This window comes from Platichthys flesus, chromosome 6, assembly GCF_949316205.1.
Source record: "Platichthys flesus chromosome 6, fPlaFle2.1, whole genome shotgun sequence".
Classification (NCBI taxonomy): Eukaryota; Metazoa; Chordata; class Actinopteri; order Pleuronectiformes; family Pleuronectidae; genus Platichthys; species Platichthys flesus.
This window is the reverse complement of record NC_084950.1, coordinates 23,164,900-23,236,011: the sequence shown is the minus strand read 5'-3', so window position 1 is coordinate 23,236,011 and position 71,112 is coordinate 23,164,900. Positions and strand designations below refer to the sequence as shown.

At 41.0% G+C, this 71,112-nt stretch overlaps 5 protein-coding genes across 10 annotated transcripts in view; 2 read left to right on the top strand and 3 right to left on the bottom strand.

Moving 5' to 3' along the window:
- The window catches only part of LOC133955052 (bromodomain-containing protein 1-like), a 15,305-nt gene extending 5,883 nt beyond the window's left edge, over positions 1-9,422 (bottom strand). For all 3 annotated transcript variants that reach the window (XR_009920843.1, XM_062389701.1, XM_062389703.1), the window contains exons 1-9: positions 9,153-9,422; positions 5,448-6,838; positions 4,402-4,558; positions 4,178-4,306; positions 3,389-3,517; positions 2,870-3,182; positions 1,900-2,640; positions 1,671-1,797; positions 1-130 (exon numbers count right to left, since the gene is read on the bottom strand). The exon at positions 1-130 is cut by the window's left edge and continues 1 nt beyond it. Coding sequence is in view for 2 of the 3 variants with exons in the window: in XM_062389701.1 (XP_062245685.1) it covers positions 1-130; positions 1,671-1,797; positions 1,900-2,640; positions 2,870-3,182; positions 3,389-3,517; positions 4,178-4,306; positions 4,402-4,558; positions 5,448-6,820 (3,099 nt within the window). In the remaining variant the exon portion in view is untranslated. The remainder of the gene's footprint in view (positions 131-1,670; positions 1,798-1,899; positions 2,641-2,869; positions 3,183-3,388; positions 3,518-4,177; positions 4,307-4,401; positions 4,559-5,447; positions 6,839-9,152) is intronic.
- Positions 9,423-12,342: 2,920 nt separating this feature from the next.
- ftsj1 (FtsJ RNA 2'-O-methyltransferase 1) lies at positions 12,343-20,668 on the bottom strand. 2 transcript variants are annotated; one of them, XM_062390459.1, is made up of 11 exons: positions 20,572-20,668; positions 19,685-19,817; positions 17,479-17,548; positions 17,210-17,312; positions 15,443-15,521; positions 15,285-15,337; positions 15,160-15,213; positions 14,491-14,593; positions 14,288-14,371; positions 13,813-13,916; positions 12,343-13,034 (listed from the first exon to the last, which is right to left on the bottom strand). In XM_062390459.1, the coding sequence occupies exons 2-11, from the start codon at positions 19,803-19,805 to the stop codon at positions 12,852-12,854; spliced, it is 954 nt and encodes a 317-aa protein (XP_062246443.1). In that variant the 5' UTR covers positions 19,806-19,817; positions 20,572-20,668; the 3' UTR covers positions 12,343-12,851. The 2 variants fall into 2 exon arrangements, with proteins under 2 accessions (XP_062246443.1, XP_062246442.1); XM_062390458.1 differs by having other exon boundaries at positions 12,344-13,034; positions 19,685-19,822; positions 20,572-20,625.
- A 969-nt stretch (positions 20,669-21,637) lies between these two features.
- Positions 21,638-27,724, bottom strand: LOC133955674 (serine/threonine-protein kinase pim-3-like). The gene is made up of 6 exons (XM_062390635.1): positions 27,448-27,724; positions 26,547-26,656; positions 25,387-25,437; positions 24,525-24,888; positions 24,180-24,356; positions 21,638-24,013 (listed from the first exon to the last, which is right to left on the bottom strand). The coding sequence occupies exons 1-6, from the start codon at positions 27,503-27,505 to the stop codon at positions 23,823-23,825; spliced, it is 951 nt and encodes a 316-aa protein (XP_062246619.1). The 5' UTR covers positions 27,506-27,724; the 3' UTR covers positions 21,638-23,822.
- Positions 27,725-32,115: 4,391 nt separating this feature from the next.
- Positions 32,116-34,425, top strand: kbtbd13b (kelch repeat and BTB domain containing 13b). Its single transcript, XM_062389437.1, has one exon. The coding sequence runs from the start codon at positions 32,211-32,213 to the stop codon at positions 33,654-33,656; it is 1,446 nt and encodes a 481-aa protein (XP_062245421.1). The 5' UTR covers positions 32,116-32,210; the 3' UTR covers positions 33,657-34,425.
- An 8,639-nt stretch (positions 34,426-43,064) lies between these two features.
- LOC133954888 (peroxisomal succinyl-coenzyme A thioesterase-like) lies at positions 43,065-57,612 on the top strand. 3 transcript variants are annotated; one of them, XM_062389439.1, is made up of 11 exons: positions 43,065-43,127; positions 46,738-46,949; positions 47,089-47,188; positions 47,271-47,461; positions 49,826-49,995; positions 51,722-51,841; positions 52,612-52,694; positions 54,482-54,575; positions 55,486-55,566; positions 56,197-56,335; positions 56,418-57,612. In XM_062389439.1, exons 2-11 carry the CDS (start codon positions 46,754-46,756, stop codon positions 56,552-56,554), a joined length of 1,311 nt encoding a protein of 436 aa, XP_062245423.1. In that variant the 5' UTR covers positions 43,065-43,127; positions 46,738-46,753; the 3' UTR covers positions 56,555-57,612. The 3 variants fall into 3 exon arrangements, with proteins under 3 accessions (XP_062245423.1, XP_062245422.1, XP_062245424.1); XM_062389438.1 differs by lacking the exon at positions 43,065-43,127 and having other exon boundaries at positions 46,618-46,949; XM_062389440.1 differs by lacking the exons at positions 43,065-43,127; positions 52,612-52,694; positions 54,482-54,575 and having other exon boundaries at positions 46,618-46,949.
- The last annotated feature ends 13,500 nt before the right edge of the window (positions 57,613-71,112 follow it).

Genomic DNA, 71,112 nt, shown 5'->3' with positions numbered 1-71,112 from the left:
TGAGGAGATCTTGGCAGCTTTGGTGAACTCTCCGTTTTTGATACAGGTCCTCAGAGAGTTTTTGTCATCCACAGTGCTCCTTCGAGCTGCTGCCAGCCGACCTTTACCACCTTTAGATACAATGACGGTGCTGAAAGAGATGAGGTGGGCCAGAGATGGAAACTGTTTAAAAACGTGTACAGTCTAAGTGTGCATAAGACTGCCTGAAGTAGTTTGTCTCTTGATCCAGCAGAGGGTAATCACTGTCAGATTGACCTATTACCTGCCCTATTGACCCCACAGTAAAGTTAGTCAGTAATATTACAAAGTTTTATGAAATTTGGAGGAAGCTAGCAAGCAAAGCAATCCTAAGTGGACAATCATGACACTAGAGCATCTGAGGCGCGTGGAAGTATTTAGGGTTCTACACCAAAGATGGCAGTGTGTCGATCAAAGATGAGGCTGCATCTGCTTTGTAGCAAATCTGTGCGATCGGGTGTCCTGTAAAATTCGTTTCGGACTTGATGTTTTGACAAACTGACAGCCATAAAACTGTGGCATTTCATTTTTAATCTAATCAATCAACAGCCCCAAAACTTCAAATTTACTATATAATGTAGGAAGTGATTGGTTACATACAGAGGTGCATTCAAGGGAAATTTTGTTTTCTTTGTGGTTTTTTCACCATGATTCTCATCATGTTTCTCTGTTTCAAGATCCTTTTTTCACTACTTATGGAAATGAAGAAACAAGACTTATATCAGTAAACTCCCCCTTGGGCCCTTAGCTCCTCCCCTTCGTTTTGATCGTTCAATGGTAGGGCTGTCCCGATACCCTGTTGGGACGGAGGGGAAGGGCTTTATAGACCCTCAGTTCGTACCTAGGGGTACCCAGAATGCCTTGCGAATCACCGGTAAGCTGGGAGAGAGACCCACAAATGTAGTATTTTCTGTAAGGATTTATAAATTACGATAATGATTGTTATATCTTATTTGAATATCATTTAAATGTGTTATGGTTGTTTTTCTCAACAACAATTAAAAAAAGATCGCAAGCTCGTATGCTCACGATCCTTTTTTCCCCCCAATGATAGTCCCATATTTTCACAAAATTTCATATCGCACACAAGATTTGAGGACTCACAATGTGCTTGATTGAACCCGTGTAAAGCAGCGATGTTCCTGAACTTAAATGCTCCTCTAATAACAAAGCATCCTGGCAGGGTTGACAACAGACCACTGCTAGCAGCCTGTGTGCTTTTGATTCATACGTGAAATAATGCATAGCATTCAAACTTTCAGATTCCAAATATCATTGATTCACCTGCATTAGCTTAGATGTTATTTGGATATTATAGGTTTGGCAATTTAGTAACGGCAAACATTAGCATTGGTGTATTTAAGATGACAACAATGTTATTACAATGATATCCCTGGCAAAACTTTTGTCTCGCCTGTTTAAATCGACGACTACTGATGATGTGTCGGGTTTTGTGACGACTACTGTTGATGTAAAGGCTTCTTGAAGGGCTGTCCCAATTTGTAGGGGAAGGTTTCAACCACTCCCCTCTGTGAATCCATTTCAAGGGGCAAGATTACCTTTGAAAACAGGGGGTAGGTGTAGTGCCAAGGGGTGTAATGGGATTGGGATCAGTCAACAGTAGGGCACTGGCTGTTTCTACCTGGACTCACCTCGTGCTGCAGAGAACGCTTCCACTGGAGGAGATGCTCGACTCCGACGCACAGCGACGGCGAGGCTCAACCAGCCGAGGAGAAGGCGAGATTTCTTCCTCATCTACCACAAATCCATTTGCAATTCCTTAGAATTATAAATAAAAGTCACTGTATAGTAAAATATATTTCAATAAGATTTCTTTGACATTTTTGTTAATCTTTTTGAGGATTATTTAAGAGTGAGTACCTGTGCCAAGGCGTTTTATTGGTGACTCGTCGTCTTCCTCTCCATCAGCACTGCTGCTGCGAGTTCTTTTCTTCGGCAAGAGGAGCGTCTCCAGTCGAGGTATCACCACAGACAGGAAGGTTTTGGCGCCTAGAGATGGAGGCGATACAGCAGATGCCTCTTGGGTCTTAGCTGGTTTCTGTGGGCTGGCACTCTTGGACTTGCGGAAGAGGACATTGGTCCGTCGGTTGCAGGGAACAGAGACCTCGGTGGTGAGGTTGCCGTTGTGGAGCGGTTGGTCTGGGATGTGCCTTGTGGGGGTGTCTAAGGGTAGTGAGGTAGACGTGTCACTGTCGAGCTTCATGGGAGTCTGGTCCGTGCTTGATTTGAGAGGGGACAGCTCCAAGTTGCTGGGCAAGGCGTCAAGCTCTGAATGTAATGTCAAAGGGCATAACGTTGGCAGAGGTAAATACTTCTCTTGTTCCGAGCAGGGCTTTGCTGTGGGTTCAGGTAGTGGTTCCTCGACAGACTCTGTAGAGATTGAGCCGGGCTCTGATGCAGCGGGTGGTGGTGGTCGGAGAGACTTCTTCAAGCTCATCTCACAGCGGACCTCCATAATGGTCTTTTTTAACAGTTTGAGCCTCTTGCTGCGGGATGGGCCATGCTTCATGGCTGTGCTCAGGTCCAACTTCTCCAGCAGCTCCTTCAGCTGATCCTCCAGAGGAGTCAGCTGGCGGTAAGCGGGGCTCAGCAAGCGGTCCACTGACAGAGACAGAGAGACAGTCAATATTCATCTGTAGTCAGCAATCGTCATAGTGTTATCTCCATTCTATCACTCCAGCACTTCCATTTCACCTGCTGCACTTCAGTGACCACAATGCACAGGTCTTGTACAGACTGCCTTTCCCACAAGTATTTCAGTGAATCAAAATTTATCAGTCACATGTCTAGAATACCATGTAATTAATAGATTTTCATTTACGCAACTTACCTTCCTCCCAGGAGAAGGGGGATGGCGCCTCAAGTTTTGGGGCCGTGGACAGATGCAAGCCGCTTGGGAAGTCAAAGCCAATCCGCTCAGATTCGCGACGGGCCCTGCGTATGATGGCTCCTCCGTGATCCTGCATCCTCTGAGCTGCCTTGTAGAAGAAGGTGTCCTTAGAATTGTAGGACATGCAGTTGGCGATGAGGAGGTTGAAGTCCGCCTCAAACTCTTCCAGGCTCCTGTAGTCATGAGCGTCGATGCGTTTCCTCATCGTGGAAAAGTCCATGGGGATTTTGATGTGGTCCATGTAGTCAGGAACCTGCAGGGGTACAGAGAGGTCATGTCAGGGCACTCTGAAAGCTAGTGAGTGGACCTTTGGATTTAGTTAATGTGTGTTGTTATAGCATTTCCAAAAGCCCCAAATTTTAAAATCCACTATTTTTCTGGACATTTGCATCAGAAAAGCTTTTGCCCAACAAGTTATCACTTGAGGGTAATTTTTGGGACTGAGAAAGGGTTGCAGACCTCCTTGATGTTGACAGGCTGAGCAAAGATGCTGTACTGGTCCTTTTCCTGTAGCTGACTAAGCACGGCTCTCAGCAGGATGTTGAAGGGGGTCAGCTGGACCTCTAGCACTGACTGCTGCAGCTTCATCTGACAAAAGGACACACAGTCTTACAGGGTCAACACAGGTGAACAACAGTTTAGAGTCTTGTTTTTTTAACTTCTACATGGAGGGGTTCTCACCACAATAACATATATCATTGCAGTTTTTTCCAACAGGGGAGTTGTCCCTGTTAACACACAGTAAGCTATCATGCGCACCTCATGCACAGTGAGGACAGGTCTGTCTGTTAAGAGCACTGTGCTTGATGTGACAACATGCACACCAAGGTATTATCTACTCAGTTTATGCTGAATTATATTTGCCTGCAGAGGACTCTAAGTGTTAAAAATGTTCAGCTCATTAAGAAACATCAGATGATCACTACAAAGGGTGCAAATCGAAAAAAAAAGTACCTAAAAGTGGGTCAAAAAGATTATAACTTTTCTGTCTCACAACAAAGATTCCCACTCACAAACAAGTGATCATTAATAAATAACATAATCATTGATTCTAATTGATAAAGGAAGAACCAAACCTTATCAAAGATGTACTTGAAGATTTGTATTGTGAGAGAAATGTGAGGTTAATCTGTCATCCTGTGCATTTTGTGACTGGCAGGTTTTTGGTATGTAGTTGTTAATCATAAATCCACACAAGAAACTTGTTGCCATTCTCTACAGATATACAATAAATCTTGAGACAACTACCTCCTCCCTCTTCAGCTTTTCTCTCTTCCTGATGAGCTCCAGCAGCAGACGAGCTCGCTCGAGGTCATGGCGGAGGCGGTGCCACTCCTTCAACTGCTCCTTCAGAGCCTGGTTTGTCTCCTTGCGGTCCTAGAGAAAATCCAAAATATCCTGTTTAGTAAGATGATCTTGGTAAGAGGTTATTGCTAAACTGTCTGAAGCTAATGTGTTGCGGCAGCATTCACCATCTGTTTGACTTTGGGTGGCTGAGGGTTGGCCTGCAGCCGGCGGATTAGCTGCACGTTGTTCCTCGACTGTCTCTTCAGCACCCAGTAGCTCAGCACACTCTCGACAAACAGCCGCTTTCTCTGAACCGCCACCTGGTTCAGGATAGTGTCAAAACTAAACCACAGGGAAACAAAAGGAGATATTAGTCATTAAAAACTCATCACATCTTTCACTAAATGTTCAGAAAGGAAATGATATGAGCTGTAATACAACATCCCATGTCACAAGCTTTATATTTTTGGTCAGTGTATGTATATCTATAATAAATCATGATAGGTCTGGGTTAGGGTGAAAACATGGCCTAAATATATTCTTTGGCTATATATTGCTATACACAATATAAATCTTGATATTTTGAAATCTCCTCTTAGTCACTGTACAAATGTTAGAAGATATCAGCGGACATTTAGGTTTGAAACCCGGTGTAAACAACCTTGTATCGAGTTGAATGTAAGTGTCGGGACTTGCCCTCTGATCATTGAGCAGCTGTGGAGCATAGAGGAAACTCTAGTCATGATATAGTAATTTTATACATCTTACGTGGAACAAGCCGCGATATATATTAGATATATCGACCACCCCTAGATCATGATCCATTATATCTCTGGTTGGCTGATAGCTTGAGTGTCTTGGCTAATCAGTCTACTTTTTGATATTTAGAAGCTATTAAGTTCGTAAATGCAGAGTTAGATAGTGAAATGATGGACAAGATTACTGAAATAAGACCCCAGCCTAAACAAAAAGCTTAATTCTTCATTATTCTTACTTTGGTAAAGTTCTTCTACAGTCATGCTTTTCACTCTTTAACGAGACTTATTGTAATTTTGTAATACTAATGTGCAGCAAATTGTGACCCTGATCACAAACAGGCTTGTCCTGGAAGAGGAATGTCTCACTTGTGACTCCCTCTGAAGTTTCTGTGATATTTTCATTTTTTTTACTTGAGTGACTGAGTATTGATTGATAATGAAATGCATTCTTAGAGTCCTGGATGCATGCATACCTTGAGGCGGTTATACTGGGACCAGAGTTGGTGGGAGTCTCAGGTTCTGGTTCTGGTTCAGGCTCTGCTCTCTTACTCTTCTTCTTATGCCAACCCTTGGCACGGGCCTTGCCCCTTTTCTCAACCCTCTTTTGGCAGGCTCCATTTTTCGGATGCTGCTCCTCGTAGATGTTATGGGGCCGGCGGTCACAGCCATTGGGTGTGTGGCTGCAGCAGTAAGCGGTCTTTTGCACAGAGAAAGTGTTTGCACCGGACGCAGTCACCTCTTTGACTGGTTCCATTCTCATGTAGAGGCCAGCCTTCTGGGCGCAGCTGACATGGAAGGCTGTGTAACAGTTGATCTTGTCACACTGGATGCACGCTCCTGCTCCCTTCTCCTTACACAAGTAGCAGGTCAACTTCCAGCGTGCTGGCGGAATGTTGCGGACGCCATCAATTGGCTCAATGAAAACAGTGTCGGAGAAGCCGACTTCAGGGACCCACAGAGCACACGCTACGTGACCCCAGCGGCCATCATCAGTCTTCTTCAGGGCTCCACCTCGGTTGGGGCAGAAGACGCAATCTGCGGGCCGCGACGGACACTGCAGACAGTGGCGGCAAAGCCACTGGCCCTCTGGGACGTACGGCACACCGTAGCACTCCTGGTGCACAGCGATATTGCAGGAGTCACAAAAGAGGATAACATTACTGTCAGCACCGTCTCCATCCATACAGATGCAGCAGACGGCGTCCTCATCCACCAGCGACTGCATGTCACTCTGACCCTGCGTGGATGAGTACGACTCCTTCTCGAAGCGGTCCATTAAGAACTCAAAGAGGTTGTGGGACACCTGGCTGATGCCCTCGCTCTTCCTTTTCTCATTGATGAGCTCCAACCAGGCATAGTCTTCCTCATCCATGTCGTACTCCACCTCCTCATCCAGCTCCTCCGCCGTCCTTTCTGTGTATTTGTAATATGCTGCTGGCCTCTTCGGCACCACTGGCAGGTTGTATTCAACTGTTCTAACCTTTGCCTCCAACAGGCCGCTGGTACTGGTGTGGGTGCCGCTGGTGCCATGTGAAGCTGTGAGTGCTGCGTTCTTCTTCTGCTGGTTGTTTTTGAGGCGCATAGAGCGCACCAGGACCTGCTGGGGCTTCTCGTTGTTCTCCTTGTTGCTGTTGCACTCCATGATTTCCTGGGCTGTTGGATCATCGTCAGCGATTACATCCAGCTTGTCGTAGACGCTGAGCCGATGCACACGGCCGTCCAGCTCCAGCTCCACAATTCGCTGCGCTTGCGCATATGTCAGTGTCTCCCGGTTGGGTGACGGCTTGATGGGTGACGACTCCCTCTTCAGCACAGACGGGCGGTGATTTCGACCTTTTTTCTTCATGTTGAAACCGTTAAGACCCTGAGAAAAAATAAATGAAAAATCAGTGTCAATGACAGACTGTTGTGATGCTGTGGAAGCAACTGCAAGAGCAACCATTGTCATTAACTTGTTCTGTGAAGCAACAACCTGCACACAGAGCCGTGTGTGTTGGATGTAACACAAACCAGCACAGATGATTAACAGCTTTAACCCTCCAGTTACCTTCCAGGCAAAATGTTGGGCAGTTAATGTTTTTAAACAAGGACGGCTTCACCTCTTCAAGCTTCCATCAAAAAAATATGTAAAAATTAAACACACAACTTTACATTTCAGGGTAAGTTACAGTCCCTTATACTTGTTGTGCAGGTCCACGTGTTAAGGATTTCTATGATGGTGTAAAACTCATTTTGCAACCAGCGACAATGTTGGGCAACTGATTTTTAATTCAGTTTTGCAAATGCAACATAAAACAAGCAATTAATTTATTACAAACGAATAGGGTTTTCCTCATGGTACAGCTGAGTCTAATCTGCTGCAGGTCTTGCCTCTTGTCAACTTCTGCTGAGTGCAGATTGGGCAAATGTCTCTGCAACATGATACATCAGTACTGATACAAAAGCTTATTTCCAGCATCTTCGCTAGGGGAATAAAAACACACTTTGTATGAATACATGTAGAAGAGCATCCCTATTTGATTCAGGAAAAATCCAAATAAAAAGTGTCAAGACAGTCTAACTAAGATATTGATATCAAAGTTTGATGCATGATATTTTACATATTTGGTGCCACAGAGTAAAACATCTGTCAGTTTTCCAGTACAGGTTTGATTTGAAATTCTGATATTCATCGAGCTTTTTAGTTGAATTAACCATTAGACCTGTAGATTGTTTTCTTAAATAATGACTTGTGATTGTGAGAAAATAGTGAAAAGTTTTCAGGAGCCCCAGCAGACAAAACTACACTTTTAGTTTTGACAGACATCCCTAAAGATGATAATTGATTCGAGAATCATTTACGATGAAATCAATTTTCCAACCCTGATCCTAAAGAATGTCTTGCATCTGGCTGTTAAAATGACTTAAAGAGTTAGTGATGCATTTTCTGTCAATTGTTCCGACAACTCTAAAATTATTATTGACACAAATATGGTTCTATATATGTAAATATCAGGCAAATACATAAATAAACCTTTTCTTTAATTGATAAATAATTTAGTTATTTTAATTAGGCAAACAAAATCAAGAATGTGATGGGTTCACCTCTTCTAATGCAATAGGTCAATGTATATATTTTGTTTCAGTCAGTTTGTGCCGGTTGGTCAAAAGTAAAAGTAAAATAAAAATAAATATGCAGATTTAAGACAATGGGAATTAAAGTAGGAGGCAGGTCTACATAACAATTGATTCTTTACAAGCCTCTTCAAAACAAATGTAGTGCAGTTGAGTTTTACATTTAAAGCTCACGTGTTTGAGCAGTTGAACTTTCTATATCCACATTCTTTCATTGTGGGCTGAGTGTCGAGACCAGGATCATAAACAGACTGACTGTGCAACCAGGTTTCGTTCTCAGATTGGCAGTGCGTTCGAAAACTGGTACATTTAAGACGTGTGGCTACACCTAAGCAACCACTGTCACCACATTAGTTCCATTGCAGTTGCCCACAGAGGAGTTGGGCCGCTGCCCTCTCTGTAAGAGGCCCCAGGATGTGTTTCTGCACCAGTCATTTCTGAGATCAACGTGCTTCAGTTGGTGTGTAGTGAGACAACAGGGGGCGGACACACACTGGATGTGACAACATCCACTGGATGAATGAAAGAAAGACACAGGGCAGCCAGACGCCTCTACACCGACCCCTTGGAGCCCTCGGTCGGCGGCCTGAATCCGCTGAGAGTCGGTTGTTGTTGTTGGAAACCAAAATCTAACGACAACAGATCGGTCAGGTTCTCTCCAACTGAAACTGTGTCTGCTAACAACGGCTAACACTAGCCAAACTCAGTTGAAACACAACCATGATATACGAGTGCAATCGAGCCTGTTTAAACATTATCCGCTAAACACGGGCCTCTCGTGACAAAAGACGACCCGGCGCTGTGGGCCAATGAGGCGGCGGCCCCTCCGCTCGTCCTACAAACGCATTAGGACACTCCGTCCACAAACCGGGCTAATGTTAGCCTGCTAGCATTACAGTTACTGAGTGGGGGAGGAAATATGGCGACCAGCACAACAAGAAGCTGGCTCGACAGAAAAAGTTGGCTTTTCCTCATAGCAGCACGGGTTGGTTCTGGGTTCAAACCATCCTGGGCAACTGGGGGCGGATATTAAAGAGGCTAGCAGAGCGCTAGGAAGAACCTACCTCGTTTTTTTTACCAATTCAGCTCGCAAAGACAACAGCAATGGCGGCGCGGCCTGCGGGGCGAAGCTGCAGCTAAATCCACATTCAGTCCGCTCGTCGACCGGCGGCCGCGGCTCGAGCTGAACCGAGTACAACTTGAGAGGGACCGACAGGTATCCAGGGCGAAGAGCCGGTCCCGGACGTGCTACTTTGGTCCGAGTAGACGCCAGGGGACAGTAGTGTAGAGAGACAGGTGGCAGAGCTCCACCGCTGCCCGAGCTCCTGCTTCTCTTCCCCCAACAACAATGCGGGACGTTGAGTGAGTCGTTACGTGCATGACGTCACCGCGTAGACAACGTACAAATGAAAACCAGCTTTTCTGACTCGATTGTAGGATTATATATTGTTTAAATTATATTCAAATATATATTGTATAGGGTTAACCCTAACACTATAAATGGTGTAGAAATTATGTGTGAATGAATGATATACTAATAATATATTGTATAAATGATATACAAATTATACATTATATACTAATGATATATTGTATAGGATTAACCATAACACTGTAAATGATGTAGAAATTATGTATTGTAAAAATTATACTCAAATTATATAGTGTATAAATTATGTACAACAGATAAATTGTATGAATGATATACAAATGATATGTTGTGTCAATGATGTACAAATGATCTCCCCATCTCATTTTCATCCGCTTATCCGGGGTCGGGTCGCGGGGGAGCAGCTCAAGCAGGGGGCCCCAGACTTCCCTTTCCCGGGCCACATTGACCAACTCTGACGGGGGGATCCCGAGGCGTTCCCAGGCCAGTGTTGAGATATAATCTCTCCACCTAGTCATGTACAAATTATATTTTGTATAAATGATATCCAAATTATATATTGTATACCATATTTACAAATTATATATTGTATACCATATTTACAAATTATGTATCGGATAAATGATATTCAAATGATATATTGTATAAATGATATCCAAATGACATATGGATAATTTTAAATAATATACAAATGATATATTGTAGAAATGATGTACAAATTATATATTGTAGAAATAATGTAAAACTGTATAACGTACAGCCTCTATTTTAATTTCACATCTATTCTGAGATGATGCATGTTTGTAGTGTTTTATTTTTTCTAATATCTATTTATCTAATGGTCTGTTTTTTTATTTGTACGGCCACTTTAGCAGGTTGTTTTCTGTGTTGAGTACAGTAGGTAAAAGCAGGTTGTTCAACTCAAGAGGATTTTAGCGACCATACAGAGAATTACAGTTTTTCTCCATTGCTTTGGCTCATTTCACGAAACAGAAATGACATTCTCAGAGCTCTAAGTGCAATTGGCAAAATAGCCTTTATGGTTCAGCACAACTACATAGATCACCTTCAGAAGGTCATATCGCACCCAAAACAGTTAACTCAAGCTTCAAAACTAAGAAATATCCCTCATGTGCAAATTTCAATCTTGGCTCAGTCCTTTGACACTGAATGGTTACAGTAGATGTTTCACATAAAATACTGTATTGCAGTCATACTGCCATGGAAATTGTTACAGTAATTGCCATACATCGTGGTTACAGTAACAGAAAATGTGTACAGCACAATATACTGTCAAACAATAAGCACATCAAAACTAAAATTAGTAATAGCCTACAACACTAACAACACATACAGTAAGAAAGTAAAGCAAAGCTGGAGGTTCACTAGTTTTCATCCTCACTCTCCTGCTCATCCTGGCGCTCATGTCTGTCTGGCCACAGATTTTCATCAACATCACATCTGATGTTCTTCCTTGCTATGCAACAGGGGAAGAATCAGCGTGCATGCCCTGACACTGCTCTCCTGTGACATCACGACAAGCAGCATCCATTGCCTGGAGAAGGGACCTCTGGTTTTGAGCCCGATGCTCATAGACCCTCCACCTCCATGCAGAGAAAAAAAAACTGCACCTGAAATGCACCTGAAAATTAAGCCGATGATCCAAGAGATCCATATTACAGTATATACCATGATGTTTTTCATGGTATTATGTGCCTGAAAGATTTTGACAGAGGAGTGAACTATTGTGCAGGTGATGATGTACACAAGGAAATTATGCCAACATGTTCTGCAGAGAACAACCCCTTGACTGAGAAGCAACAGTCAGTTTAGACCAGCAAGATGTATTCAATTGGTAATTGGGCTAAATGAAGGCAATTGTACCTAACTGTTTGCAAAGGTGTGCTAAATAATTTGAAATTTGTGCAAGCTGTTGGAAATTGTACTTGTCATTGCAAGGATGTGCTGATACAATTGCAATTTGATTAAAGGAATGAGATATTCAAATCTGTTGTGAACAAGTGCCCAGTGGTTTGGAGGTTTGCACGTGTTGTTGTGAGAATGTCATTTCTGTTTCGTGAAATGAGCCAAAGCAATGGAGAAAAACTGTAATAGGCTAAGTAAACTCTTCACTTTTACATTAACAATAATTAAAAGAATAATAGAGTATTTAAGGTCAGCAGGCTTAAATATTGAAGCAACAGTGTCTTTCGAGGTAGGAGTAAAAAAAAAAGAAGCAGATGGCAACAGATCATCCAGAGTCCTCTCTGACACCAAGGAGGTCCTCAAATCACTGCACTAGTTACCCATGTCCAAGGATTCATTTTAAAATCCTATTACTGGTCTTAAATGTCCTCGGGCTTAAATACATCTGTGATCTATTTTTAGCATCAGACCCCTCCTGTCACCTAAGACAGGTTTATTCTGTGTTCCCAGAATCAAAGAGTTCCCAGTGTCAATCATTTTCTCGTTGCCATTTTCCCAACCTGTGGAACTGAGGTCTGCTTAAACTCTCAGTTCACATACATCAGGACTTGCTTTCTGCTGCAGCTTTCCAATAAATAAAATACCCCACCATGTAAATCTTTTTTGTTGTCGTTGCTTGTTTTCATGTCTTTTAAAGGCAAGTTTGTAAGTATCTTATATCTGTGTAATGCACTTGTCTAAGTGGTACAATAAACATAAACGTATCTTGTGTAAAAGGAAACCCATTCATAAGTTTAAGACTGTTTAAAGCTCAGAAGAAGCACCTTCTTGTAGACTTTGGTGAGTTATCTTGTAAACTTCAAGTATATAGAGAAAAGGTGTATAATTTTACTCTTTCCTTATTTTAATTAGGCTTATAAATGTTCAATAGCACCAAAAACATACGCAAAAATATATATATTTTTTTTATTTCACCTTTTTAATGCACTCAATATAAAAACACAGTTATGGTTATCAGACAGGTAGAGCTGCTGTTGACAAGGTAAAGACTGGTTTGTTAGAAAGAATGATGATGAATGATGAAGGTCTAAAGGCCAAAACCTGATTTTTGTTGGCGAGTAAGGAGTGCGCGATCATAACCAATATTGAGTTATGAACACTATATTGTTTTATTGAGATAATACATTACTCAGAATTTCGTCACTCTTAAAATGAATGTAACTTTGAACATAGAAAGGTTTAAATTTTGTCAGCCTGATGGATTAGGGACCTGTTACAAAGAGATCTACATAAAACCAGAGGAAACAATAAAAACTAACTCCTGTGATTGAACAAACAACCGGTACAGAGATCCACAGCTTGTTGAGCCTCTCACAGCACACAGAGTGAAAGTAGGAAGATAAACTGCAGTGGCTGAAAGTTTCTGCACAGCATTGTACTGAACACATTATTTAAACTGAAGTCCATCAGCCAGTGGCTCGGTCTCGTCTCGACTCGGGTTGGGACCGACGGACGGAGCGTCCTCTTTGGAAAGCATGTTGTTTTTGCGGAGATGGCAGGCCTGCTGGTAGGGGGGGCAGATGGGCGGCTGAGTGGGGGGCGTGTACTGGTACTGTTTATCAGTATCCAGCTGAAGAAAGAAGACATGCAGAGTGTGAAAAAGAAAACACATTTTTACATCAAATACAACAACATCACGTACACATCTCGTTGAACAGGAATCCGTAACATCCTTAATTCATCCTCAACTGACCCCTTCAAACTCCCCTGTAGGCAGAGGTCCCGTCAATTCTCTGTTGATGTGATATGTTTAATTCCACATTCAATTTAACTACTGGACACAACTTTGACAATTTACTAGACTGTAAAATGAATTTAAAATGCATTGTAATTGGGCAGCGCGGTGGAAAAAAATGCTTTAAGTGGAGACCTTAAAGGCTGTGTAAGCGTTAATGCTTATTTTTCAGCCCTGTCATAAAAGCGACCTGTCCAGTGTGCACCCTTCATTCCACCTAATGTCATCTTAAATCAGGTGTTCTTAAGAGGTACAATTCTCTGAATAACATTGCAAGTAATCCCTCATTTTGCCTCTGAAAAGATCTTTATCTTTTAATTTAAATACAAAATCAGGGCTTCATTTCTACATCAACCCCCTGTAAATCCATGTAATTTGGCAATTTTTAGTTTTTACCTAAAATATTTAACAAATTAGATAAAAACATCAGTTCACTTATCCATTCATTATCACATGAAGATCCACACAACTACATAATTTGTCATGAGTAAATGAATGATACTAATAAGTAATAATAAAACAAAAATCATTTAAATTGAATGAAAGGAGTGAATCTTGCTCCATGTTCCAGTTGTTCAGTGTGAACATGCAGGTTAAAGCTGCATCTCCTCACCTGCAGAGGATAGGTTCTGTCTGAGTCAAAGGCGCTGAGGTCACCACATGCCAGGAAGGGAACAATGACACGGTTTGGACCCTCTAACTGGTTAAAGTCCACATCTGATGGAGAGAGACCAGAACCCAGAGTTAGAAGTGGCATGAGTCTTTTGCCTCCGCGTCAATTTCAATCCCCTTCCACGCTAACACACCTGACAAAATGCTATCACGGGCCATTTCACATAGCCTGGACATGCAAATGCCAACGTACACAGGAATTGCTTGAATAGTAGCTTGTCTCCTCCACATATAAACAGATGTATCATTGTAAAATGCTGAATTTAACTGCACAACAGCTGACAGAGACAGAAACAGAGATAACAGGGTCAGCAATGCTTGTGTACTTCACTGGTAGTCGAGGCTAATGCCGGTTGTTACTTCCGGAAGTATGTATGCAGAAGAAGACCTTATATGATAAAAGGGCTCATCGTTACCGTAGGAGTGATCCAGCAGAGGGTTGGACATGTTGGGGACGTAACCTTCAGGAGGAGAGTAGTTCTGACAAACTACGAACGCCTCTGCACACACAGACAGACAGACATAGACAGATTTCATGCAAACATCATGGGTTTATGAAGAAGGAAAATTCCGTTTTTTATTTTTTAATTGTGTTTGTTCAACAGTGACAGTGGCTCACCAATGCTGGAATTCCTGCTGCTGCGAGGCTTAGCGCAGGTCACACCACTGAAGAAGATCTTCAGCTGAGAGTACAGCAGCGTCACATCTTTACCTCTGAAGATCTGAGAAACAGAGCACAGGATGGGGTTAACAGTCTCAATTGAAAGGAGATATGATGTCCACAGCACACAATGCATGCACCACTGCACCAACCTGTTTCTCAGGCTACAGCCGTGATAAACTTTTCGTTTGAAAATGCATCAACTCTGCCCCTGAGACACCAGGCGTCTACACTACTCTGAAATCTAAAATTGAGAAGTTTGGAAACGCTGCTGGGCCTGTTTAAGTTTGAGAACTGGCTACACCAGTAACATCGACTACCAAAGCAACACTAGTGTCATCGAGTGTCTCCTATGACTCACAAAAGCCAGAAAAGCACAAATCAGACACAGAAAGACTTTACAATTTTCTTAATAAGACATGACATTTCTGTGATGTCGTCAACGGGTAACAGCGGAGAATCTCCTGCTGTGTGTTAATGTGTGAAAAGAAAAATCAGAAAGTCTGGTCCCAATTCTCCGGACATCCTCTAGAGGTCATGTCTTAAGAATGGCTAAATATATATCTAAACATAAAGCTAAAACATTAAATGAATATTTAATAAATAATGAATGCAAGCTGGACTCACTTTAGCCACAAATGTTCCTCCAGGTTTCAGGACGTGAGTGGTGATATTCAGAGCCTGAAACACAAACAGATGTCAGCAGGATGCCACACAATGACAGGTTAAAACAAACACACCTCTATACTCACAGCCAATAGGAGCTGAGCCTGGATGTACTCATCAACATCGTGGAGACCCGTTACTGTGGAAGCACAAAGGAAATCATATCTGAGAGTTTGATAACAACAACACACCAGGGAGACACAGGAGACTTGAGACCAGGTGAGGACAAGTGGGAGGGTCGCACCGTCTGGGGCTCCGTCACACACCACGAGGTCGGCCGGCTGACCCTCAAAGTGACGGATTATCTCCTGAGCTGTTGACACCTGAGAGGAAGAGGCAACACAGTTCATGTGGCAGGTCTGCAGTGAGTTTCCCCTTCTGTTTTACAAAGTGGGACATTTCAGAATTCAGACTTTCAAAAATGTTATCATGGATTTTTATCACATTCACTCGGAATCCATGTCCCTGCTTGAGCCAACAGAAACTCAAATCAATGTGCAAAAAGTCAGACCACTCTTTCTCTTTTTGCTCCACTGCAGAATTTTAATTCTTTACTTTTTCTATTATGACAGTTTAAATATTTCAAGTAAATTATACACTAAATTCTAAATGTTGCATCAAAGATCAACTCTTTTAATGTCTTGTTTATGCAAACTGAGGTAGTGTGTGAAAGTGCCCAAAACAGCTACATTCAATTAGCACAAAGACTTTTTCAGACATGATATCTGGAAATCATCTGGACAATGGGGTCTGGACTGTCTCCAGAGGTTGCCTTTCACTATGAATAACACAGCAATCCTGGTGGAGGCAGGACGTAAAATAACGGAGACTCACAATGATGTTTTTGTTTACAGCACATCAACACCAGCCTCTGCCCGCAACATCTAAAGCTCTCAAATCTCATTCTCTTTCCAAAATTAAATCGTGGTTGATGTCATCTGACATGTATGACACCTCTTCTTCATTCTGAGATTTTTGTATACTTGCTCACTGTGAATCCTTTGTAAAATCTCTTGCTGACGTCTCACAAGGACTCATTCAACCATTAGCCATTGACTCTTCAGTCAATTGAAAAATGAGCCTTTCCTTACATCAGCCTTTATTTCATAAATTTTTGCCAGTGCTTAAACATTGGACATATTCATAGTGGCCAGTGAAGCACTGCACAGAGGAAAAATAGATTCCACCAAAAAAACAAACCACGCCTCTGAAATTATCCAGAGGCGTGGTATGGGAGAACACAAATGTCCGTTTGAAAGCTATGGACTTTGTCAAAAAATGTTGTCCCAAAGAAATGAGCCCATGGGAGAAAAAACATTCTCCAGAGGATTCAATGTGAGAAGTGGGAGTGTTTATACATTATTTTAACACGCAAAACCGCAAAATACAAATATTTTTTTTTTTTACAGACATCTCAGGATGAAAAAGCAGTGCCATACACAAAGAAGAAGCCAACGAAGATGTCTAGAAAATATTTGGTGATAGGGGCCGGAGCCGGAGTGGAAATGGTCCATTTCCAAACTCATGGTCAAAACTGTACCACCTCAACCTTTTCAGCATCCACTACAACAATATGAACAGCTCCATGGAGTCTTATCAAAGAACCAATCAAAAATGACAACGAACCCTAAAACTTTCTCTGAAACTGGATTGAATATCACCTCCTGAGAAAAGCAACGATTTGGTTTGGGAAACATGAGCAGTAGAAACACATGAAGAGCCAATAACAATGGCGACACATCATATTTCATGATGTTTCTGAAGTGGAAAATTACTGTCAGATTCATCTCATTATTACATTACATTACATTACATGTCATTTAGCTGACGCTTTTATCCAAAGCGACTTACATTTTTTTTAGAACACTCATCATTTTATGAGGGGCCATCTAGGGGTTCAGTATCTTGCCAAGGACACTTAGGCATGCAGATGGGATAGAGAGGGATTCGTACCGGCAACCTTCTTGTTGCAGAGCACCCGCTCTATCCCCTAGGCCACGCTCTCCCCTACCTTGGTGATGTCTCCCTGGATCTGAGTGACTCCTGAGAGAGGAGCCATGGCCTGAAGGTCAACCGCCACGATCTTCACCTCCTCATCCTTCTCCTCCCGACCTCTGAGTAGAAAAACAAGCATGTGTAATTTGGTTATTGTTTTTTGTTAAGATCAATTTAATTTCATCGACTATTTCATTTTACTGTTTCATCAAAATCCATTCAACGAAACGGTCGGCGCATAGAGGATTCCTGCCCAGGTTCTAAGGATGTTCATTTGGTAAGAACCTGAGTTTCCGACTGAGGACCTGACTCCAGCTGCCAGGAGCTGCACACAGATCCACTGCTCTGTTCACGCCTGACGGAGAAAGAGACAAACAAAATTGATCAGACATTTGTTAAAAGAGAGCAGTAGATACAAGCAGGGACAGACACTTTTTTGTCCGAGTCAACCCATGTTGGTGGCTTCATTTACACATTGACAGCTGTCATTCTGGTTGGCACTGTTTGCTGGAACTCCAGTTTTGAGTGTACACCATAAACTTGACTAATAAGCAGTGGTGTATAAAGTTCTTGAAAGCCATACTTTAAAGTACAGATATCTTACTTGAAAGTGACTTCGGTAAAGGTAAAAGTCACCCGTCAGAAAATGACTTGAGTAAAAGTCTTAAATTAGCTCATATTAAATGTACTTAAGTATTAAAAGTATCTGGTGTTGAAATTTATCAAAGTATCAAAAGTAAAAGTACAAGTACCAAAATTAAAAATCTAAAGTGCTTTTTATAGTCTATACAGACACAAAATTACCAAAAATGTTTCTTCTCAAGATTTATTTCAACTGACTGAAAAATTATAACAATATGCATATAATCTATAATTTTACAAATTTTGAACCCTAGATACTGAGGTTCAATAGTAATGGACCAGTGCATCTGAACTTCTAGAGAAAACAAAGAATCAACACAACAGAATAAACAAGCGCCTCTTGTGTCTGTCTAAGAACATTAATAAACCACAGTATAACCGCTAAAACGTTGTGTAAATATCACTAAACCTGGACCTTTCATCAGTAGCAGGAGTGATACACAATGCCCCTTCTGATAACTCAGCAAAGGGAAACAAGTTCTAGGCACACAAAATAAGATAGTTTCTCTTTTGTTAACAGCTGCACTTTGCTAGTACAGAAAAGAAAAACTCACTGGACACAGCCTCATTTTGCTGCCAAATTTCAGACCGAATAAGAAAGACTGAAGTGAACCGAGCTCCTGCAGGAGCACCTGGATCATTATAAAGGGAATAAATGGATGGGGAATGTGCTGGTGTTGATTAAGTCCCTTCTCTTTGTACACACATCCCTATTCCTCATTGGATGGTTTAGTGAGGTCCTCGGATCGGCCCCGCCAGAGTTGGAGCGCTGTGAAGACGATGAAACTGGATTCTAGTGGAAGTCAAACTCGTAACAGGGTTCCTGATGGTGAACCTGCGGAGGCATCATTACCGGTACAGCCTGCTCGACCCCTGTCGACCAAGGCAGCCCGACCAACCTACGGACCCTTAGGGTCTTGCGTGAGGGGGGTCTCGCACCCCCCTCACGCTGCTGGACCTGCACATCTCCCGAAGCAGCGGATACGCGAGCTAGCGAGCGAGAGAGAGAGAGGTGCGCCGTGCATACAGGCACACGTTGCGCCAACCTCCGCTGCTCAAGTTAAGAGACAGTTTTGAGAATCTAAGAAGTAGAAAGTACAGATATCTGTGTTCAAATGAAGCGAGTAAAAAGTCGTCAGGAAAATAAATACTCAAGTAAAGTACAGATATGTGAAAAATCGACTTAAATACAGGAAAGAAGTATTTGTACTTCGTTACCTCCCACCACTGCTAATAAGCCAGGTATGTATTCTCAATTACATTAAAATAATAACCGAAAGAAAGTTAAGGTTTAGTTTCAGCCATGTTTTTATCAATAAATATGCTTTGACTCTCGCTCTCTCTCTATTTTTCTCTGTCATATTCTTTTAATGATTAAGATTGCTTTAATGTGTGAAATTTAAGGTATTGTTATCTTCCAGCTACTAGGAATACTTGGATGTCAATTTTTAGAAGGAAGGATCACTGGGAATAGGACATATCACTTGTATCCTCTTTACTAAGAAAGTTTAGCTTTGTATTTTATTAAAGCCTGAGCCTGAGCCAAACTTTTGATGTCCACATCAGAGTTTTCAAGCAAACAAAACTAAAACAAGGAAATGTACTACATCCGGGACTGCAGCAAATTTCACGTAAAAACATGTCACCTAAACATGTCTTATTTTGATAATCAATTATTATGAAAAAAATCCACGAAAATTGCATGCGTCTGTGTAAGCTTTAATTTCTGCACATATAAGCAGCATTTTCCAATCTTTCTGTAGGACCCTGGGTCCCAGGGGTCTGTACTGACAGTGGTACGGAGGCAGCTGTGTGTTAGGACAGGGATCTGTTGGTCTCTGGGTCTCACCTGTGAACAGGTTGAATTCGTTGTCAAGCTGCAGTAGCTTGAAGGCGCTCCTCGCCCTCCAGCCCTCCTCCTTGGCCAAACGGTAGTAAATGTCCCGTTTGTCTTTGGAGGAGCGACCCATCGTCACCTCCAACTGCTCTGACAGAAAACACACAACACCTGTTTCACACCTGCCTCCTTTCCTCCAGTGTCTTACAGCTATGACCTAATATATAATGTGAAACACCACTCTGCCATCTGAAGCATTTTAGGGCTTCAGCTCATGATCGTACTAAAACCTGACTAATGTCTTATCTGTTTTTATTTATTCAGACTTAATGTGAAAAATGTATAAAATAATAAACAGAAAGAAAAAGAGTAATAAATAATGATATTAAACTGTTTTTTTCATGTAAAAAGTCATGTTATTACGACATAGAAACTTATCACGTTCTAACAAAACACTTTAACTGTAACAAAAATATAACACTTCTCTTATTATAACGTGAAACTGATCATTACCTCATTCGCTTGTTTTAAGGTTGTGTGGTTTAACCCACTCGAGTCTATATTTTACACAAACAAGCGATGCTTGCCTTAATTGTTTATCGGCCGAATTGAAGAACACACTTTTCTGAATGTAACAATGTATTTAGTTAGGATTCAGTGAACACATGTCGTGCCTCAGGCTTATGAACCATGTCTTAGTTAAATGTTTCAACAGAGTTTGGTGTGGAGTGCACAAGAAACGACAGATTCCATTGCTGTCTGAGCTTTTTGCCTGATGTTAGGTCAAGGCACGACTCTTACAACAAAAACACATAAATACATAGTTATAATAAACGTCACTGACCGAACAATAACATTATTTCTCATTTGCAGAGACTTTAAGAGACATTTCCACTCACTGTTCACGTGCTGGCCTGGTGTTGATAATGGAAGGACCCGTAATGGAGGTGTTCCCGTTCCTTGCCTGTTCAAAATGACGCAATCACACGAACCCATCACTCGTGCTTATCTTTTTTTGAAATGTTTCTTAAAAATTAAGATGACACCAAGACTATAAGTCTATATGTGTATTTTAAGCCACAATTTCTTTCTATACATAACGTGGTGTATTTATATAGTTTCTCAGATTAGCCACACGGTGTCGCTGAAAGTTTTAATATGTTTGTTATGTCTCCGTATTGAAGCGACAAGAGACACGCCAGAATCATTTTATTTGAAATTAAAATATTTGCAGACAAAAAAAAAAAGATAAACTCTATAACGATTGCTATATTTTAATACAAAGTCAAAAAATGTTTTAAATGTTACTTGATTGCTCTCTTTTTGTGGGGTTTTTACACTTCCCCTATATTTATTGAACAGACTTCGTTTATGAAAGCAATATATAAATCAACAAATAATTTATGATGTAATGACAAACAAAATACTGAGTATTTAACCTTGACCAGCTGTAACATTTAAACAAATGCATCCATAGCTCATTAAATTATTTGTAACATTATTTGAGATTATTGGGAAAAATACCTATTTGCATATTGACTCCTGTTAAAGTTAATACATCAGTAAATACTTACCTAACATGTTTAATATGTCGGAGTCAGGTATTTCTAAACTGTTTGTTTTACCACTGGTTGTTTCCACCAAATCTACTGTTTACAAGATAATGACAGAGGTATATAGAATAAAAAGAAACTATCCAAAGTCTAAACCCAATAATTGAGAGTACTTCCTGATTTTTACATTTCAAAGATTGACAGATTATTTAAATGTCAGTCGTCACTGTATTTTTCCAGTTCTTTTTTATTTCAATCACAACATTCAGTTCTCCAGATCTTTGTATTTTCATCTTTTATCAGTGTCTCTCAAAGAAGCTCACAGTTATTCTGAGGCTATTTTTGTGGTCATGTGGTTGGTGCAGAGAGTTTAGAGACTGAGAAGAGTGGAGACATCACACAGAAAATCAAATTATATACAAAAGGTTTAATTTGACAAAATTCCATGAAAAAATACTTTTCCCTGTCAAAATTGTACATTCAAAACATCAACAAAAACATGAAATGAGAATAAGTTCAAACCTTTAAACCTGACATGAGAACCCTCAAACCTGACCTAGACTTTATCCACGTTCTGTAGCTCAAACCAAATACAAAAACATTAAATAAAAAACTGAAGATAAATAAATAAACACATTATGAGGAATGTCTCAGTAAATAAATAAAAAAGCAAAAAATGTACAAAATATGTATATAAAAAACAAAACCTATATTTAAAATATAAAATAAACTGAGTATTTGCATTGACATTGCATTTACACCCCAAGACAAAGGGTGAAAAAGAAGATGGAGGATGTAATGTTTACAGGACGTAAGTCAGACAAACTGACGGGGACACCAGCCAGAGAGAGATCGAGACAGAGAAAAAGAAAACAATAGGTGATGGAACCTTGTGAAAATAGTTTAACAGACAAATGTCTCTGCTGTGGCACTCACACGGAAAACACTTTAAACTTTCTAACTGTATTGATACCTGCTTGACTGAAATAAAACAAAGACAGAGAACACAATCAAATCTGTTTCGATGAAGTCTTGCTCCCTTAAGCTTGAAGCTAACCTGAAGAGCAGCAGGATGAGAAGACTGGGTCAGAATTATTTCTTTTAATCAGACATTTCCTGATGTATTTCACACTGCTGTTCTCGCCTGTTTCTGTTCAGACAGAGTTAACACGAAAGGATGTTTATTACATGAAGAAAATGTAAGTATAAAAAAAATAAATCATATTTTGGTATCAAAATTGAGTCAACGAATCCCAGCCTACCAGAGGCGCATGTGTGTGTGATCAAGTATTCCACCACATCAGCAGGAGAGGACTGTTTTCCCAGTTCACCTCACACCTTGGTGGTGTGAAGTGGGTGGACAGACAAGTTTTTGGAAACGTTTTTGGGGATATATGCTTGTTCACTTACTTATAATAGACGACTGATGAGCCATGTGTGAGGCTACCACCAGCAGCTGGTTGTCTGGAAATTGAGGGGAAACCGCTCACCTATACAGGTAAATGTTACAACCAGCACCTCCTAGACTTGAAAATTAACTAATTATGGGCTCTAATTTAACAACCTAAGCAACCAAATAGAACAAGTGCATTGAGCACATGTCCAAAATCACTTTCAGCAATTTAACAACAGAAGAATAGGTGTCTGTCGTCATTTTACAGGGGGTTATGAGCCACAACATTTCTTGTTCAGGACCTGCCTGGAAACTGCTAACAGCCAAGTAATAGTCAAGCAAATAACTCCCTGTAGAACTACCAACTGTTTGGATGGTTCTGGCTGCTCGCAATAGATTCATGTTTTCTGCTGCACAACCATGTCAGTAACATCAGTCCTCTCACTTGGCAAAAAGCAAATAATCACATTTTCCAAACTGTCAAACTATTCCTTAAAGACCGCTTTGGACTTGAGATGCAACAAATAACTAGGGCTGAAACAACAAAGTAAATTGATTGATTAGTCAATACAAAATTATCAGTCCCAATGTGGATGTGATTTATTATTGAGGTAAAGTTTCAAGCAAGAGTCCACATTCACTCTTGAGATTTCTGCTTTGCTTTTATCACTGCACAGTCCAATTTCGAAATTTGGACTCTTGACTCATTGTTAGGAAAATGTGTTCAGCATTTTTTTGGAATATTTTATAGACTAATCAATGATTACAACATTCTAGGTGTGTCTACCTTTGTCCTGTTGTTGCAATAAGACCCCACATTGTAGCTACGGAAATACGAAGTCAAGTTTTTTTCAGTGGAAAATAATCTGAATGAATTTTTCAGTGAACTCACATTCTAACCATGAAAACTCTTTGGAACACTTCCCTCACCATTCCACCCGCAGCAACTTCTGAAGTCAAGGCACTCAAACAGCATCACTGGGTGGAAAAAAAGGATCTAAAGTAGCTGCTTTGTGGTTTGATCAGGAGGGGGTGCTGTGGAGCAGCAAACAGTCAACTGGAACCTGAACTGAGACCATGAGTGGCTCCATCAATACGCCACACTTCCTTGGAGCAGCAACGCCAGGATCACGAGGTAACTGAAACTGAAAACAGTAGTTGATCAAGTCCAAGTCGCGCCCCTTTGAAGCGTCCCACTGACCAATCAGGAGCTTTGCTGGCTCAAGGAAGAGGATGTGGGAGATGAGGAGTCAGCTGTAATAGTGTGAAACGTGATGTTGCCGTCTGTCTGCTGACTATCGCTGCTGGTCACCCAGGGGTGGAGGAGGATCTGCTCCAGGGTTGGCCGGCTAGATGGTTGCTGGCTAAGACACCAACCAATCAGCTGCTGGCACTCTGTGACAGAAAAACAAGGAGGTGAAGAAAAATAGCAGGAAACACACTGCAGAGCTAAAAAAAAAATGTACCATATAGTGTTTCGGTTAGTTATAGAGAATCGAAATAGTTACAGCCACGTACAGTTTCAATGTAAAACCAGAACCAGTCTAAGACTACGACTGACCTGTGGAGATTTTGCGTCTGAAGAAGATCTGTCCTCTCAAGATCTCCTCGTCCTGTTCGAAGGGGATATCCCCACACACCATATCGTACAGCAGCACGCCAAGCGACCACACGGTGGCCGAGCGGCCATGGTACCGGCGGAACCGGATCCACTCCGGAGGACTGTACACCCGTGTACCTGTTAGGAGGAGGAATCAGCTATTTTAGATACGGTAATATGAAACACTTATATTGTTTTCTACATTTCTACAATAAACAGGCCTGATAATGAGTGTTTATCAGGCCATTTATGGCAGAGCAGTTCAACACAATGATTAGGCCTGTCCGTCTAGATGATCAGACTCACCATCAAAGTCTGTGTAGGCGGTTTCTTTGAGGAGGGCCCCAGAGCCGAAGTCGATAAGTTTTATCTGTCCGGTTCTGAGGTCTACCAGGAGATTTTCATCTTTGATGTCTCGGTGGACAACACTGCAAGTGTAGCAGTGACGCACCGCCTCCAGCACCTGCAGGAAGAAGCCACGGGCCTCCGCCTCATCCAGCGCGCCACGCTCCGTGATGTAATCAAAAAGGTCCTGTGCTGACTCGGGACGCTCCATCACCATTAACCAGCCGTCGACCCGCTCCCACCAGTCCAGCAGATGCACCACGCCGCCAAAGGCCCCACCCACTTTCTGCAAGAGCACAATCTCCAGGGGAACCACAGCGCCACACTGAAAACATACGAGAAAGAAACCATTTGTTTTCAATTCTTGGAATGCAATTTACAGTAGATAATCACAGTAGAAGTCACCAATTTCAGAGTGCTCTCAAAATGAGTAATGATTACTCTAGTTCCTCTCTCAATTCACTGCAGCTAAAATCTGCCACTTGTCAATGATTCTTCTAATAATCAGTCAATTAAAGCCTAGACAGAGTTTTATTTAACAAAAGCTTATTTTTCATTTTCAAGGACATTGAAAATAATCCTACTGTATGAGATCTGCTGGTTGATTATAAATACTAATAACTCAATCTAGAGCAGAGCTAGAGTTAAAATGTGTTCATCAAAGACTAATTTGGCTATGCAAATAGTTTAAACTGTGTCCATATTGTTTACTGAACATGATTTCAGGGAGATTATTAAAGGACTAACAACTAAGCTTTTTATAGATTTACATAAAATTACTATAAGACTGCTGATTTGTAAAAAACGACAAGTAAAATCTCACCAAGGTGCCCCATTCGGTCACTCTGTCCCTGCACACATGTTTTGCCGCCACCTGCATCGAAACACAAAATTACTGCACAGCCTACATACAATTAAATACTACAGGGTAGAATTATGCTATACAAAAAACACAGAATAAACATGGTTTCCCATCCACCTATTGGTATTCAAACTACTACTTCCTGCTCCCGAAGGGCAAAAACGTAGGTGAAAAGGTATTTCAGTATGTGTAGACAGGAGAGATGAAGAGATCATCACTTTCTTTGTGAAAACAAAGACCACATGCCAGACAGCATGCACCACCTCAAGCTGTTCAGCTGACAATGAAACAGGAAGTACAGGGAATTAGAACGGCCTTCAAAATAAAAGCACAATTTATAGAGATGAGTAAGTATAATTAACAGCATCTATGATTTGAGATTTTTTCAGTTCCCTTAGTCCAGATACAGACCAGCAGTTTTAATAACCGAAAAAAATCCCAGTACTTCATTGACAACTTAAAAAAACAAAACATTAAGCCAATTGGGAAAACTGTGGAGATTTTGACTATATGGCCTGAGGTACATTAGTGGACTGTAGACAGATGTTACATGTTACAGTAACTTGTATAAAGCACATTCTTGGAGTTGACACGCCACTGATTGTTCAACAGTTCAGTTTCAGTTAATATTCAGCATCACCACACATATCTGAGTGATGGTTATTAACACTTTACTGGCTACAGGTCAGAAAAATGATGTGAGGGAAGCTCCATGATCTGATGTGATATCATGCGTCTCAAGCCTGATGTTCAATCTCACTATGTCTCAATGTCCTGTAAGAATTTGTGATGGGAATTCTTTATTCATCAACTAATCCATAAAATAATATATTAATTTACGTTGAAAATAATGATTGGTTGCATTCTTAATAAATATAAAAAATAATGCCGTGGTTGGACTAATAGCTAGTGTTTCCAGAACCAATAATGATTATTTGTTATGCTCTCAGAAAACTGAATATTTAAACATTTGTCTAATGACTATATGTCTTGAAAATGTATGCGCTAGTTTTATTTTGATGGCTGAAGCCGGATATGCGGCCGCACTCCTTCGTGTGAGCCTGACGCTGTGAACCGCGGCCATGTGCCGGGACCAAAACAAAGCGGCTCCCCGGTCTTACCGGCAGCCCGTCGGCCAGGCGGACAGCAGAGTAGACGGTGCCGAACCCTCCGGTACCGAGAACCGTGTCCAGCCGGTACAGCTTCTCGAATGGCTGCTTCTCCACTTTGGCTACAAAACACAGAAAAATTAGGATGAATCAGATTGTTCAGTTGTGGAGCCACTGCGCGGAGTGTTGCACGTGAATGTGTAACCCCCTCAAATCCAGTGTCTGCCTTGTGTTCAGCAGAGGAACCAAACAAATCGGTCAACAGACACTGGATTTGAGGGTTTACACATTCAGGTGCAACACTTACACACGTTTAAAAATAAATACTGAAGAACAGATCAGTCACCAACACGAGTCCATGTCCTCAGATGACTCCCGCTGTTACTGTGTCGTTTAAACATGGCGACCATCAGCCCTTCAGTTAAATAAAGACTTACAACAGCAACCGTTTTCGCAAACGTTATTTAACAGATTACACATTATCTTAAGACCCCCGGCTTTCAAAATGGCCCCACGCGGTGTTATTTAAAGGTCACACACACCAACATCGAACACTGCACTGACAATGTGTTCATTTAAGAGTTGTTATCATATCTCTGGAGAAAACACCAATGATACACAATGCAAGCTGTTCTACAGTAAAGATGTGACACTACACGTGTTATCGGCTGAACTGATTTGAGCGAACGTGTGTTTTCAGCTAATTACCTTGAAGAAATGCCATTAGCGTAATAATGAAGACGAGAAAATGGCGCTTGATTTGCGTGTGTTATGTGACTGACTCTGTGGCCTGGTTCTGACTGGAACCCGGTAGCAGTAAACGTCTAGTGAGGTACGGTAAAAGTCATGAGATCGTAGAAACACAGGAGAGCACGGTGCACCACGCGGCTGGTGTCGTGGTTCACATCGTTACCTTGCTGCAGGTGGAGCTTCGCCGGCAGATCCATGCTGTGGGAGAGGGAGAGCAGCATCGTGCCCCTGACCTCTGCAACTCTGATGTAAACACACCCGAGAAATATCCGCGTGATGATCCACGGGGCAACAGCGGAGCCGCCACGCCCTTCTCACGGGCGGAACGGGACAACGGCGCAGTTTAAATCCACTGAGAGTTCGTCCATTTCGGGGTGAACAAAAGACGAGCCGCTGTATGGTCACTGATCCACAAGGGCGCGCAACTCTACTGCCGCTCTCCGCCGCCGCTGCACATGTTTACAATCACCACACAGATCCTTCCGCAAGACATCAAATAACACCCCAGAGCCGGTTACTGCATTCTAACACCAGCGCGTCCCGGCTAATGGCGACGTGTAGACAAGTAACGGGTTCTACTGAAGTTTAAACCGGGGAGCCGTAAATAACGGGAAAACACGCGGGCTAGTTTTTCGTAGTAGCACAGGCGGAGGGATTCAGAGAGGGTCACTCTGGTTGTGCTGAGGTAAAGGAGATGACTATATATCCTTGATATTATTATAAGTAGTAGTATTAGTAGTAGCAGTAGTAATATCCACAACTACACCAACATGCCTCAAAATTCAAATGATCAGTCCAGATTTCTATCATGTCTGAAATCGAGGTGTGCAGAGAAACTGTGATATACTCAAATCCTGTGTTCAAGAACAATTTTGAGGATGCCTACATTCATTTGACTTTTTATGTGTTTTTTTTCTGTAAGCGTGTTTATTATAAGATGCCGTTTTAGGCATTTGAATTTGGTTCAATTATTTAGTTACAAAGTGCAAGATATTCTATTCAAAATAGTTTGTACACTATCACTAGACGTTAGTAGTGATACTGTACAAACTATTTTGAATCACTGTCCGTCAGCAGCATCATTGTTTCCAATAATCTATCAAGGGAAATGCTGCATAGTCCTGCTCTTTGTCTCCTAACTCAGTCTCTGCTCAGAATCAGTGAGATCACTTTAGGAATATGTATAGGTCTGTGATTCACTAATGCAATCATTTAAATTTCCATTTGACTGTGATTGATCCAGAGCCACAGAGGGGACCACATAGAGTCACCGCTAAGTCATGACACTAATTCATCGCTACTTTAGGACCAGAAAGGACTTAAAACTTGAATGCCATTTCTCACAGAAAGAACACACATCACACACATTGATTGTGTTTGCCCAAGCTTCCCCTAATGGAAATGGTTCTGTTTAGTGAGTTAAGTCCATGTTAACCCATTGTTCTAGTTCATGAAACACAGGGAACTAAAGAGCCCTACCCATCACTGATCCAGTGTGTGGGTTAGATCCTTCTGCTCAAACTGGCTCACAAATACAGATCTATGATTTCATGTTCTCAAAAGCCAAAGTACTTAAACTCAATTTAGACAAAACTGTGTTTAGTAATTCCAGCAGCAGGGTGGTGCATGTGGCAGTCAAAGCATCCACGTAGGAGATTCTAAATACATTAGTAGTAAATACATCAGTAGATTGTGTAACAGAATATGTCAACAATCGATCTGTAAGTTAACCAACCTCAACTCAGATCTATTATTTTAAATGTGAAATGCAGTAAATGAAAACTTTTTGAGCAGGTTAAAGCCCTCAAAAAGGCAATTCATTTAAGCGAGAAATAATAATAATAATAATCCTTTCAATTTCAATAGGGCCTCTCACCATTTGGTGCTCGGGCCCTAATTAATTGTGGACTGACAAGATGAGCCAATTATTCAGATATTTGAGTTTGAGCTTTGAGTTTGTACCATAATATATATATGATACAGTTTTTATAAACATTCAAATGAACATGAACTACTTGGGTCTATGATTTACAATAGATACCAGAAGTGAAAAAAACTTTATTAAAAACCGTTTGATATTTGTATCTATGGCGAACAAAAAATACAGCCTCGGAACTAATTTAGTTGTATTGTAAATGTTTTTTCAAATCCTCTTATGTTGTTATTCATGTTATATTTATGTAACACGATAGGCTCTCAATATAACATATTGTGGGTTAATGCTGCATTGACAATAGCTCAAGTGCTAAGCTAGGAGTCACACTAGATGAATGGAGTGCATTTACTACTTTTATGTATTTATATCAGTATGAATGCATTTTTTTTTACCATGGGGGCTACAGAGTAGTATAATAAGATATTGGTTATATTATTAGCCTGTAAAGAAGTGTGGGCAAACAGCTGCCTAAACTGTCACATCCAACCGACTGGAGTTTTGAGTGTGAGTCCACCTTATAATCCCCGGGGCTTCTGGAAACACTGAACCCCTGAACCCAGTAAATGTGCAACAAAGCAACAGATTATACAAATAAAAAAAACATTTTAGTTAACTCTATTCTCTAGCTGTCGGGCGGCTGTGGCTGAGGGGTAGAGTGGTCGTCCTCCAACCTGAAGTTCGGCAGCTCGATCCCCAGTTTGACCTATCTGCATGCCGAAGTGTCCTTGGGCAAGATGCTGAACCCCAAATGGCCCCCCATAGAATAACAAAGTCCTGCGAACAGATGCATTGTATGAATGTGTGTGTGAATGTAAAACTGTACTGTAAATCGCTTTCAGTGGTCATCAAGACTAGAGAAGCGCTATATGAATACAAAACCATTTACCATTTATTCTCCCCAAATTAATTTTATTTCTATTTCTGCTCAACATACATTGCCTGCAATACAACCCATTTGTCTGTGTAATGATATAATTGAATCCCTTGGCACTATTCCTTCTCTAGTCTTCTTTCAGTCCTGTGTTATTACCATGTTGGACCGATCAAAACACAGCACTCCAACTGTCCCACAATCCCCTCTGTCTACTCACACATTCTGCTGGAGCCGCTGGATTTGTTTTTACTGAGGGCTGATCACATGACCTGCTGTGTTATGTCTGCCCCAGTGAGCTCAAATGTAGGTCAGCCCCTCCTCCTTCACTGTAAGTTCATCTAAAGACAAGGTTGACAGAAAACGGATTTAAAGACGCAAACAGGGAACATGTTTTTGTTCTCTGGACAAAAACATCTTCAAACTGATCCCCGCTCACATCCACACACTCACACCCACTTGGACGATAATCACATCTCTGTTTTGTTTTTTGGGTTGTTTACATCCCAACTCCAGCTCTGAACCAGCAGCAATACAATAACAGAATGATTCAATGATACTCTGAACAGCAGGAGACCCTGCACTGTTGTTTGTAGAGGAATAAAAGGAAAGACAGGAGTCAGGGGAAGCTAGCAAGATTTGTTAAACTTTACCGTCTTCATTTATACACATTTTGTGTTGGACTCTCACCAAAGAAATAATTTTTCTGAGAATATCCCTCTCAAAATAGCTTTTGGTTCTGACCGATGCTTAGAGCAACCTTTTGATGTCATGACTTTGGTCAATCAAGAGCAAAGTTGGAAGACAGCTGACATTTTTATAGACACAATAAGTCACACAGAGGGAGGAGGTGCATGGATAGGTCAGCATTGAACATTAACACCAATTTGATTTTGACCCTGAAACTAACCAAACCTTAACTGCAGCAGAGTAAGATCAAGATTCTGAAATGAAAACGTTTTCCTGTTGTCAGGGGAATGTTATGGAAGGAATAGAAAACAATTTCGGTTGTTTGTTGTTGCCATTTATTTTGGGTTGGTGGGTGGTTGGAGGGTTAGTGAGCTGATTAATAATGTTTGTAAATATTGTTGATACAGTAAATTCGTCACAATCACTGGCCGTTCAACTCCTTTAAACCCCTTGGTCCCATGCACATATAACTGAACAGGTGTAGTTCCCCAGCAGTGACCACTTAGGTCTGGGTCTTATTATAGTTACTTAAATGCACTTCATGATTATATTGTTATTTGCAAATGTGTGCTATTTTCCTTCATTTGACTGTGAAAAGCTGTATCTCTATTGCAGGTTTATGGGGAGACCAGAATGTTTTCATTGGAGTTAGTCCTTGCTGAAAAAACACAGTGGGGTCCAAAGGTTGGAGCCCCTTTTCCCATCCTCACACTTTTAGAAACCACTGTAGTAAACAGTAACAAAGACTTTTTGCAAGAAAGTCTATTCCCAAAACCTATGTATCAATCCAGGGGGTGCATCTTTCAGAGGATATTTGTTGGCCACATTTGAAGGAGCCTTCGAAATAGGACAGCCTGGTTGTACTCATTTGATTGTGATGCAATCTGTAAGAAAAAGGAGCCTCAGAAGAACGCAGCCTCTGAATTGAGATACCGCTATAGTTTATTCCCTGGATTGCAAACAGTAAGAGATGTTGCAGGGTTTGTCCAATTTTATTTTGGCGGAACAAACTACATATTCTTCACCTCTCTTGTTGGCTTCAAAGCAAATGTCTAACCTTTGGACATCTCAAATCCCCCTGCAACTCAAACGAAATCAGGAAGATCAACCAACTTGTAGATAAGTCAGAAAAAGTTTTTGTATAATTTGGAAGAACTGACCCTTTAAGTCTGCAGCTGAATTAATAGCAGATCACAACTCCTGCATTTGCTTATTGCTCTTCCCTCTACTATATGAATGTGACACATGGTCATTTGTTCTCTTCTATGTTTAGCTGCTTCTATTTTGAAAGCTATGAAACAACTGATCCTCCCAGAAGAGTGAGGCAGCTTCCTGCTGCATTGGTCACTTTTCTTCATCTGTTCTTTCAGCTTATCATTGCATTTTAATCAAGGATATTTTTCTTGAGCGTCACTGTCAGAGAACAGTAATGTCAGCACAGAGCAGTGAATCAGCTGTCTGCCGCAGCGGTGACCTTGCAGACAGTGGAGGTTATCTGCCGTGTTCTGCCCCAGGGCTCGTTTCAGCTAAATTAACCGTGGTGGTCGGAGACACTCACTTCTGCGAGGAGAAGAAGTTACTCGTCCAGAGTTGCGACTACTTTCAAGCTCTGTATCGCTCTGGGATGAAGGAGTGTCAGCAACAAGAAATCCATCTCAAGTCCCTGCGCGCTCGAGGCTTCCTTATCGCCCTGGCAGTTTTACGAGGTGAAATGCCAGTCCTGGACGCCGATGACATTGTTGAGGCCATTGAATGTGCTGCTTTCCTGCAGGTGGCGCTGCTTGCTAAACACCTAATCAACCTCATAGACTCGGACAATTGCTTGTTGATGTATCACACAGCTGCAACCTTCGGCCTCATGGATCTTTACCATGCGGCTGCACTGTTCATACGAGACATGTATATCGATCTAGAGGTGGAGGTCAGGAAAACCTTGCCATCAGAGCTGATCTCCTATGTGGACTCTTTGACCCCAAGTGTTTTTGTGGCTGTAGGGGCCCATGCGACCTGTGGTTTGGATGAAACTGTACATGCTTCTTCCAGGACAGTCTGCTACCTGGACGAAACGGCCAATAACTGGAAAGTCTTAACGGATCTTCCACTGGAGGCCAGCACCTCCATGGCTGGAGTGACCGTTTTAGACAACAACCTCTACATCGTCGGAGGAGTTATTGGAGTCCATAGACAAGTCGTGGACTCTTGTTTCTGCTACAGTGTTGAAAACAACAGCTGGAGCAGGATCACCAGTCCGGCACAGCTTCGCTACAATCTCAGCCTTGTGGGTGCAGACGGCCGTCTTTACGCCATTGGAGGGGAATATGAGCGTACAGTGATGTCATCTGTGGAAACATATGATGTAGAGAGTGGGAGGTGGACATTTGCTGCTCACTTACCTCGGCCGGCGGTGGGAGTGGCATGCACAAAAGCTATGAGAGGAATATTTGTATGTTTATGGAGGCCGATGGAGACCACAGAGATCTACAAGTACGTGTCAGCGAAAGACAAGTGGCTGCTTGTTACCACGCTGATCAGGCATCAGAGCTATGGCCACTGCATTGTCGGCCACAGGGACAATTTATACGTCATGAGAAACGGGCCATCTGATGACTTCCTAAGATGTATGATGGACTGTTACAATATAAGCTCGGGCCAGTGGTCAGCCCTACCGGGACACTTTGCCAACAGCAGAGGTTCACTGTTTACTGCTATGGTCAGAGGTGACTCTGTGTTCACTCTCAACAGGAGCATGACTTTGGAGTACGCCATCGATGCTAAAAACTGGAAGCCACGGCGGCAAATGAAGGGTTTTCCCAGAAGTGGATCCTTGTGGACATTTCTGCTGCATCTGCCAGACTCGCTCATGTTGCACCAGTGACTTAATTTAGTCTGGGGTTCAATGGAAAATCGAAATGTTTAAACTCAGACATTTGTTTGATACAGAACCGTGCTTTAATAGATACTGTTTATTACATATATCCACATTCATACTTTTCTCCACCATTTCTATTGACCATTGATTATCAGCCATTATATCAAATAAATATCCCATCAACTGTTCTTTAAGAAAAACAGAAAGTTGTGAACTTCCTTTGTGAAGTCAAAGTGTTTTATTATCTTGGTTTATTTTGTAGCTGGTCGACCTGGTCCAGGTTCCAGGTTTTAACTTTTTTAGAAGGATTTTCTGAAACATCAATGGGAAAATAAATGGAACCAGGGGCTCTAAAAGTGGGTGGTCACTGTTCTGCTCCATGCTCTCACCACAGTGTTTGCTGGGAACTATGGGAGCAAGGTTCACATTCCTGATAAGTCCAACAGGGTCTGCAAATAGTATTTCCTGTATTGCTGCCCTCTGTGGTTGGGGTGAGGGAAAGGCTGGGTTTTAAATTTGGCAGGGGCAGCACAAATTAACAGGGAAACAGACTAGGCTCTATAAAAGAGGCTCCATTTATTCTTCTTGAGAGAGACGTATCTGCACAAAATCAAGATGCAAGCTCATCATTGACACAGCATTTAATAGTTATTAATAATAATAACAATAATACAGTTCAGTGTGTCATGCCCTTCAGATGACAGTTACTCTATAAATTCACTTTTGTGGTGTCATACAACAGCACTGTTCTTATCCTGAAACCAATTAAATACTTTTCCTCTCAAAGTTTTTTGTCCCACTTGAATAGCAGCAAGACAAAGTTGTACATTGGATCCTCTGCTTCACTTTTGCTTCAGCATTTCCTAATTGTAAGAGGAAAATAAGAATCTAAGGGATTACATGTATGATGTCCTCAGCCAACATCAGGATGTGATGTGTGTTTCATGTCTCACTTTGCCATGTGCACTCCAGTGTCCATCATCATATAAAGCCTCTGTATCATGCAGCAGCCTCTGTTTCCTGATAGCACAGAGCAGTGATGGTGCTGTAGAGGATAGAGGATAATGGAAGGCAGAGCCAGGCACCATGGGCAGCTGGGCAGCACGCCAGCAGCAGGCAGCAATGTTTAATCTAACCCAGAATAAGGAGAGCGACTGGGGTCAGGCCGGGACACAGCGTTCAGGACGACGGCCCCCAGCTCCAGTCTGGGAGTGAAGCCAGGAACCAGAGCTCTGACTGGGTGACGGATGAGTGTCTATCTGTGGACATTAATCTGGTTATCAGTGTTTGACCACATGATGAGAGGGTTTTCTGATAAATTTCTTGACCTGAACACTCTCAACCCCCATTTGAAATGATGTGCATTCGTCAAAAAAACAAACAAATGACATTGCTGCAGCTCATTGTTCTGAAGCCCACATGGAATAACTGAGTATTTTTACTCACTTAAATACAGATTTAAATTCCATCTGCAGACTAATTCCACAAACTTCTGACTTTCTGTATGTAGAAGGATATCTTGCAAACCAGATTTTGTCGAATTCACACTGGGCATGTGTATTGTAAATTGCAAGAAGAAGTGCAGTATAACATTTTTGGGAGTTTGGACTCATGATACGTTCAATATGAATACAACTTTAATTCAGATAAATTACAACAGTGGCTGACAACTGGTGGCCCTCGATTCAAAACTGGCCTGCGAGCAATAACATATTGCTTGGCACATAATTTGGATTATTTGATTTGACCATATGAGATTTACAAATACATGTGCAGGTGTTGGCCTCTGCCATGGCAGCAACCTTCATTTAAATTACTTCCTGTAGCAATTTCTCTATAAAGTAAAAAGGACAACGATCAGTTATTTGCTGCAATGCTTTATATGTGAATGGTTTATTGTGGAGCTTTCATTTTGAAAAGAGATGAACTTGGGTCTCAAGATTTTGTTTAAAAGACCCCTGACCAGCAAGTAATAAAAAAAAATCCAGTTGAGTAAATCACTCAAATATAAATGTAATCCACACACATGAACAGTAATAAAGCAAATTCTTTGAAAAAATAAAATAATAAAACAGGTCAAGTAAACAGCCCATACCAAACAGGCAGGTTTCAACAGCCCCTGTATTACTTTAAACTCCAGCTCATCACACATTTTGGAGTTGAATACTGTTCTTTTTACTCCACTATGTAGCTTTAGTCACTTGATACATCTCAGTTGCTGTTAACTACTACAAAATTTGGTTGACTAATGAAATATAATGTAACATAGATTGAGCTATACCTTTGTAAAAGGATGAGTCAGCACTTCTTATCCAATGTTATAAACTTGTTTTGATGCAAATTCTGATGGACTGTACTTTGGCTCAAGTACAAAAAACTATATTTTATAGAATATTCTATTATTATGTCTCTGTGATGGTTTGGTTTGTCTTGGTTCATATTGTGTCTTTTCATGTATCAAATCCAAGTTCTCTGACTTTTAAACAATAAATTATGACTTAACATAGATGATCTATGATGACAAAAAAATCACCTCTGCTCTGCACCAAGGGTCCCCTGTTCACATCATGTGTACTGGAGTCAGTTGGTAATCCCTCCATGCTTGAGCTGGATCAAGCTGAATCTCAGATGCCTCAAAAACCTGATAAAGACAGAACAAGAAGTGAAGGCTAATGTTTGTCTCATTTTCCTGCTGGACAAAGACCTTCCAATTTGACGGATAACAGCTTTACAACAGAAAGAGCTCTGTGATGGAAAACAGTTGATGAGCTGATATGTGTTGTTTTGACTGCAGGGTGAGGTCAGTGAGGTGACACGTGCTTTGTGATCTCTGTTTACATCCAATGTATTTTTATTCCACTAGCACTGCAGAGGAAATAGGTCACACACTCACACTTGATTCTTGACCTCTCACTATCCTTATTAACAATTAAATAAGACATGTAGGTTTTTTACAAATTAACATCACACTGGAATTCAATGAAGTAAGAGAACAAAAGAGGGCAGATATCATTCCTGGTTAATCCTGTTGACGTGTCATTTCGAACAAAAGCTCCTCTAACACAGTCTGTTCAAGTTGGGAATTTTGTGGTATTATTCCACCTCTCTGACGTTGTTTTGTTCCGTGTAAACAAGCAAATTCGGCATAACAAGGAGCCTCTCTGTAAAAGGGGGGATAAGGAGATTCCGCTCATCCTCTTCTTCTTTTGACCTAATTGATCTTTTTCTGAGATTTATCCGATTGGTCTCCTTTACCTCTATATAATTAGGAAATTATGTAATCTAATTACGTTTTTTGTAGTGTTTGTATTGGTGGTTAAAATTACATTAGAATTTTGATGCTGTTAGATGGATACCAAATTAACAAAAATAGGATACATTGGACAGTCACCATGTAAGCCCTGATACGATGGCGGCGACTGGACTTCATGCTTCTCATGACACTAATTACTGCTCTGCATATGAATATAAAGAATATGTAGGTAAGCAACAACATTTTGGGGCAGGAGGTATTTTACTTCCGTCTCTATAAATCACGTTTCCTTCTTGTCGCCAACAAGAATCCTTGTGGAGCGCAAAAGCCAGTGCTTTCTAATTTATCTACATTCATATGAAGGTAACTGTAGATACACATTAGCCATCGACATAAGTATCAATGATTGCGTTTTGTGTGGAGAGACGTTCGACAGCTGATGGGCCAGAAACAGTTTTCATGAAGGTTTTTATTGTATAAAGTAGTTTCAGTCAAATTTGTGCAAACTGAAGCTAAATAAATGAAGTGTTTTCCATTTCTTTTTAAATCTATGTCAACCATCCCATTCATTTGAGTTTTATTTGACCATGGGTTTGCCTTGTTTATCTTTTGCTTTTCATACCTAATAAACACCATCAATACAGAGAACACAGACAGTGTTCACCAATATTGAAACCAGCTACATATGTGTCACTGTGAGCTCCATGTTCAGAGGCAGTCTTGTTCCCTTTTCAGAGAGAGGAGAAAAGCCAGCCTCTGTCCTGATGGTAACAGGTGTCCCCCCCCTTTGTGTCTGGTTGTTGTGAAAGAAGTCTCCTCCCACCACCCACACCCAGTCCGCACCTCATAACAATACAACGACAATGGTATGTGATTCCAATGAATATTAAGTGCATGAATATATTTTAAAGTAGACTTTTTCTGTCTGTTTCCCTTCAACAAGGCTTTGCTGTCAGTGATTTAGTGTGTGTGTGTGTTCATGTGTTTGTGTGTGTGTGTGTGTGTGCGTATGTTTGTGGGTGGCGCTGGCACGACAGCAGAGGAGGCGTGGCTTGACAAATTTCTCACTGGGATGGAGACAGCTGATCTTTGACCCTATAACTTGTCTCAATATGTGTTTTTTTTTTTACATTCAGTTGTTATTAGTGTGATAAGCATTGTAGCTTCCAGGTGGCAGTAGGGAACTGGGGTTGTTTAATCAGTCTGATATGTTATGGTTTAAAATTAACAGCTCAACTAACCAAACACAACTGTATCTGTTATTGTGGAGCATGTGGTCAAAACGAATGCAGATTCAAATCATAATAACACAGGCTACACTTTAAATATACCTTTGCTCTGTAGCTGTTCAGAGGATCTGCCGACTCAAGTTGTTGGAAAATGGATTTTGTGACAGAACTCGGCCACATGTTTCCTACATCAAGTCTTTGTTCAGCAGGCTAAACACATTTTGGACATATTTCTGTGACTGGAAACATTGAGGTGAACAGTGCATCTTCAGGTGTCAGATCTGTGGCTTTGTTTCCAAAATGTAGACACAGAGTTTCTCTGCCAGCAACATAAGAATCACTGTTTTCCATTATATTTGAAGTGGGACCCAATGTAAACCATTATGTTATTTTCCCCTTCCCCATATGTTCCCTGATCTCCTATAGCCAAAGTTTGGTTCAGGTCAGCAGAGCACTGCTGTGTATACAAAGAAGATCATGGAGGAGTGCAGGAAGATAATTCTGCAGTGCAGCCATATGCCTCCAGCCTAAATTTTTACTTAAAAAAATGTATTGTTTTCATTTTTATATTTTTATTTAACTTTGCATCTGTCAAATACTTCCCCGCAGAAAACCAGAGAAGGTTTAAAAGTAAAAACGTAGAAAACGATGCAAATACATATTGAATAAAGTAGGCTTCAAAAAAGGCCTTAAGGTGGCAAAGAGGGTTTTAACAAAATTTAAAAGCAGAGGAGCCATAGAAAGGAAATTCTAACCCCTATACCTGTTTCATTTCGGCCCCTCATAAAGTTTGAGGGCCTCCGGAGGACAGATGGATGTTTTGGTGCTGACTGGAAACCAGACTACAACAGGTTGTTGGTGTCCACTCAGTCGGGTAAAAACATTCTCCTCCCCTTCCCATTGTCGTCAGAGATCTAAGGTCAGAGGGCACATGGGGTCGTGCTTTTACTTGTCACTAACTATTTGCATATTCAATATATTATTCTTCCTTTAAAAGGAAATTACGAGTATAGCAATATCCACACACACACACACACACACACACACTCACACAAACACACACACACACACACACACACACACACAGAGAGAGAGTAGCTGATTAGTTTATATCCATGGTCTGTTGAAAATACACATGTCGACCACAACATTAAAACTAGTAACTTGATTTAATGTTGTGCGTGCTATATATATATATATATATATATACACAGTACCCTTGAATATTCAAAACAGCTAAATGATTACTTCACTATGAATGCAATGATTACAAGAAACATACCCATTTTTCAAGAGAGAACAAATATACATTTGGACAAACATGCAACTGTGGGTTCTATTGACTCCATGGCGCCATCTTTTGTCCAGAGACAGTAATGTTTCGATGTCCAACCATGAAGATAATGAACGTTACAACTGAAGGTAAATTAACCACATCTTCTGATTCTGATCAACAAGTTGCCAGTTATATTTATGAAGTGTAATGTAATGATCCATGCATTGGTTTTAACATTGCTAACCACTGGCTTCTAAAAAAAACCACCCAGTTTGCTGTATTTACCTAATGTATTTGACGACAATATGGCTCTCTCTTGTAGCGGTTACAGCTCATATGACAGTGAACATGAGCTCAATGGTTTCAGAACCCAAAATCAAAACAGGGTACACTCAATGTTCTGTATCCATTTACATTGTTTGTAGCAATGATAACTATATGGCTGGACTTCTCCAGTCAGGCAATTTGTCGACACAAGAACAACCACATCAGTGTTGCCAGATTGTACGATAATTATTGTATTTGTACCTTTATGCCCGCTGTACAATGTACGATCAATAATGCCAAAATCTCAATGATGTTTGATCAATTTTAACATTTTGTGACACTTAGAACTATCAGTTGCAATCTGGAAGGTAAAATATGGATCACGTCTGTGTTTACTAATGTCTTTCTACAGGACGTCTTTCCAGGCTATCTCTAACTCATAAGCACGGCAACAGCGCTCAGCTCAGTTTGTCCCCATGTAACCATATAGCTAGCCAGGCAACTTAGCCAGGGTCACGTGAAATGACTGTTTAGACCCAAATTTCGAGCAGTGTTTCAAAACAACTGTTGAAGTTAACTCCAAGGGTTGCTGTATAAGAGATTGCCACTTTTGTCTCCACACTATGAGAGGAGTTTGAAAACCAGGGGATTCTGACAGAAAACCACAGCTCTACTGTGTGTTCTCACTCTGTTAAGTAGTTTATACATGTGACTTATAATGAGGACTTTGAGCTGACACTCAGATGTTTGCAGAGATTCAGATTCCAATATATAGAGTCAGATACTCTATATATTGGAAGGCTAAGCTGGTTTCCTACATTAGAATCAGTTCATATGACTCTTGTTGTTGTTCCTCGATGACCAACATCCCCAATTAACATGTATTAGGTTGTTTTCAAGTTTAACACATGAACAGTTGTGGATAATTATCATTATAAATGTCAATGCAATAACAGACCCCAACCTTGCACATATATTTGATATATTCAAACTTTTATTTGATAAATTAGAGTTTAATTTCCATATATATATATATATATAGATATATTTATACATATACATTATATATATATATAAAGATGTATTGCTGCTGCCGCCATTGTTGATGTTGTTCTGGTTATTAAAGTTATTGATGGTTATACCCTTATGTCACAGTTATGTTGTTATTGGTGCTCTTGCCACTTGTGGGTGTCCACCATCTTGGATGTTACAATTGTTATTATTTAGATTATCATGATTAATATGGTAGTGGGCTTAATTAGTAACCTTGAAATCTGTTTGATGTTGTGGTGATTGACTTAGACCTGTTTTCTTGGCTTATTTGAAGATGGCTGTGTGTTATGTTTGAATAGGTTTTTCCTGTCTCTATTCAAGAGCCTAGTCTTTCAGTTTGAGAGCAGGACTTGTTGACGTTGTTATGCTTATTCCATGCTCTTGAATAAAGATAGGTACAAAAATCGTATGGTTATGTTGTATAAAAAATAAACAAAAGAAAGATCTCTTTCTAATGTTCTCTTTTTCCCACATTGATCCTATTGCACTCTGGTGGCTTCGAGTAATCCTTTCATCAGTGACATGTGTAAGAAATTACTGGTACAACTCATAAATATAAATCAAACCTCCTATGTAATTCATGATTATTGCTTGTTGTTAAGCTTTTAAATGGGTTTGTGTCACTTTGCTGTTGGACGGTCTAAGACCCAGGCACAAATATACACAGAACATTTGCAGTGGCTGTTTTTCAGGAACAGAATAGATTAGCCACTAGAAAGTTTACCGCCTGATGACCCGTCTCTTCTCACTGGACTTAATCTTAGTGAGAACGCGCCGCATTGGCCTTATCTTTTATTGTGCCGAAATCATTTTATTGTTGTCATGTTTATAGCTTTATGGTATGCTTGACAATTTTAAGTGCACTTTGATCAACTTGTTTTTTTATAATGAGCCATATCAATAAAAGTTGACTTGACCTGTGTGTGTGTGTGTGTGTGTGTGTGTATTCCACTAACCTCTACTGAGTCACTCATTCACTCAGACTAGAGACTGCTCAGGTGTTGCATTTAATGCCGGGTCCCACTGGAACAGTTTTGGATAATATTATTATGTAAATGTCAATGTAATAACAGACCACAACCTTGGACTTTACATTTATATTCAAACTTTCATTTGATTAATTAGAGTTTCAGCTGATATATACAAAGTTCATTCCAGATATGTTTATACATATACATTATGTATATAAAGATGTATTGCTGCTGCCACCATTGTTGATGTTGTTATGGTTATTTGAGTTATTGATGGTAATAGCCTTATGTCACAGTTATTGTTGTTACTGGTGCTATTATTGCTCTTACCACTTGTGGGTGGAACGGCTTACTTTTAATTTTGGCGTCCATGTTATCATATGAGAGCGTCCACACTGCCTGCATGAGCAGAAGGATTCAACTGCTATCAAGCAGCATGAGCCGTGCAGCTCTTCCAGATTTCGCATATTTTCCCAGCGTAACGTGCACAGAAGAATAGACAGTGTAGAAGTGTAAAATATCTCACAAGATAAATGTTTGCAACACTTCCTGTGTGGGCGGCTGTGGCTGAGGGATAGAGTGGTCGTCCTCCAACCTGAAGGTCGGCGGTTCAAACCCCAGTCTGACCCATCTGCATGCCGAAGTGTCCTTGGGCAAGATGCTGAACCCCGAATGGCCCCCCCATAGAATAACAAAGTGCTGCGAATAGATGCACTGTATGAATGTGTGTGTGAATGTAAAGAGCTTTGAGTGGTCATCAAGACTAGAAAAGCGCTATATAAATACAAAACCAAAACCATTCCTATCCCTGTTTCAAAGTAAAAGCACACTCCCGTTTATGTTATCTGACTTCAATATTTTTTTCTCTAACAAGGTTTTTATTTTTATCGCATGACCAGAAGAGGCAGAGCTTCCTACCAAAGAGTCCTGTCATTTAATTGCGCATATAGCTGTACTTATATTTGGTGAAACACATTGATCATACCAGAAAGCTAACTTTGCAGCTCTACTACAGACACACAGCAGAGACGTTGCCTGTGTGAACAACAGACAACCGCGACACGTGGTAGAACCGGGGCGCAGCTTTCACGCTTCGCTCAATTCAAGTCAATTCAACCGGGGTGACCCACATACTGAGTCTTGTTCTGTTAGAGGTTTCTTTCAGTTAATGAGGGAGTTTTTTTCTCTCCAGTCGCCAAAGTGCTGCTCATTGTGGGAGCTGTTGGGTTTCTCTATATATTTGAATTGAATTGGATACCTTTTATATTCATTACTTCGTTGCCATGTATGTTGTGAAGAACTTTGTAAACTTGTTCAGACAACTTGTATTGTTAATATTACATCTTATTTTGAAAACCGGATGTTGTGCCTCTTACCTCACGCTATCGTCCCAAAGTCCGCAGCAGTTTGAGGATCGCTGAGGTTAAGGTAAGACTTCACTGAAACTGTCGTCTTCTCATGGAGAACTAAGAAGGAGCTCAGAATAAGGTCGCTGAGCTTCGTCTGCGCTGTTCCAGCGTATTAACCATTCATATCGGGGCGGCTGGTCTGACCACGGGAAAGCGAATCACAGAGGAGCCACAGTCAACAACCACAGCTTCTGAGAGAACTGGTCTGTGTGCGTATGGGCGGTGTTTGAACAATTCGTGGTAACACTGCTACTGAAAGAAGTGGGGACCAGTGTGTTGCAGTAGAACAGCTCGACAGGGTGGTGTCACTGTGTTGACACAGTAGTGGTTTATGTATGTGACTGATTCTGAGGACTTTGAGCTCAGACACTCAGATGTGTGCAGTGATTCAGATACTTTATACATGAAGCCTATACGCTGCTTGGCCACATTAGAATCCGTTCATATGACTCTACTGACCCACAGAACACAGCCAGTGGCGGATTTAGCAATTTGGGGGCCCAAGGGGATACCTTTTTAAATCCTTATTTATCTAAGAAAGTCCTGCTTGTAACTTCTAACCCACACAACAAAACTTGTAAATAGTTTAACAAATGCACTCACTTATTTTCATAAACAGTATGATCTCTGTAAAATAAGAACCATATTGTCCATTCACATGGAAGATCTGTCATCTATTACCGTGGTTTTCAGCAGGATATCTGATTGATGTTGAAGATGGGCGTCTGTCTTATATCTTGTTTTAATTAAGTGAGAAGATAACACACAAGACAATAGGAGGTCAATTATAGAGTTACAGAAATAATTACAAAATGTACCTTTAAAAATGATTACCATTTCTCTTCATCCCTGTTTTCTGTTTTTTATTTTCCTGACTTTCGCTAGTTCATTATCATCTGTATGAACTGAACTTTGAACTAGTCTTTTTAAGTCTGAACTGGCTCAATGCTTCTTGTCAGTGTCTGTGTTTACACCCTGAATCACGGAATTGTCGATTGTAGTGGGGTGTGAGGGGGGTTGCTGCGACACTAGTTACTCATAAATTATAGACATTCTGTTGCCGTTTTGGCATATAGATTTTAAAAATGAAATGATTAATTAACTAAAAGTACAAATAATTATTTTTAACCAAAAGTTTATTAGGATTTTTATGGAGCTCCTGGTAGTTCGGTACCCGAGAGTTGCTGCTGTTTTTGTTGTTGTTTCTCGATGACCAACACACAAAATTAAGATGTTAATAGGTTGTTTTCAAGTTTAACACATGAACAGAAGTGCATGAATAGAATAACTTATGTTAACAACTTAAAGGACCAGTGTTTACAATCTAGTTGAAAGGGATCTATCGGCAAAATAGTGCACAATGATCTAAATTATACAAATATTTTTCACGTTTGAATGGGCCCTTTATAATTAAATACCTTACATTTACACTGGGAGCGGGTCCCCTCTATAGAAGCCGACATGTTTTTTTACAGTCATTCAAACTGGACAGACTAAACAGTTTGGAGTTGTTAGAACAACTGAAGGCTACCACTGGTTCTCTTTCATGTTTAGAAGGGGAGGGTGAAGTGAGGTGCATTCACCTGCAACATACAACTTCACCACTAGATATCACTAAATTCTACTTGACACATTAACAAACAAACACACACACACACCCACACACACACAGACAGACTCTTCGAGCTGGTGAAAATCAGGTGCAGACAATTTACAAGGACCTCGCAATTGCATCAGTGATCAATTCCCTGGTGAAATACTTTATTTATTTAATCAACACTTCCCTGTCAACTGGCTGTTTCCCTAATTCTCTGAAGGAGGCAAGAGTAAATCCTCTCCTGAAGAAACTCTCCTTCCCTTTGTTTCCAAAATTCTTGAGCGTGCTATCTTTAATCAACTTTCCTCCTATCTTAACCACAATAATCTTCTTGACCCTCACCAGTCTGGTTTCAAGGCAGGTCACTCAACTGAGACTGCCCTCCTTGCTGTCTCTCAGCAGCTTCACACTGCTAGAGCAGCCTCTCTCTCCTCTGTCCTCATCCTTCTAGACCTCTCTGCTGCATTCGACACAGTGAACCACCAGATCCTTATTTCCTCCCTTCATGACCTCGGTGTCTCAGGCTCTGCTCTCTCCCTGCTCTCTTCCTACCTCAATGAACGCACTTACAGGGTAACTTGGAGAGGATCTGTGTCTGAACCGTGTCCCCTCACTACTGGGGTCCCTCAAGGTTCTGTCCTTGGTCCTCTCCTCTTCTCTTTGTACACCAACTCCCTCGGCTCTGTCATTCACTCACACGGCTTTTCCTACCATAGCTATGCCGATGACACCCAACTAATCCTGTCTTTTCCCCGATCAGAAACACAGGTAGCAGCACGAATCACTGCCTGTCTGACCGACATCTCTCAGTGGATGTCTCACACCACCTGAAGATTAACCTTGACAAAACTGAACTTCTTTTCCTTCCAGGGAAAGACTCTCCCATCCACGACCTGACTATTAACTTTGACAACTCTGTGTTAACCCCCACTCAGACGGCTAGGAACCTGGGCGTAACACTCGACAGCCAACTCTCCCTTACTGCCAACATTACTGCAACAACACGGTCCTGTAGATTCATGCTGTACAACATCAGGAGAATACGCCCCCTTCTCACTCAGAAGGCGGTGCAGGTTCTGGTCCAGGCTCTGGTCATCTCACGTCTAGATTACTGTAACTCCCTCCTGGCAAGTCTACCTGCTACTGCCATCCGACCTTTGCAGCTCATCCAGAATGCAGCAGCTCGACTGGTTTTTAACCAACCTAAATTCACTCACACTACTCCTCTCCTCCGCTCCCTTCACTGGTTAACAGTGGCTGCTCGCATCCGGTTCAAAACACTAGTACTTGCGTACCATGCTGTGAACGGATCCGGTCCAGTCTACATCCAGGACATGGTCAAACATTACACCCCACCCCGTTCACTCCGCTCTGCTTCGGCCAATCAGCTCGTTGCTCCCTCACTGCGAGCTAAACACTCATCAAAAACACGACTGTTTTCCGTCCTGGCTCCTAAATGGTGGAATGAGCTCCCCATTGACATCCGGACATCAGAAAGTCTACACATCTTCCGCCGAAAACTAAAAACATACCTCTTCCGACTTTACCTTGAATAAAAAAAAACAAAAAAAAAACACTAACAACTTTTTGAAACTAACACTTTAGTAGCACTTAAATGGCACTTACTTATAGCACTTTGTAGTTTTGCTTTATTTGAAGAAATTGTACTTTCTTGATTCTTGTCGTCCTTGGTATGTACCCTCGGGTTTGAATGCACTTATTGTAAGTTGCTTTGGATAAAAGCGTCAGCTAAATGAAATGTAATGTAATGTAATGTAATTATTATTTTACTATTATTATTGTTAGTCGGAACATACCACGTTGACTTAATCTTTAATGTGCTGTAATTCTTTTATTGTTTTCATGTTCATAGTTTGATTGAATTTGATACCTGTTTCTGCATTTGCTCAGCTGCTTTTTGTACTGAGTTATATAAAATGTTGACTTGACTTAACTTTGACTTTGGAGAACAGACAAATATAGTTATACTTTACTCATGTTTTGACGCATTTATCTGTGATTATTTTATCAGTCTACTTAGTCTCACGATGGACAGGAAACAATGTTGCGTGAGTCTGTCGGTCCAGCCATCCAGAGGACAAATGGATGAGAAGTTCATTGTCCTCATCCAGAATGCCCCACCTGGTTTCAAGCTGACCGTCCACGCTTTCCACCAGTGTGAAGATAGAATCAAATGGGAGGCGTTTGGTCACTACATTTCTGATGCCACTGGGACTGTGAACGGTACATGCTTCAAGATATAGACATAGAGAATTAATGAAAATTATGTTAAAGTGTCTGATGAAACATTGAATAAAATGCTGGAATTGCAAATAGAGAATAAACATGAAAATTATAGTTTTTTCACACTCTTTACTTCCAGTTTCAGAGGATCTCAGTCTGGGGGGGACATATTCGGGGGTTGAACCAATGGGTCTATTGTGGAGCCTCATACCAGTTCCAGGCAGCAAACCTGGACTCAGGTAAGCAACCAGGCCAGAACTACTTACATAATGCCAATCACAATCAGTTATTGGTATCAATGACTCTCCCATCATCCTTCAGGATGAGGAAGTTGAACGTCCAGACTCCCATGGAGGTCACAATCTCAGTGTACCAGGGTCACCAGACTGAGGGGTTTGTGGATCTAGTGTCGCTGGCGTCTGTGTTGGTGGAGCGCTGGCACATGGCGCCTGGCATCCGCAGGATCCCAATCACAGAGGATGGACTATCTGCAACTCTTTTTCTGCCCCCAGGTAAGATAAGATTAGAGTCTGGTGGTGTGAGGGAGGTGTCTATGTAGCTAAGACTAGCATCACTTGCTGCAGTAGGGAACCAGTGTAGTGAAAGGAGAAGAGGAGATTCAGCTAAAGGAGCTGGCAGCTGCTTGCCTGGATGCCAGACGAACTTAGCCCCGCCCACAACATTTGAGGTCGGGAAGTTTGGTCTGGCATCGCTCCGTTGGGGAGAAACTATGCACGAACAGAAGCTGTTCGGACCAATCAAATTGTCAGGACGGGGTTTATACGATGATAGACTAATGATCAACAGTTACATAATCAACCACGTCACCAAAGAGCGAGCTTCTTCAGCCTGGTCTCTTTCGTCGTCTCTCAATTTTTTAAACACGGGAATGTCGAGTTCCAACCGTGTTATTAAGTTCTTACAGGACCAACAAATGCGGTACGATTTGTTTGATGTGTTGGTGAGTTGTAATCCTAAACGGAGTACTTGTTCGTACGTGTATTCACCTTTACGCTGGGGTTCACACCGGACTATGAAGCGACGCCAAAGCGATGCGTAAGCGCAGCGCCAAGCCTTAAATAACAGCTCCCATCCACTCCCATGTTAAACCTTTGTGCGGGTCACACTGGAGGCTGAAGCGCCGCGCCAAGACTGCCTAGCGCCATGCAGCGATCGTTTCGACATATTTTATATGATATAAATGATCAAATATGCATCCCATAGTTTGAATTCCCCTTCTGTTGTCCTGGAGTTTTAATTTTACCAATTTATTGATGACATTATTAAATGTCCCCCTCTGCCCATCCACTACAGCCATACAAGCAGTCATAAAGATAAAGAGAGAGAGAGAGGCTTGAGTGGAGAATACGTCATTCACCCTTGACACCCGACATTGAACGGAGCTGAGAAGTTCGTCAACATGGATGACATTAAATTAATAAATTTAAGGTTGAGAAGTACAGTGAGCTGTATGATCCTCTTAACATTTTATATAAAGACAACACTAAAAAGGACACATGTTGGGACGCTGTTGCAGCTACTATTTGAGCAACAAGTAAGTATATGCTTTTATACTACTGGGTTTTCCATTTTTCCTAAATTATACCAAACAAATGACTAATAGCTGGTGGTATATTTATTAAACATACGGCCTCAGTATCAACCCTGTGTAATCAAATTTACAGCATTAACAGAAGGCTACAGGGCCCATAGAGCCCCCTCTTTTCTTCCTCCCCCACTGTCATTACCACTTTGTAAGGAAAAATGTGGTCACCTAAAAACTCATTCTCCAACTCCAGAAAAAAAGATTACTGTTGTAATATCTTTGCTGTAAAGAAGTGGACATAAACAGGCTACAGTGCTTATCCGGGAAGAGATACAATGTTTAAACGTAATAAAGCACAAAGTTATTACTTACCCATGACAAAAATCTGCTGTATGTTTGATCACAAAGCAAAATCGGCAGGATGACCAGCGTGGGGAAATGCGCGTTCAGTGTGAACAGCCAAGCACCAGCGCACTAGGGATTAGTGCTTACGCTTGGCTTCGGCGTCGCTTCGGAGTCCGGTGTGAACCCGGCGTAAGGGTACCTGTATTGAAGGAGAAGAGGAAGAGACCTATGGATGAGCATTATGGACCTGCTGTTATCCGGATGCATGGTTCAGACAAATTCAAGTTAAGGTTTATTGTCAGGTTAAACAGAATGTTTTTCATCGCGGACCCCAGTGCAAAAAAGAACAGACCTTCACTGTTTTCAGACATCCACTAAATGGGGTCCGGTTATTAAAGCACTCTTACCATTAAAGCATACCCTAACTCATACCCAAAAGCCTTTTTATGGTTGTATCCACTGCCTAACATCCATATTATATTGTGCGCTCCTGATGAAATAAGGTGTTGTGATGTGTGGTGGGTGTAGATATGTCTGATATTTACATAAATTAAATCATCTCTGACATTGTAGACAATATTTTGCATCCGTAAATATGAATTTGTTAATGTCTTATATGGTTTATTTATGTTGTTGTAGGATATTTGTAGTTGTGACAGATGGCAGAACTGACATAATGTTTAACCATTCATACTGAAAGATGCAGACAAACCAAATGTTAGACTAAATAAACGAGGTGAAAATAGTAATGGTGGATATACCAGCCTGTATCAGAATATTGTTGAAACTTAGTTACTATCACATGCAACTTACACGTGTAGGGTATTGATATTAACTTATTAAAATAAAAAATAAAGTGCTTTGATCAAATCAAAAGCCCTCAAAATACATACATCAAATATAGGCCAGAGATGTAAGAATCTCAGAAATCTATAAAGTCATTTTAATGTGAATTGTCTCTTTGGGTGTTTTGTATCATCTGAAGGACCTGGACCTTTCCCTGGAATCTTGGACCTGTGGGGGGGTGGAGGGAAGTTAGTGGAGTACCGTTCAGCACTGTTGGCCTGCCATGGCTTTGCCTCCCTTGCTCTTGACTACCTGACAAATAAAGTCACCATTGAAACTGGGAATTTCGTGGACAACAAGTACTTTGAGGTAAACCTGAGTGTCTACGTGTCCAAAAATACCATTTACCCACTCATTTTTAACCAATATCTTGTGAATCATTCATCTCATCAGCTTCAAACTTGGTATGTGTATTGTTAATGGCCCAGGGATGAGCAAGTGTTGAATTTGGTGAGATTTGGAGACATGATCTCTTCAATATTAATACAAATTGAATAAACTTCCACATGACTGCCTCTCGTCTAATCGTTCATGTGTGATGCGATCAACCCACACTACCTTTGCGATCGACCGGTAGATCATGATCGACGTACAAGGCACTCCTGTTCTACGTCTTTGGAGTTCTTTGCTCGCCTCCTAAGGTGATTAGAACACCTCAGGCCAAAGTTCTGTGATCGAATTTGTGGTCGTATCATCGGATCTGAGGCTCTGTGTTCGGGTGAAGAGAGAGGAGCAAAGCATTTAAGAAATCAAAAACCGGTGGTGAGTTGTACCAGATTACAGGGAAAGCTGCAAGACACACCTGGAAAACTTAAAGGAATAGTTCACCCAAAAATGATAATTGACTGATTATCTACTCACCCCTATACTGACGGAGGGGTGGGTGAAGTGTATGAATCAACAAAACACTGCTGAAGTTTCAGGGGTAAACAGTGTAGCAGCCGAATCCAATACAACTGAAGATATTATGGACTTATCTTCCACTTACTATCCAGCGGCATAGGGGTGGGTGAAGTGTAGATAATCAGTCAATTATCATTTTTTATCCCTTTAAATGTGTTGTTTCGGCGCATCAGCAACATCTGACAAAGGCTACTGTCAGTAGGGTCTTCAACTCCCACCTCCGGAATACTTTTTTATACATCCCAAAGGAGGTATCATAGTGGGCATGCTCAGGAACTCCATCCAGATCATTGGTGTTGTCAAGGTGAATACCCAATAACCTGCTAGTGGACACCAGCGGGGAAGGCCCTCCTGTATCAGCCAAGACCACAGAAGCAGCGGCTTGGGTGTGGGATGAGTGGGAGGAGTTCAGGGAGGCCATGGAGAAGGACTTTTGGTTGGCCTCAAGGAAGTTCTGGCAAAGCAGCTCAGGAAGGGAAAGCAGTGCAGATTCTGAAAACGTTTTAAGGGTGCTCCAATGTTGAATGTACGCATTGGTTTCTTTATTCTATTCATTGCTGCTGCAGAAAAGACACTCGCAGCAGTGAACCATGCACTTTGTATACATTTACAAAAAACTTAACCCACTAGAGGACATAGAGAGACTGTAATAGCATAATAGGTCCCCTTTAACAGCATTCAGATTGAACAATAAGATCACACTCATCAACATGCTAATTTGCTATCCATGTGAAGGTTTGCTCCAATGCACACAGATTTCATCATTTCTGCGTGTAAGTTACATTATTTTCTGAAATAAGAATTATTCTTATGCGAGGTCCAATTTCAATCCTAGGTTCCTCCCATATTAGGGTCCTGTTAACTTAGGGTGCCACCTTTCCTTTCATTATGATAGTACTGAAAAGGTCAAAATGACAAAAATGTAGCATGGTGCTCCAGCCTCTATTGCTTTTATTCTTATCATTAAATCTGAGAAATAAAGTATTGCATTAAGTCTAAACTGTTAACTATGTTGACTGCCTGGCTTCATCAGCAGTTACTATTTTTTTTTTTTATAAATTCTGTGTTATTCATATTTGATATACGTTATAAGAACCCATTCTAATTTTACAACTGTGCTTTACTGCTCCAGACGGCCTACAATGTCCTGCAGCAGCATCCTCAGGTCCTTGGCAGCAGGATCGCCATGGTGGGACTTTCCTTAGGCTGCGCTATCACCTTCAAAATGGCTATTTATTCTGATGTTTTTAAGGTAAGACAAGCATTGTTCCCCACAGAAGTAGATTTTATCTTTGACAGAAGACCGGTCAAGTGTTTTGCCAAGGCCTGCCTTGGCAAAACAGGCTGATAACAGGCTGATAACAGGCTCTTAACAGACTGATAAAATATATGTTTGACAGTTGACCATCAGCAGCCTCAGAATATCTCTGACTATGACAGACAGGTCAATTTGTTTGTGTGAGAGAGAGAGAGAGAGAGAGAGAGCAAAGAGTTCTACACATCGCTTGACAATGTAGCAACGATGGAAAATAACTTAAAGATGTTAATGTTATTATGAGAACATTCAGATCACTCTCAAACTAAGGCAAGATAAAGTAGACTATGGGGTAAAAATACTTTTGGGTCATTGTGAAACTGTTGTGTGTTAATGCAGCAAAGTACATGTACTTGCCTCATTATAACACTCTTAACATGTAGGACCAGCGATAGTTTCCCATTGGGCTAATGGTAAAAGACTGGATTTTTGGTGTTAGCGTAATAGTGTAGATACAAATGTCCGTGGAAGATGATTGAGCCATGCTCTCCCAGCCCCCTCACCTCCACATTGGACGATCTCAGAAATATATTTTTTTCTCTATCTTTAACATAGCAAGATTAGGCTCTTCAGTGTCATTTATTGAAACTTGTTCTCAAAAGACTTCTGCCAACGTTTTCTTTCTTAGCTGATCCTCTGTAAATATTTACAAACACATATTTATAAACATTTATAAATAATATGAATTGTGTCTGTGTGTCTCCCAGCTCAGTTGTGCGGTTTGTATCAGTGGGAGTCATGTGCAGCCAGTTGGTGGATCTTTGGAGCACATTATGGATTTTTTTAAGGAGTAAGTTGCTGGCTGTGACTTGAAGGTTTCTGTTCAAAAATTCCTCAATTACAGCCTCCCAAAACAAAATATGCTCCATCAGGAGACTGGCATCATATTTTCCTGTAGCCCTGACTGGACAAACTGAAGGTTCTCTTTCATGTTTGGAAGGATTCAGCTACAAAATGCAACTTCACCACTAGATGTCACTAAATTCCACACACTCAACCGTTAAAACACCTGTTGAAGAAATCAGTGAAGACTATAGTGAGTTCATTTGCACAACATTTTAGTTTGACAGAGGATACAAAGTCAGAGCAGCAGGCTACAATCATACTCCTCTATGACAAAGGGGGGAGTTAAGGAGCTAGCCATTAAGCATGGCATCTTATTTGGCTGTTATTGTTAATTGTTAAGTGATAATAGAATTCGTTGAGGCTGTCAGGCCGCTTGGGTTTATCACGAGTGTTTTTATAATTTGTGATCTGAAAACTGCCATTGACCTTGAGTTTTCCATTTGCACTTGTAGTCAGCCTTAGCCTTCCTGACAGCTCTCTCGAAATCATATTTAAACGATAATATTAAGGCTAGAATGCTTCAAAAGAAAAAACGTTACAACAATCCAGACAGGGAGCTGCCTTTTGAATCTGAAAGGGAGCGTCCAAACTATCGCTAATCTTTGGCAAATTATATAGGTTACTATAGGTAATTTTAGCAATCAAACAAGAGCAAAAACTAAATGCATCTAATGTGAGCCATAAAAATTCATGCTCAAAAACAGCTTAATGATCTCTTAAATTTCACAAAATGACAGCCTCTGTATCCCGAGATTTAAAAAGGTCACTGTAAAACCTGACAGTTTGCTCACAGACTCCAGTCTGCTCAATCAGCACCTGCCCAAAGTAAGACTTTGGTTGGGAGCGATCCTCTTCTGTCTGTGATTAAGCTCCAGACCAAAGAAAAATTCGGACGATAAAGTAATAAAGCAATCTACATTTAGCTGTACAACAACAAAATACATTCAAATTATAATCCAAGAACATTTTTGGAGGAATATCAAAACACTGTGTAAATACAATAATAATAAATTCAATAAATAAATAAATAAAAGACCTTTTGAAAAAGGTATCTTAAAATAATGTTCTTAATTTCCCATGTTCTTCTTTTTTCTCAGTATAAAACTACATAACACATATAATCAATCTTAATAACAAATATGTATATAACTGAGCAGCTTTAACTTTCCTATTTGTTCCCATCTCTTGTTCAGTAATAGAATGAACTCTACCTGGTGCTTCCAGGACTTACCACCATAAAGAATCTGTGCAGGTTAAATTAACACTACCGTTATCGTGAGTAAAGGTGCACAATTTAGAATAATCTAATAACACCTCTGGGTCTGTACAAAACGGCTTCTGTTCCGGTCCAGACTGTGGTCTACCTATAGGAGACCTATGCTAGATGATAGTGAGTGTTTTTTTCATCTTGCAATTATCAAAAATCGGATTACCTGTTTCGATATTTCTCCAAGTTGTTTTCCTTCAACAGAACCTTATTAAATGTCAATAAGCACTGCCAGGTTTGAACTTTTATAAAAACAGAAGCTGCGACAAGTGAGTGATCAGAAAACCCAAGAGGGCTGATAGAGGAAATTATGTTAAACAATCACGGTGGAGCTGTGAGTTTTCTGCATGGCTCCTGTCCGACCTGCTGTTCTTTGTACAATTCAAATCCCCAATAATATATATATTTTTCAATTGTTTCGTTTAAAACATCTAAAAACCAATCTCTCTTTGGGGTCACATCAGAAACGCTTGGAAGACTCGTTTCAGTGAGGAGAACGAGACGATCGTGCGAGACCTGCTGCTGCCCATTACCAACGACACCTCATTCAAAGCAGACGTGAGTTTTGTAGTTGTGTTTTGTAGTTGAAACATTCAATTCAACAGTTCTTTGCCACCTGGGAAAAGCCATATTATGATTTGGCATTTTATGTCTGTCTGTAATGAAATAATCTCTGTAACCTGGAGAGTGACATATATATCGTCTAAAATAGCTCTAGATGATAAATGAAAGACATTCAGAACGAATTTTTCCCTCAATGATTTCTTCTCTCTCTCTCTCTCTCTCTCTCTCTCTCTCTCTCTCTCTCTCTCTCTCTCTCTCAGCTGACGTCTGACCTGCTACAGTTTAAAAGTTGATTTGTGTGTCGCCACAATATCAACACTGATCATCACATAATGGTTGATTCTTATCAATAAGAATAAGAGTTCCCCTTCGCTCGCTCTTTTCCTCTCTATCTCTCTCACACACACACACACACACACACACACACACATACTCACAAACAAACAGTGTGATCGGACACGTGTAAACTCAGTTTGAGTAAAAACAACACACTTACTAACTCAGTAAAAGTATGGAGCTGGAGGAGGTGGCATGGAGCGTCTCTGTTTGGTTTGACGCAGTCGGAGTAGCGCACAGCATGAATGATGGAGACACAGAGGAGCAGTAAATTACTGACTGCGCTGCTGTAGACTGTAAAAAAGTACATTTTCACAGCCCAAACATGTAAAAAAGAGTCACATTAACAATGTCAGTGGACTTAGTGGAGCTGTGTATGGCTCCTTGGTATCTGCCCCGGACTTGGTGGCGCTGTGACCATACTGCATGTGCACCGTCTCCCGGCTGTGGAGCTGTCTGTTGTTAATGGCAAGGGGCTGTTCAGTTAAATGATTCACCAGGTGATGTGAAGAAGCAACAAGTGAAGGAATCTCAAATTCAATACTTGCTACTGTTTGTCTCTGAGCAGGTGGGTCGTCTCCAGTGTCCTCTGTTGCTGGTTGTAGGTGAGGATGATCAGAACTGGCCAGCCTACGAGTCTGCGATGGACGTGAGTTTACTACATTTCCTGTGTGAATAAATTATGTGAGATTAAAGGACTGTAGTCAGGTTAGAAAGCAGGATGAAAGAAAGTGGATAAGTATTTTCAGGGATATACATATGGACGCTATTCCAGCACGGTGCTAACACATTTAACATACCAAAATCAAACCTATTTCGCTACTTTCAGATAAGAAAGTTCTTACAAAATCAATTTCCAGAATTAACAGTTTTTAAGTGGCCTGGGAGCAGATTTGTGGTTGAAACTGTCAGACAAGAAGTGGGAGACTTTACAGGGGCTAGTCCATACCTCTTAAATATATGCTAAGCACAGCCTTATACAATGTAAGATCTTTCTGTTTTACAAATATATTTCCAGGCAAATGTGATATGACAACCATTGTGGAAAATCACCTGCAGGCTTACTCCATATGTTTTTCTGTATTTATATAATTATTCTTTTTCTATTCAGCAGGAGAGGGTTAGTGTGTACACAAACAATGCCATGTTGTAAAAGTCAATCAAATATTTTCTAAAAAAGAAGCGCAAATTTATCAATAAGATTTAAGGATTGCCCATTGTTAAATGAAATCAAATGCATCCTGAAACCATTTTACAAATATGAGATTTGTATTTCCAGATCAAGGAGATGATGGAGGGAGCAGGGAACAGCCACCTGCTGACTGTCCTGTCTTACCCAAACACTGGTCACCTTATAGAACCTCCATTCACGCCGCACACCAGAGCCAGCAACTTCATGTCAGCCGCCTCACATAAGTGTGGGTACACCTTCAGACTGACAAACTGTTGATGATAAAAGATATCAACTGGTGTTTTAAGAGTTGCCTTTTGTCTTTACAGCAACATACTTGTGGGGCGGAGAGAAGGTGGCCCACTCTCATGCTCAGGAGGACGCCTGGAGAAAGATGCTGCTCTTTCTGAAGGAGAATCTGTATGCTGGCAGAAACCCTGTTCTTACCTCTTTTTCCCACCTTTGATGAAGTTGATATCAGTACAAAAGATGAATAACCTTTAGAAAAAACACTCAAGCACATTGTCAGGAATGCTGATACAGCTGCTTAACCCCTTGTAGATAATGTCACAAATTTGCCTCAAACCCCATTCCGGTCTTAAAGCCGCCAAGATGAGGTGATGGAACAGCAATGATTGTACAGAAACATATGTTGTTATTCAATTCAATCAAAAGCAGCATCAATATAATAATCTACATACCAGCCTAATGTCGCTAATTTGCCTCATACCAAAATGTATATCTATTGTATATGTTATATTGAAAATAACAATCTCGACTTAAATTAGCATCTGTATGACAGCCCAAAACACAAATAGTATTTTTTTTTATATAATTGGAAATTGATTCAGGCAATAAGGGGTTAATCATTAATATCTCATCAGCCAGACAGCAGCCTGATGCATAAAATCATTCACCTAGAGGTCAGATATCTTTACTTAATGTTCACATCATCACATTGTTAATTCATATGTGTTAAAACCAGAGCACATGTTGATTTGCATAGCACAGTCAGAAATAATCAAGTGAAGACATATGCTCATTGATAGCATGAACGCCATGTCGTGTGAAAGATGCACCACAACACTGGTAGCTGCAATTTTCCCATCTTCACATAACATCTGAGAAAGTAACATATCCTGATCTCATTGTCAAGATGGCTGGCCACTGGGGAGTAATGGGCTTAAAGCTTAATTTGTCTGTTATGATTTACCAATGTATGTTTTTCCTGCTTCAGATGTTTCTGATAATTTCATTTAAGAAATGTCACAGTTTTTGGTTGATTAATAACTACAGAATACATTTGCTGCACAGTCATTACATTAATTAAATGATAAAATAACCACTGCAAGTCTCAACAGCATCTTACTTATTCCTGTAAACCTGCATAAACTATTTGTTCTTCACCTGCCAGAACCCTCATCTCCCCAACAAATCTTTGCTTTATTATTCTTTTGTCATCATTGCTGTACAATTTGTGTGAGTTTATTTTTCTTCTCAAAAATAAGAGCAAAAAAGATTTGACTTTCATTTTGGTTAATCGAGACTGTACTTAATACTCAGAGATGACAAGGGAATCTACATGCTAGTCCATGATGCACACAAGTAGATGTGCTGGAAGCAACATGTTTGTTTTGGAACCCGTGAAAAGTGTGTAGTGTGTTACTTTATGTCCTGCTGCGTTTACCCAGTCAACGTGTCTATGTGGGTCCTAGATGGGTTATGCTTGAGTTACATTGTTACAATAAAAAGGTATGGGTCCAAGCGGTGCACCTCCGTGACCTACCTGCGTCAACCAGGTAGGCCACACATTAACAAACCCTTCTTGGGAAAGAAATCTTTCAACAAATGTCTGCCCTCTGACTTTACGTGCTTTGATTGCGTGCAGCCAGGACTAAACAATTAATTTGTGGTTGAGACAGGTTGGAAGCCTCCACTATTTGAATTAGAATTTTAGTCAATCGATGCTTTCAGCCATTTTCATTAAGTACTTACAAATTAAATGAATACTGTACATTATTATTACGCTTAATGCGTTCAAATTGATATGAAGTAGTGTTTGTGTTCTACATTTTGGATCAATATTTGATGTTTACAATTTCAGTTAGGTCAATTATACTGGTATCTGGTAGAGGTGTGCAGTTGGACCCAAAAATGCAGAAGCTAGTTAAATAACAAAAAGTGTCCTTTAAGTAGGGCAAAAAATAACACTACAAAAGAAAGAAATACAAACACACGACAAGATTCTAAAATAAACTAAAATCAAAAAGTCACATGCCCAAAAAACAAAAGGGGAACATCTGAACATAAACCTTAACACAAGGAAACACAGGTAAAAATCACTAAACCATAAACAATCAGAAACAGCCAACATAACTACCAAAACTCTTCTTCTCCGAGTTTAGAGTCATGCCAACTGGATCATCTGGAATCTACTATTATTAATGTTTTTTATGGCCTGATAACAAGCCTGTTTCCGTCTCTGGTTTGTAAAGTGCATCAAGATTCTCTATTCAGGCCATTCTTTTATCATTGAAGGATTCTCTATGTGCCCATAGCAATTTCCTATAATTGATTATTATATCACTTCGCTAAGTGCCACATCTTCGGCCTTTAACCCTCAACAAGAGTAAGGAAAAACGAAAAAATAAAACAGGGCAAAACTTAGAAATCTCAGATAGAGCCGCATTGGAGGGATCCCTGTTCCTGGAGGGACAGAAGTGCAATAGATGCCACGTGTAATATGTATTTTGTCAGGCAACCTGGTCAATTTTAGGTCTACCACTATGATCGGGGTGCCGCCATAATCCACAATCCATCGTCATGATCCACTGCCAATATTGGGATCCATCATCGTGGTCCATGATCGCTGCCAACACGATGCAGGATTAGGTACACGATCAGTTGAGGTCGGGATCCGGAAGAGGGGAAGGGATTTAAAGTTGGACAGCTGTTGGACATTTATGAACACCCACAATCAGCTGATCAATATACAGAAGATCCAATACAAGCTCTGAGCAACGATTGTGATGCATTCAATAATTTTATGACATTGACTTCCTGTCTGTCAAAGACTTGACATTACTGCTGTTATTCAAAAATAACTATATGGTTTAATAAAACATGAATACATTTCCAATTGAGTGCTCTAGGCCATGGGAAACAGGGGTGATTTATTCATGTTTAAAATAATATTTAAATTGTATATACATTTATATCATTTTCACATGTTAATATCCTTGTGACATTTTGATTTCCACATTTGATTAATCGTGGATCTATTCCAAATGTTCCATCCAGTTGAAAATGACGTACCGCACTTTCTGTAACCTAACATGTACTTGTCTTCCCCATCTGCATGCCGGAGTGTCCTTCGCATCAAGACTAGAAAAGCGCTATATAAAAACAAAACCATTTACCATTCATCCTGAGGAATATCATGAAAGTTAGAAACATCCTGTCTCGAAAGGCTGCTGAGAAATAGTCCAACTATTACCTCAAGACTTGATCATTTGAATTCTTTATAATCAGCTGACAGTAAGGAGAGTTGGCAGGGACCGTCTACAAAGTGCACTGACGAAAACACAAATTACAAAAACTTTCAATATGCGTAGGATCAACGTAATAAATAAACAAATTGCCTCCTCTCCGTCACTCTATAATCTTTTCGGGAAAAAGGTGCTCTAGTATGATTTACTTTTAAAAGTTAGTATAAAATAATATATTCTTCCACTCTTTGTCACCAAAGTTATATCATTTGTAACCGAGTTTAAAAAAAAACTGAATCTCTTTACAGCTGAAACAATGTCACGTTATTTTTTCCACTACTGAATGTCGTGGAGGTATTTGATGAAGCATCCTGTAATACCTTTGTTTGTCCGCTGGGAGGCATCCAGCCTCCATGTCTGCTGTCTGACCCCAGAAGGTTCTTTTCTCCATTGGGCTGCACAATGACGCTCATTAACTTCATGTTAGTGCACGAGTCGCACACGCGTTCATCCTGTTTGCAGCTGGAACGCACTTTCTTACGCTCTCCATCAGTACCAGCACCACGTGCAGCCTCTGCTCAGACCTGAGACCACTTCGGTAACTGGGGAGTTGGATGAGACCCTCAGAGTAGGAACTTAGCTGGTGCAAAGGAACCTGGGAGCCTCCCGTGTTCCCTGTGACGCACTCCGGAGACCTGCGACCGGCGCTTCTGTGACTCCAGTCCTCCAGAACCAAGCGACCCTGGTGTGGATCTGTTCCCGCAGAGGGATCTGAGTTGGCTGCTGTCTATGGGCGGGGGTGGGGTGGGAGAGAGGGACCTTCGTTCCGAACCGTTAGTCGAACCAAAACCCCGCAGGTGATCCGGAGCGTCAGAAACCTGCCGTTCACAGGAATGTATAACTTCTCTGTGATGACAAGAGGCTGCACTGCTCTGTAACTGCAGACGCAGAGAAATAAAGTGGATTCTAGGATCAAATGACTGAATCTTGGTGCAAGGATGCTGATGCGGAGCCAGATAGAATCCCCGCGGACACATTTGGTGGAGATGCTGTGCTGATGTGACAAACAGCTGGAGTCAGACAACGTCTGTGTGACCTGTGACACTGAAAGTGAGCAGCTGCTCCTGCTGCGGAGAGAAAGGTACCTGAACACATCACAATCTGTGCAACTGCGGAACGTGTCAAGTATTAAGTTTCGTTTGGAGGTCTGAGTACAGGTATGGACTGTTTAAAGTACAACAACCTGTTAGATTATAATTATCTCTTATCACCCGGATTCTCATGTGGTCAATCAGTGAAATCAATGAATCAATCAGTTTGAAACCCATCGATTACAATCTGCTGGCTGGATCTCAGCTTGTGTGTTTCAGCCAATTCAAGTGTGTTTGCGAATCCAATTTAATTTTGCCATCATGCGCATGATCATGCGTACCCGCGCACCAGTGAGTGTCGGCATGTGTGTGCATAACCGAGGAAGTTGGTGCGTGTATGAACCTCGTTTGTGCGACGCGCGCATATTTTTTATCGTAATCGTTGGCGCGCCTTTGAGTTTGCTTTGTGTAAACAGACGCGATTGATACGTGTGTTTGATGATGGGGAGCTGCGTGTGCGCGAACGGGGATCACTGTGCGCGAACGGGGATCACTGTGCGCGATGGGCGTAAATGTGCCTATGTGTGTGTGCGTATGGCGAGTGGATGAAACCGAATATCCACGTGCGCGCGCGTTTAACGACGTCAGAGAGTTTGGATGTGGTTGGCTCCTGCAAAGATGCGCGTGTTTTCTGTTTGCCTGAGGGGGAATGTGCGTATTTGAGAAATTATATTAAAGATTTGAAAAGGAGAGTGAAGGCTGCACACATGCAATGAAGATGTTACATAATGGAGAACAAGAAGAGAAAGAAGAGGAGAGGAAAACAAATGTAATCTTGCATCGTCCAATAAGAGCCGAGTGCCTATTTGCTTTCTACCCTCAGGTAATCCTCCAGTCAGACCTTGACATTTACCGAAGAATCATCAGAAGGAAGGAAACCCACAGTTTAAATCTCTCCTTTTGTCAGTCCTTCAATTCTTTCAAGTAAACACTCACGTCATCGACTTATATTCTCTATTTCTGAGGAACTTGGGAGGAGTGGTGTTGACTTTGAAGTTGTGCATGTGTTTTTCTCGAGACCCTATAGTCCTAACCCTCCCAGTCACTTTAAACTGTATACTTCCCTTGCTGCGATGTCACTGATAGGTGCGTTTAGGCATTCACTGAACTTCATATAATCTCCTGACATTCTCCCACGGTGCATTCCGTGATTTGCGTACTCAAATGTCTAACTGAGAGGCTCCTTTCTCAGGAGATTCTCCGAATAGCCCTGTAGCAATAACTCACACAAAAAAAACAAGAATAAAGATATCACTGGACTGACGATGATGTTCAAAGAGAGTTGGTGATAAAGCCAGACCGGATTGGATATGCTGTTAACAAAAACACATTGTCTCGGCAGTGGAATTAATAGATTGCGTTCTACCTCTGCTCCACCCCTCACCTAAACGATCCAAAGATTTCTGTTCTGTTGTGAAGGCATCTGAGCGCAGAATCTCCTGCCGTGCTGTTCATGTTGGAGAAAGTCCAGACCCAATCTTGCAGACATTCTCTGGAGTTCATGTCTGAATGATAATGTGCCTTAATTAATGATGTTCACCTACTATTTCTGGCCAAAATGGCTGCTGCCAAAAGGCTTAATTTGACAGTATGTCTTCTATTTAGCCTGTCATAAAAATAATAATAATAATTTTACGGGTTCAAATTAGTAGCAGCCATATTCCTTCATAATCTACCCCTATACACTTTGTTGTTTATGTTTTTGTCTGTCAGAGTGTCTTGCACGTGTTCTCTTAAGAGTACTTTCCGTGTTTTGTCTTTAAAACACAAACAACAAAAGAAAAAACAACAACACAAAGTTTTCATGTTCCGAACATGCAGATTTGGGTAACGTTAATTTGAGACTAAATTGTCGGCAAGTGTGAATGGTTGTTTCTCTCTGTGTGTTGGCTCTGCAATAGGCTGGTGACCTGTCCAGGTTGTACCCGCCTCTTGCCTAATTTCAGCTGGGTTTGGCTCCAGCTCCCTCTGTGACTTTCAAAAGAAGAAGCAGTTATAGATAATGAATCCTGAATAATATGTTGAGTTTTCCTCTGTCACTGAATAATTAGGACTTATTATTTCTCAGTTTTGTTTTTGCTAAGATCAAGTTTAGTATCTGTTTATATGTAGGACCTCCTAGGTGACAACAATTAAAGGGTTATGTCAGTAAGTGAAATACCCGGCATCAATCGTGGGGTTCCCTACCTAGTGCTCCAGTGTTATGCTGAAGTTTAACACTGGTTAGTTTATTCTGGCTAAAATATTGTGTTTTCTGCGTAGTGAGCTATAGCCTGAATAGTGTGTCTAAGTATCACCATCCTTCATAAAAAAAAAAAAACTCTGATGAGTTCTCAAAAATACAATCCCACCTGACGGTATGTAAATCTTAATGTAAATCTTAGTGAAAAATTACATCAAGTAGCTTTGAAATCAACTTGTTAATTAATTAGCAACTATTTAGAAATCAGTTATAAAAATGTTATTATAGTTTTCTTGCAAAAGGTCAAACATTCTTTTCTTTTTGTTTCTCATTATCGAAACCTGAATATCTTTCTTAGTCTGCAAAGCTAGATGTGTGAAGACATTAGGCTCTAGGCAGTTATAAAGGGTTCACTGTTTTACATACCAGACAATGAAGTGACAATACTTCATTAAAATAAGCCCTATTATAATGCCACAAAACCATTATCTTCTCTGACATACAAAGGTCTTAGCTTGAATACAAATTATACATAACCAGGAATCTGCTACACCTCCTCTGAGAACCTGTAGAAATGAAACAGGGTCACTGCTCCCACCACAGCAGGAGGGGGCACCACAATTATGATTATCATCATAATTGTCATAATCATTCATAATGATGAACTGTTAAGTAATTGAAAAGCCTCCGAGACACTGTGATCGCAAGATGCATGAGTCCAGGGCAGCTGTGGCTGAGCAGATAGAGCAGTTTGTTCTCAGTCTTCACGACCTGCATGCTGAAGTGTCCTTGGGCAAGTTTTCCGAACCCTGAGTTGACCCTCAGTGCTGCCCATAGAAGCACTGTTTGAATGTGAATAACCTGTACTGGAAAGTGATTTGAGTGGTCATCAACCGTTATACAATTCATACCGCTCAGTTCTGACATTTAGTTGAGTACATAACACAACTTTTATTCCATGAAAAACAGTACTCATACCAAACCTCACGAAGTAGCTCCACTAGAGAACTGCAGCAGACACCAGTGTGAACAACCGCGACACACAGCAGAACCTTGCCTGTGGGACTGTGCGTGGGCCTGGAGAGCTGTGCAGGTGGGCTTGCTGATCCCTCCACGCTTGGTGGCTCTGTGGCCGGGCGGGGATGACTCTGGCTGGGGCAGAAGAGCTGTGCATGGCTCCCTGGGTCTCTGCCCCACAAACGTGTGTGTTTGTAGAGCTTCCCGTATCTTCTGCAAATGCCTGGTCTGTCGTGCAATGTATACTATCTTCTGCAGAGTTTGTTAAGTTTATAAAGTAAAGTAACTTTTCTTCTGTTTTGTGTGACTAATTGTATAGTTCTTGCCACTTGAATGATCTCTGTCTTAGATGAGGTTTGATTATTGATCATGTATTGATTGCTTCTTCCTATGTCTGGATCTCCAACAGGTTCCAGGAAGAATGTGAAACTGCTACTGTGGTTACCTCAAAGCTGACCGGTTGATCATATCACTTCTCTCTTTCCCTGCTGCTCGACTTACTACAACATGGCGAGGGGTTTGAATCCCCCAATCAGCTTCGGCCACTGCTTGCTCTCTCTGCTGTTGCTTAAGAGCTGCTGGCTGCTAGGCTCCACATCTCAGAAGCCCGTCGACTCCCAGCCGCCCCAGCAGGAGTATGCCTCCTCCATCCGCCTGGATGGCGACATCATCCTGGGTGGCTTGTTCCCTGTGCATGCTCGCGGTGAGAGGGGCGTGCCTTGTGGCGAGCTGAAGAAAGAAAAGGGCATACATAGGCTGGAGGCAATGCTGTTCGCCATCGACCTCATCAACAAGGATCCAGACCTGCTACCCAACGTTACGCTTGGGGCACGAATTCTGGACACATGTTCGCGTGACACCTATGCTCTGGAGCAGTCACTCACTTTTGTCCAGGCACTCATTGAGAGGGATGGATCTGACGTGCGCTGCTCTAACGATGTCCTGCCCATCTTCGCCAAACCAGATAAGGTGGTGGGCGTCATTGGGGCGTCTGCCAGCTCTGTGTCGATCATGGTGGCCAACATCCTGCGACTGTTCAAGGTAAGAGAACACTGTCTGGTGCCTTTTCTGTTATTTGTTGTCCCTTTTTGTAATCGTGGTGTGCTTGTTGAACTGCAGCTCTTGGGACGTATCGTAGGTCAGCAGTTGTATGGTTTAAAGCCATTGCCATGTTGTGTTTCTGTCACTCTTCAAGCCAATGACTTAATTACATTTGTTGGACTAGATGAGTCTGAAGGCTTATATTTCTCAAACGTAATTGTCAGGGTTGAGTCTGAAAACTGTTTAAGACAGTAGAACAGGGTTAATTGTCGCAACTTAAGTGGCATATGACGATGTATGCAGTAACCTTTGATCAGCTGATATCGATTCTACTACTACAAATAACTTTGGGAGTTTGTTTTTTTTCAACACCATTTCTTTACAGTTCAACAGAAAAGGCGAATGACATATACCAAATGTTTTGTTTTTGGTGATGCCTTCAGGTGCTGTCGAAAAACCAAAACACCAGAGTTGTACGACCAAGATAAAGTCTCCCAGTCTACACAGTTTGTCCATTTACTAAAGTGTAGCAGCTATTTTTATTATCATTACTCGAATTTATTAAGCTGCAACATTAAAAATAATTGTCAGTGTTGTCCGTTTACATAAGTCATCGTCGATGGTCGATGGCGTCACCCAACACCCAACCCTACATTAGAACCAGTAAAAATAAAAATAAAGACTGTTTTCACAAGCAGAGTGAACATTGTAAGTATAAAGCATTCAAGTAGTGGTGTGATGAGGGTGTCATGATGATGGATTGATGTGGTGGGTACTGCAGTGAAATTTGTGTTTTGTGTACTACTCAGCAGTTTGACCGTAGTTGACATTTTCTGCATGACTATGTGTCTGAGGCTGTGTCTTCAGTTTCCACACACCAATGCTGAACAGAAGGGAAATGTAGAGCTTTTCAGGATCTGCACTCTGGGTTTGTTATTGACATACCACAGGGGTATTGTTACTGCACTCTAATCTCGCCTCATCCTCATCGTTATTTCAAATGCCTTTATTTCGCCTTTAGTAAACAGCAGCTTTATTCAGAACAAAGAGACAGATGTGATCTATAGATAACAGCTGTAAATACTGAAGAGCTTCACAATGCAGGTGTAAGTGTGAAACTGGTTGTTTTCTCAGCCTGGATAAATGTGTTGAGCAGGCAATCTGCAGGTTAACTCAGTTAGAGTTAACCTGCAGATAACATCTATCGAAAACTGTATAACAGTTTTCGATAGATGTGGAAATTATGAATGTGCTGCAAAGATCAACCAGATGACAGGTGAACAGGTTTTCCTTTGAACTCATACTCATCTATTTACCAATCGCAGAATTCTCTATCTGTATGTCTGTCTGTATCCGATTTGCATATCGCAAGAACAGTTAATAACAGCTTCACACTGGGCATGTGTACTGATAAGGAAGTGCAGTTTTTATTTCGGTGCGAACTGGATACATGATACTTTCAATTTTCATATAATTTGAATAAACAGGCAAACAGTGCCTTGCAGTGTGCAGGAGCAGCGGCACTATGCAATTGAAAATTACACTTTATAAGTTTCCCATACAATTTATACTCCCGATATAAATTCCAGAAATATTTGTCTGTCTGTGACTCACATAAACCAACAACGAATCAGGACTTCACACTTGTGTTCAGTTCAGTTTTAACAAACTTTGGATATACAGGTGACCAGCACTCTGTATCCGTGGTGGCTGGAACTAGTATTACCTCAGGCCAAGCCAACAGCCAATTACAAACAGAATGGGCACTGGTCTGGTTCTGACAACACAAGTAAATATAAACCATCCATCATTTTTATTAGAAAAGCTCTGTGGTATTTATCAGTTAACTTGTAGAAAAGAAAATGTAGAAGCCTAGCCTGATATCTTCTGCTGAGATGTGTTTTTTTGGCGTTATTATACACGGTGTAAAATAAAGTTTTCTTTCTCTGCACATAAGAACATAATGTTATGCAAGTGTTCCTGCTGTGGGACTAATAAAGGATTATCTTAAGTCTGGGGTCCTGGTCTCAACACTATATTTTGTTTGCTAAAGTGCAAGTCAATGTGTGGAACTGAAATGATGTGGTGATATAGGCATTAGAGAGCGGTGTGTGTATGTGTGGACATTCCATAAGGATATGGAGTAGCAAACCAGTGGGAAAAAGTTGACTCATATTGGGTGTGGTGGTATGCACGAATATGAATTATTTTTTCTATACCTGTTGTGTGATCTATATCACACAACAGGTATTAGTCAAAGCTCAATATTTCTATGACTTTAAACCTGAAACAACAAAATCTTTTTAACTTTTTTTGGTGACTTCAATAAACAAGCTGATCTCCCCAGCCTGGTTAGTGATCAGAGGTTTGTGTCATCAAGTTTGCAACAAGCAATCTGTCTGTAATTTCATTTTAGAGGGACCTAAGCAGAAAGCTGGTGTAGTGCAAATGGCAGAATTGACACAATTACAGTGTTTTGCCTAAATTCTTGTTGTCTGTTTTTTATATTTGATCATATTTCATTGAGATACCTCCTTGTTTGATTCTGCCCTCATTCTAATTTGCATCTGCTTGTTTACACTTTTAAAATAAATTCACTACAAGCTCCACAGCACTAACTCCATCCGTACATCAGTCACACTCATGTCTCCGCTGCTCTTTACAACATGTAACACTACCAGGACTGTGTGATAGCTGATGATGATACATGATGATATACAGAATTTTATCATTTATTCTGTCGTGCCACAACTCTAGATTTACATTCTTTCACACAATGCAGATGCAGGCATAAAATAAAGCAACAGAGTATGTGGCACAGAAAAGGGGAAGGAGTCCAAACCACCTACACATGATGCATGAAAAGTTTGATACGTACCAGCAAACTTAACACACTTGAAACACCCTTTCACCACCTACACAAGAAACAGGTCAAACAGTGCGGAGCGGGTCAAGGGATGAGCGCCTCTAATGTACACTTGCAGTGCTGAAAACAAACCTCAGACTCAAATGTTCAAGAGGCTTCTTTTCCCACTGCATAACATATGGCAAAGAGTCATTAAAAGAAAATACATCCGCTGTTGCATCTTGCAGCACTCAATGTCAGCCCCAAAATGTAGAGACAAACTGGGAGACTGTCACTTTGTGGTGGAGGAAGCATGCTCTGTCTTCATCTGCAGCAGAGATAACATGTTCAGACAGATGTTTCTCGTGGTGAGACTAAGTGAAGTTGATCCCAGCTGTTGCCTCGTCTTCATCGACGGGACCACAGCCAATAGACAAACTGTATCTGGAGGCGGTGCGTTGCTTGTGCACAGTAGCAACCAAATTCCACCGCTCTAAATAAGTGATGAGCTGTATGAATCATGTGCATGTGTTAGAGCCCGGCCAGCTTAATGAGGACAGAACGGCCCCACAACATCACTTATCTAAAATTAGCTGGAGATGCCTTCGGGGGGAGAGGAAAAGGAGGAAGGGAGGGGTGGGGGGTAACCAGATTGTGCTGACACAGAGGTTTCCGGACCCTGCTCCTCCTCACCTCCACTCACCGCCACTGTCAAACCCTCCAGCTGCTTTCAGGACTTTCTGGTTTTAAGTTGATCACGTAGTCTCAGTTAAGGTGACACACAGGCAGACAGACCAACCTGAAGGACAATATCAACACCTTTAGATATCTTCGACAGGATTTATACCAAAATAGTGCAGTTCTAAACGTGTCTGTTGGTCTAGGCTGTTCTCTTGAACTGTGGTAATTATTCCTTCACTTTGAATTGTTTGAGTGCTGTACACTTTGTGAGGGGCTTTTCATAAACAAACCACTGACCAGTGTGAATCCGATCAGGTGAATGGTTTGTGAGATATGCTTTCCACATACAGAGAGACAGTGAGACAGACAGACACTAGTGGAATTATTGTAGTCCAATTTATTTTATTAAAAGAAAGATGAGTTGGGAACTCTAAGGGTTGAAGGCCCCTGGGCACCACCCAATCAGCCCAATGGATAATCTGTGATTGGTAACACAACTCACTGAGGGAAAGATTTGAATGACCTAAAGTTTAGACTCTTGTCTTTGTGATTCCACCGTTTTATCAAATTTATGTATTTTAGATAGAGACGTGCAAACTCAAATGGGATGAAAATTATAACAGTGGTAAGAAGTGTGCCTTCTTGCATCTGTAGCCAGTGATGTAACAGTGATTTCATGTAGTCATGGAGTTGTACCCACATAAACAAGATTTTACGCCATACTTTAAATGAAAGTAGCAATACTGCAATAAAAACATTCAATTAAGTTAAAGATTGTCCTAAGGATAAGCTACTGATCCCATGATCTTTCCCCTAGCGCCACCCCCAGGACAGACTTTACATCTTTAGCTCTGCTCTATACTGTAACAAAAGACAAATCAGTCCTGTCTAGAGGTGTTCTGTTAATAAAACCCTCTTGTGCATCTTCTGAAGATTCACAGAGGGTACCAGAGGTGAGATCCCCCCTCTGAAATTCTGATGCTCCCAGTGCATTTGCATGATATTTGCACACCCATTTCACATAGTATCACACAGTCTGAGCCCAGCCTGGTCGTCAGGAGGACACTCAGCTGCGACAGTCGCTCCTGCTGTCGCATTATATTTTCCATCTCTGCGTGGGAGAGGTGGAACCGCTGAAGCTCTCTTTATGAGCTTGCTGCAGTTCCATCCGAAAATTAAATAAATAAATAAATAAATGAGGTGATAAAATAACAGAAGGAGGAATGAAAACACATTGTTCCATACAAACTGTCAGAGGGAGGAGGAACACTAAGCATGCAGCAGCACGACAGCCTCAACCGATAGAAGAAGGGAAAAAAGTAAATAATCCCGTTGTAGATGTGAGTGTATAACATGCAGTCAGCTGAGCAGAGGCATGTTCAAACTGTGCTTCCCACCCTGTTATCTTCTCTTGCAATCATTCAGAATAAAAGACTAGATGGTGAATGTCCCTTGTACGTTTGAAGGTCTTCTGCACAATTTAAGTTTAACTACCAGCGGAAGTTAGGGACATAACTTCAGTTGTGCACCTTAGCATCATCAAGTGTGGTGGCCTTGTAATCAAAGCTACAGGCTGAACTTGAGGGTACGCTGAGGCTAAAGGTACATCTGACTGGCTACTGGTTTGTATAGGAGAGTAAAGATGAAAGACATGTGGCCTGCTCAGTTAATCAGTCATCATTACCTTTTTAAACTAAATGCTTTACCATTTAAGAACATAGGACAAGATGGAGAATATCCCTTGGGAAATATCTTCATCCGTGTGCCAGATAAAACATTTTATCATTCATTTCCATATTTGTGGGAATTTTCATGTCTTTAGAGACAGAGAATTCAAAGCAACTAAAGGCCGGTGCATGCTTCTGTGTTTTCAGGGGCCCGCAAGCACAAAAGCTCTTGCGGGCCCCTTACGTGCTTAAGTAGCCCTTCTTACGTTAGTCGCCTAATTTTTCTAACTATACGGCCCGCAAGGCCGTGAATGGTCTGCTAACTACATCCTTAACCCCTATTGTCTACAAATATAAATGCGAAAATAATGAATAATAATAATCATAATATATCACAATGATGAAATAGCTCCGCCACAAGGTTGGTGAAGTTATTGTGCATTAGAAAATGAATATGAAGATAATTTGTTTGAAGGCTTGATATCAGGGTAAATTTTCTAATTTCATGTTGCAAAGTCACTTTATTTCGCTGTGCCTTGAAATTCCCCATGTTTGGTCTTTATCATTAACATCAGTCAGTTAGAAGAAACATTGTAAAAGCAGGACAGGGATTTTGAACTGCAGTATATGAGTCAGAAAGGCTTCGAAGGTCTGAAATATTTCACTTAGTTTTCAGGCAACAGAGCTTCGCACAGGCTGAGAACGTGTGAACACTGAGACTTGTTTTCACTCTTTGTAAAAGTGTTACCTGCTAATATCACACCGATCGGTGCTAACGCCTGACACAACACAGCAGCAGATGGTTCGTGTGGGGGAGCAAATCCTTCATCGATGGGAAAAAAGGAAATAAGGATTCATCGTCTACAGACCATTAATATCTAGAAACACATTGTTGAAGTGAAACACGTCTTAATGTACACATTTGAAAATTCTGTTTGTAGTCCATTACTGT

What these genes read in the sequence shown, in the direction of transcription:
- ftsj1 (XM_062390459.1), bottom strand. Translation starts at nt 19,805, where the DNA reads ATGGGTCGCTCCTCCAAAGACAAACGGGACATTTACTACCGTTTGGCC. An exon ending in TCCAGGGAGACATCACCAAG is followed by an intron (nt 15,522 to 17,209) that starts GTAGGGGAGAGC and finishes TCTTCCTCTCAG; the next exon opens with GTGTCAACAGCTCAGGAGAT. An exon ending in GTGTGACGGAGCCCCAGACG is followed by an intron (nt 15,338 to 15,442) that starts GTGCGACCCTCC and finishes GTGCTTCCACAG; the next exon opens with TAACGGGTCTCCACGATGTT.
- kbtbd13b (XM_062389437.1), top strand. Translation starts at nt 32,211, where the DNA reads ATGTCAGCACAGAGCAGTGAATCAGCTGTCTGCCGCAGCGGTGACCTT.
- LOC133954888 (XM_062389439.1), top strand. Translation starts at nt 46,754, where the DNA reads ATGGACAGGAAACAATGTTGCGTGAGTCTGTCGGTCCAGCCATCCAGA. An exon ending in GGCAGCAAACCTGGACTCAG is followed by an intron (nt 47,189 to 47,270) that starts GTAAGCAACCAG and finishes ATCATCCTTCAG; the next exon opens with GATGAGGAAGTTGAACGTCC. An exon ending in ATTATGGATTTTTTTAAGGA is followed by an intron (nt 52,695 to 54,481) that starts GTAAGTTGCTGG and finishes GGGTCACATCAG; the next exon opens with AAACGCTTGGAAGACTCGTT.
- LOC133955674 (XM_062390635.1), bottom strand. Translation starts at nt 27,505, where the DNA reads ATGCTGCTCTCCCTCTCCCACAGCATGGATCTGCCGGCGAAGCTCCAC. An exon ending in TGACCGAATGGGGCACCTTG is followed by an intron (nt 24,889 to 25,386) that starts GTGAGATTTTAC and finishes GTATGTTTTCAG; the next exon opens with TGTGGCGCTGTGGTTCCCCT. An exon ending in CGCCTACACAGACTTTGATG is followed by an intron (nt 24,357 to 24,524) that starts GTGAGTCTGATC and finishes TCCTCCTAACAG; the next exon opens with GTACACGGGTGTACAGTCCT.